General features: G+C 40.8%; 3 protein-coding genes across 3 annotated transcripts in view; 1 reads left to right on the forward strand and 2 right to left on the reverse strand.

Annotated features, from left to right (window-relative positions):
* LOC124289685 overlaps positions 1 to 14,478 on the reverse strand; it is a 16,069-nt gene extending 1,591 nt beyond the window's left edge. Inside the window, exons 1-6 of the mRNA XM_046726303.1 lie at positions 14,292 to 14,478; positions 12,339 to 13,884; positions 9,584 to 9,709; positions 8,752 to 9,187; positions 7,523 to 7,765; positions 3,071 to 3,216 (exon numbers count right to left, since the gene is read on the reverse strand). Coding sequence (XP_046582259.1) covers positions 3,071 to 3,216; positions 7,523 to 7,765; positions 8,752 to 9,187; positions 9,584 to 9,709; positions 12,339 to 13,764 — 2,377 coding nt within the window. The 5' untranslated portion in view covers positions 13,765 to 13,884; positions 14,292 to 14,478. The remainder of the gene's footprint in view (positions 1 to 3,070; positions 3,217 to 7,522; positions 7,766 to 8,751; positions 9,188 to 9,583; positions 9,710 to 12,338; positions 13,885 to 14,291) is intronic.
* A 10,588-nt stretch (positions 14,479 to 25,066) lies between these two features.
* On the reverse strand, positions 25,067 to 44,532 carry LOC124289703 (SNW domain-containing protein 1-like). Its single transcript, XM_046726331.1, has 14 exons — positions 44,455 to 44,532; positions 41,011 to 41,083; positions 40,332 to 40,406; positions 32,566 to 32,727; positions 31,904 to 32,103; positions 31,664 to 31,768; positions 31,333 to 31,402; positions 30,025 to 30,090; positions 29,591 to 29,707; positions 29,102 to 29,237; positions 28,645 to 28,744; positions 28,358 to 28,475; positions 27,553 to 27,710; positions 25,067 to 26,211 (listed from the first exon to the last, which is right to left on the reverse strand). Exons 1-14 carry the CDS (start codon positions 44,469 to 44,471, stop codon positions 26,004 to 26,006), a joined length of 1,605 nt encoding a protein of 534 aa, XP_046582287.1. The 5' UTR covers positions 44,472 to 44,532; the 3' UTR covers positions 25,067 to 26,003.
* A 357-nt stretch (positions 44,533 to 44,889) lies between these two features.
* On the forward strand, positions 44,890 to 52,542 carry LOC124289714 (aarF domain-containing protein kinase 1-like). The gene is given in 11 exon segments (XM_046726344.1): positions 44,890 to 44,953; positions 45,205 to 45,371; positions 46,819 to 46,902; positions 47,253 to 47,456; positions 47,882 to 48,040; positions 48,473 to 48,631; positions 49,512 to 49,628; positions 50,506 to 50,649; positions 51,380 to 51,397; positions 51,399 to 51,578; positions 52,000 to 52,542. Coding segments are annotated over 10 exon segments (1,560 nt in total). The 5' UTR covers positions 44,890 to 44,953; positions 45,205 to 45,230; the 3' UTR covers positions 52,354 to 52,542.
* The last annotated feature ends 11,733 nt before the right edge of the window (positions 52,543 to 64,275 follow it).

A 64,275-nucleotide genomic window follows, 5' to 3' on the forward strand; every position in this document is an offset into this window, starting at 1 on the left:
ATTGAATTGTAAACCTCTTGTGTGTAATGGACATAATGACACTATTATCAATTACATAGCTACCTTATATGACCTGACTATAAGTCGGATCTGACTATAAGTTGGGCCCCTTTCTCAACCCTCTAAATTCTTGCCAAAACCATGTAACTCAAATATAAGTCGGCCCTGTATGTATCGGTATTGGGTAGATCAAGATCGTGACTGTTCAACACTGTAACATGACGAACGTAAACACGTGTTTGTTTTGTTTTGATATTTACTGTTTCATACTAACGGAACACTTTGTATATAGCATAATAAAACATCCAATAAATTGTTGACTTACTGTGTTTGTTATCTTTTGTAAAAACATGTTCTTTTGCCAGCTTGGTGAACGGATAGTTCAAGATACCTGAAACTTGTTTATTTTGAGAGCAGATTTCTGATTGGCTAATGATAAAATGAAAGGCCAATCAACAGAAGCCTTACATAACCGGTGAAGCGATCGCTTCCAAGAAAGGTTGTGTTTGTGTGAAATGAACAGTTTCATAATTCCCTATGAAAAAAAGACAAACGACGACGTTGCTTTCTATCATTTATATCAGACAGTTCACTCTTCATGATAAAACAGAAAAAACATTGAAGAAACAAATATAAAATAACAATTGCATACATATATCACCATTGAGTGGAGGGATATATAAAATACCGCATACATGTATTGATGTTGAGGGTAGGGATATCTCCATACAAATACAAATATTATTTTTAGGGAGGTTGACTTGATGAGGTCTGAGAAGAGTCTTCACTGCCATCCATGGCGTTGGAAATACCGCACTTTAGGAAGCTTCGTCTGACCATATCCCCCGAATAGCATCCCACGAGTCACGCACCCACGTAGCGACTGTAGGGAGGGGCGCACGTCTCATGGTGTTGTTCTTAGTGAACGTGTGTTCACCATTCACCATCCACTCGGACCACTGTTGTCGCACTCTCTGTTTGAATGGCTTGTTAGGGAGACTTCCAGGGGCTGGAGGAGTGACGTGCACCCACCGGGGATGACCACTTGTTTTGTCTTGTTTTCCTTCAGTTTCTTCTTCACGACGTCACACAGATGCACTCGAAACATGTCCCACACAAAGAGAGACTGACAACCTCGGGCACCTCACATAACAAAATGTAAGTAGCAATAAGTGTGATGTCTAGCCATCCACTATGAAGATCTAAATCCGGTCAGACAGCACAATATCCTGGGTTATTTAATTCATTCATGTGACAGCCAGCGACAGCAACCAGTGTCTCATCCATCCACCCCTTGGGATGTACAGGCATCGTCTTCCTCTTTAATATCACCATCAGCGTCAACTTCTTTCCATCGGCGTTGCATGACAGTACGACGATGAAGTGGGCTTTCTCTGTCCCGGTCGTCTTCACAGTGACGGTTGACGACCCCTTGGTGTGAATGGTCCTGTTCCCTGGCATGTCGAATGTGAGGGGAGTCTCGTCCATGTTGCCTATTTGTGACAGGCATTTACCTTTGGAAACGTTGTCAGTATGTATATGCTTCCTGCTTTCGGTGTAAACATTGCCAGTTGAGTTCGCTGGGCTGGCAGATTCACTCACCTGACCTCTGGAATTTATGCGGTAGATTAATGAACTCAATTATATGTTGGGTCTGATTTTTTAGCTCCATTTTCTGGTATTAAATTTCCGACTTATAGTCGGTCATATACGGTACAACATACTTCCTTCCCAATGTTGACCAACATTTTGATCGTCAAGGTATATATTCCTATATTCCAGATGACTCAAGCCAGATAACTGACATTGCTACAAGCCTGATGACTGATGATGCTACAATTCTGATGATGCTACAAGCTTCATGACTGATGATGGTACCAGCCTAATGTGAAATGACACTACAGGCCTAAGCACTGATGACACCACAAGTTTGATGAGTGCACACTACAAGATTGATCACTGATGATGCTTCAAGCCTGCTGATTGATGATACTACAAGACTGATGTACTTCTACCCTTATGACTTGTGATACTACAAGCTTGATGACTGTGATGCTATCAGCTTGATGACTTATGACATTGCAAGCCTAATGGTGATCACAAAACAAGCCTGATGATGGTGCAAACTGTTGACCAGTGTGTGAAATGGCCACTGACCCGCTAGCCCGTGGCTAGTCAAAATCCAATGGGGCCAGAAATCTCCACAGTCACTGGCCCGACTGGCTAGAGACTTTTCATGGGGTTATTTGTAAATATATATCTCTCTCCGACTTGTTAAGTCATAATACACTTTTAAATCATGCAAGATAATGGTATGATAAAAAATGTTCATCATATTAGCAGCTTAATTATGAAACCCGTGTCATGCTGACAATATCTTATTCTCATCTATTTTTGTAATCTATTGCTTAGTTTCTACATTCAAATTTCGAGCTGGTGAATTATTTTGTGGGCTAGTAACTTTCAGGCATAGCTAGCCCGACCGGCTAGTAAAATATCGAAACTATTTCGCACACTGCTGTTGACTGATGATACTACCAGCCTGATGACTTATACTACAAGTCTGATGACGGTGCAAACTGTCGACTGATGATGCAAACTGTTGACTGATGGTGCATGCTGTTGACTGATGATGCTACCAGCGTGATGACTTATACTACAAGCAGGATGACTTATACTACAAGCAGGATGACTTATAATACAAGCAAGCCTGATGACTTATACTCCAGCCTGATGACAAGCCTGATGACTGATGATACTACAAGCCTGATGACTTATACTACCAGCCTGATGACTTATACTACCAGCCTGATGACTAATACTACCAGCCTGATGACTTATACTACCAGCCTGATGACTTATACTACAAGCCTGATGACGGTGCATATTGTTGACTGATGATGCTACCAGCCTGATGACTTATGATACTACAAGCCTGATGAAGGTGCAAACTGTTGACTGATGATGCTTATGACACTACAAGCCTGACAGCAGTGCCAAGACAAGCCTGATGACCGGGCACTTCAAGTCTGATGACTGTTGATAGTGCTACTGTTACTGCACTACTTACATTCTTGAACATGTTTCCTGGGGTCGTACTTGAGTGAGTTGATGTCTGCATCAGGATGATCCTTCAGATATTGTGCCTTTGCCTCCTCAGCGGCCTTCTCCATCTCCTCTGCATGAATCCTTTGAGCATCCTCAGTGTTGCTGCACCTGTGGACAGAGAAAAAATGTTCAGCATCTCACTGCAACTGAACAGTGGCATGGTCTTATATCAAATTTACCAGTGTCCCTGTATCTGAAGTATCGGAACAGCTGCATAACCATTATAACAAGGGTCACACATTATATATTAATGGTTTACATATTATTTGCAAACCAATTTAGTTTTAGTAAGCTAAAACATTTTTGCAGAGTTAATACCTTTGAAAATTTTAACTATAAATTGTATATTTATATACTTATGCTATCTCACGCCTTCTCATGATCGACAGCTGAGTGGAAACAAACTGTAAACACAGTTTCCAGCCTCTCTTGTACCATTCGCGCAAACACTCCCCACTGCTCCCATTCCTGGACAGCCTTGTAGCCTGTGAGAAGCATGCAGTATGTTCTCTGGTTGATCATGTGACTCCTTTGTCTGATCATTCTCTTCTTGGAGCTAAGTCATAATCTGTGCAGTGTCTGTAGTTGAATAACAACCGTGGCAAGTGCTGATGACGTGCAAGGACGCCAGTTATGAGTATAATCTGATTAACTACAAAACTCCCATAATTGTGGCGGGTTGTTCCTCATACCCCTTGGCTTACACAGAACAAAATTATCATGGAGTTTGGGTGCTCCCGAGTAAATGTAGTTTTCAGCCGCAACTTTTGTTCAAACAAAAAGACAGAGCTCATTAGGTTTTTCCACCTTGCCCCGGTTTCCAGAAAGCCTCAGTAAATTAAAGTCTGATAACTCTAATCTGGCCAGCCCATGCTTCGAAACCATCTCCCGCCGCGATCACACATACAGGTGAAAGACAAAATGGCTCAGTTAGCTCAACAGTTTTAACGTTCAGTTCCAAACAACACTAATTAACTCTTGCTCCTTATCTAAGCTAGTCAATAATGTGTCTGGAACTTAGGAGAAGAATGCTTCGAACATCACTGGAGTTTGGTATTCACTATTTACTGACGTGATTGCTCGTTAGAGTAGAGGTCAGTAAGCATGAGTGTCGATCACCTCTGCATTCTAGTATAAGGCTGCTCTTCTCTGTCTATGACGAAGTCGCTCAATGGTAACTACATGCCTATGCCCAAGTATAAATCCAGGTGAGGTAGATCTAAGCCCTAAAAATAGAGAAAAAAATATCTCTGACTTCCAGCAGCATCCCTCCATGATGAAAGTCAACAAACAGTTGCTGATAGAAGCCATCGTAGAGGCTAGTGCTCAAGTTTCATGTAGGTTTGATGCAGCTGGAGTGGGAAGTCTGGTGAAGGAAGTCTGCTTGAAGGATAAGTTGATCTCATCCAGAACGCTAGAGTCGAGCAACTGCTGCCGTGATAAAGAGACGCTTACGTAGCCTTCGACGGTCTTGTGAAGCAGCAATGTAGATCTTTAAAGCTCTAACTGGGCAGAGCGAGAGATCTTCCTTATCATCCAGCCCAAGAATAGTGGACAACGGTGGGATAGTGAAGAGCCTTACAGCTGCCCTGGCAGTTGTTTTTTTGCTATAAAGCCCCAACGTAGACTCAAGAAAAATTCCACGTTTCTTCCGCTCGAATTGAAGTTGGTCAGGATCCAAAGCATGGAGCTCCGACATTCGAGCCAGGAAGAAGGTCTAAAAAAATAATACGCTTGAAACTCTTGTCTGAAGGTTCGCAGTCACTCAAGTTGAGGTGCTAAAGCATGATGGAAAGATCCCAAGCAGGAGCTTGGAAGTTCTTGGACTGATCAGCTAGCTTATAGGAGTGCAGTAGGGACTGGAGTTCAGGTCCGGTATCTTGATGCCCGTTGCCGTAGCTAGGACCGTGTTGATAGCTGCTAATTAAGTAGCTAAAGTAGATCCTTTCAGTTTCTTAGACATTCGCAAATGTTGTAGATACTCGGCAACAGTCTGGGCAGAAGCTATACAGAATATCCTTCACTCTGCAGTAACCCTAAAAATTCTTCCATTTCTTACCATGGAGCGAGCATGTGGAACAATGGTGTGCTGAAGTAATAGTCACAGCAACTCTCCTGGAATATCCCTTGGCGATCAAGGACCTTTGCAAATGCGCCAAACGTGAAGACATAACGTTTGCAGGGACCCTTGAAGATGATCTGAGTGTGGGTGGACCAGTACCAGCCACTGGATCTGGATCGGCGAGACTTAGCAGATCTATGAACCAACTTCAAGCCTGCCAGTAGGGCGCGACCAACAGCAGTGTTATCTTCTTGGTGGACTGTAGCTTCTGTAACACTCAAGGTAGTAGAGCCGGCTCTTGCTGTGATGACCAGGGTGTCTACCAGTTGGGAGAACTGGGTTGCCCAACCAAGAAGCTTCAATGAATCTGTTGAACCCAGATGATTGATGTACCACACTAATGTCAAGTTGTCCGATTGTGCCCAATGTCTTATGGCTAAGATGACTGCCTTGAACTCCAGTTTGTTTTTGTGGAGGAATTGCTCGTTTAGCGACCACAGCCCTGCCACTTGATCAACGTGAAGATGGGCTTCCATCCTCGAAGAGATGCATCTACGAGTAGGTGATGAGTGGTGCTGAACAATGTCAAGCAAACTTTCAATTCGTCAAGCCACTACAGGTACCGATGGAGCGACGAAGGTAGGAGGACCGGCTCATGGGGATCATTCAGCCTCAGGAGCGCACAGAGAAGGGAACTCTTCCATAAATATTGATTCGTCGAGCTACCACTGCATGTACTGATGGATTGACAAAGGTAGCAAGATCTATGCATGGGGAGCAATCATCACGCTAAAGCGCTATCATTGTCTCGCTATAACGCTTGCTTCAGTTCTCTCTTCATTCTTTTGCAGAATGCAGTAGTCCCTTGTTGATGTTATCAATCAGGTTTTTAAAGGCTGCATCTGAAGAACCCTGCCATCTGAGTTATGTGCGTCGTATCTACAAGTTTGATGCTACCCTCAGGCGTAGACAGGTCCTCCCGAAAATGTGGTGAGATCGGCGAACTCAGAGGTAGGACTTGACGACTCTGATTCAGAAACGTATCTGGTTGCTGTACTTGCTCTAAAGTCGTTGTCATGGCTCGCACCATTAAGTCAAAGACCATGTTAGGGTGAGGTTGTGTATCTCAGGAATGATCCCAAGAGACAGGTAGGTTCAGTTACATCGCTCTAGTTGCCTCCGACGAATAGGTAGAGGTGAGCGGGATCACCAAACCTAATGTCAAGTTCGAAGGCTGAGACGCAGTGGCTGCGACAAACGGGTTCGTCAAGCATGAATCGGTTATAGTTAGGGCTCTCGTTGGTTCAGCTGAATAACCACTTAGTCTCTAGGCTTGGCGTTCGGTGGCATGCTTGAATCCGAGGAGCGAAACAAATGACTGAGGTTGTCGCTAAGATATGAATCGGAAGAGGCCAACAAAAATTCTTCTTGCTCAGCGGGATATGAGGTAGATTTTCGTGCCTTCTTCACAGGTCGATCTTCTCTGGGTTTCTTGGATGAAAAAGGCCCATACTCCTAGTTATGTCTGGAGTCTCGGTCCGCAAAGTGCTGGGACCCCACACTCTCATATTCACCAAACTTTCCATCATGTATTTAATTCATCATTAATTAATATGTTAATGATTACTTTTTCTCTTCGTTCTTGAAGCCATAACCTTTTACTTCGCTTACAGATAGAACAAGAGTCATCAGAAGATGACATATCCCCCCGGCCCCCACATATTTGAAAGAACAAATCATCTGACAGTTAGTTTAAAGTCCAAATCGTTTCCATGGAAATCATGAAAAATACAAATGCCAAACATCTGTAAAGAGCAAAAGACACCACTTTGGCATCTGCCTCACATATCTGCCAAGTTTTGTTGAAAGATATTAAGAAGTTTTCGCGTTGTGCTCCAGAAATGAAACCCACCCCTCCCTTTTGAGACTAAGTCCAATCGTTTCCATGGAAACCAAAACAAATAAAAATGACACAAATCTGTAAATAGCAAAAGGCACCACTTCAAGATCTGTCTCATATATCTGCCATGTTTTGCTGAAAGATATTAAGAAGTTTTCGAGTTGTGACTAAGTCCGAATGGTTTCCATGAAAACCGGGAAAAATAAAAATGCCAAAAATGTGCAAATAGCAAAAGGCACCACTTAAGGTTCTGTTTGATATATCTACCAATTTTTGTTGAAAAATATTGAACGTTTTTTTAGTTATGCTCTGGAAACAAAATGATTATGGACAGACGGATGGACAGACGGACGAGGCGTCGACTATATCCCCCCGCATTACATGCTGTGGGGATAAAAAGGGAGTATAAAAGACACAAACATGTAATTTTCCACCTTGCACTGTTTTCTTACCTGCCACCATTAAAGTGATCATAGTCAATGTCTGGTTCTCGGCACACGTAGCAACTTGTGGCGCCACAGGAACATGTCATCTTGTTGCAACCGTAATCCTTGAAGAATCTCTTCTTGCAGCGATGGCAGGTTCTCAACATGGCCTCTGAGATGCGGTTCTCAATGTAGGTTCTCATGCTTGTCTCCCCTTGTTTCTCCACCTCCTCGCACTTCAATGGCACATGATTGGGTTCCTTGCATAGCCTGGAAAATAATTCTGATTAACATATACTGAGCTGAGGTAGGGGCTAGATAAATCAAACAAGAGTCATCAGAAGATGACATATCCCCCCGGCCCCCACATATTTGAAAGAAAAAAGCATCTGACAGTTACTTAAAGTCCAGCTTGATTTTTTTTAGACTAAGTCCGAATCGTTTCCATGGAAACTGGTAAAATAAAATTGCCAAAAATCTGTAAATAGCAAAAGGCACTATTCAAAATCTGCCTCATATATCTGCCAAGTTCTGTTGAAAGATACTGAGCGGTTTTCGAGTTGTGCTCCGGAAACGAAGCCCACCCCTCCCTTTTGCGACTAAGTCTGAATCGTTTCCAGGGAAACTGAGAAAAAATAAAAATAACAAAATTCTGTAAATAGCAAAAGCCACCACTACAAGATCTGTCTCATATATCTGCCAAATTCTGTTGAAAGATATTGAACGGTTTCAAGAGTCATCAGAAGATGACATATCCCCACGGTCCCCACATATTTGAAAGAAAAAGCATCTGACAGTTACTTAAAGTCCAGCTTGATTTTTTTAGACTAAGTCTGAATCGTTTCCATGGAAACCGACAAAATAAGAAATATCAAAAATCTTTAAATAGCAAAAGGCACCACTTTAGGTTCTGTTTGCTATATCTACCAATTTTTGCAGAAAAATATTGAATGGTTTTTGAATTATGCTCCGGAAATGAAGCCCACCCCTCCTTTTAAGACTAAGTCCAAAACGTTTCATGGAAACCGAGAAAAATACAAATGACAAAAATCTGTAAATAGCAAAAGGCACCACCTTAGGTTCTGTTTGATATATCTACCAATTTTGGTTGAAAAGCATTGAACGTTTTTCGAGTTATGCTCCGGAAACAAGATGATTACAGACGGACGGACAAGGCGTCGACTATAAAACCCCAAAACAAAGGGATCATGTCTGTATTTCAAACTAAAATACATATCAGACATGAAAATACTGACCGACATGTCTCCTTGAGGCATTCTGGGTTGAGGCACCTGAATACTTTATCACTGGGATCAGACATAATGGTGGCAAAATTACAGAATGAGCACGAAACCAGATCAGGAATTTCAGCCAATCGAATCTCTTCTTCTTGTAACCGAGACAACATTCTGGAGAACATTGCTGATGTAAGGACTTCCTGCAAGACAGTCAGTGGAATATCAAATTCACATTCCCCTGTCAAGCAGGGAAACTTAGTCTTTGCTTCACCAAGTGCAGACTCTGTAGATCGGCGGATACATTCTCGGCAGAAGAGATGGCCATCTGCACAGGCTGACAAGTCCTCAAATAGAAGTTCATCATCAAAACAACATCCACATTCATACAGTTCACCATTTCTTCTTGCAGCTTGAAGTTTCCTTTTCCTTTCCAGCTCTATAAACAGGAAATGATCTGAAAAAGCAACAATAACCTATATAGAAATCTAATCATAAAACAGAAAATTGCGGAAGAAATTATCTAAAAATAGCAATCATGACAAAATCTCCTTATGAATGGGATGAATACCATGAGACTTCACTTGACTGAGACTTACCATGAGACTTCAGATTACTGTAGCAAAAACTAACTTTGATTTTGGTGTAATAAAATCATACATGAAAACTATAAAAGTGAAATACTTTGAAAATCTTAAAATATCCTTGTTCAGTTAGTGTGAATTGAGTGTCATATCTTTGTAAAGTGGAGAAATGCATGCATTTCCTCAGTGACTAAGTTTATAGTTTATGCTGTTAAATGACTTATCTTCAGTGATCAAAATTACAATAATTGCTTTTCAATTGTTTTTACCTTTTATTCTCTGTTCATTTTGTGAGTAAAGTAGTTCATGGTAAAATCTCTCATCTGGTTCATCTGGGAAAGATAAACGCTCTGTTCGAGGTTCTTGTCTCAGTTTCTTTGTGTTGAAATGTTCTTCTGCATAAAGAAAGAAAATAATATAATATAAAAGAAGGATGCATGTGTTTGGGGGCAACAGCTTTCAAGAACCATTTGGTTTAGGTCTTTATTACCTGATTTGGATGTTTCCATTTGTACAAATGAATACCCGCAGACAACATAAATGTTCCTTCAGTCGCACTCTGTTCCAAAAACACTTTCAGTTTGGTATATCACCATTTTTCCAGCATTCAATAGGAACTTTGTTATGTTAGTAATATCAATTAAGCTTATCTTGTTTTCTTACAAGCAACTAGAAATCAGTAATTAGTGAGTAGAAAGCCTGATAGAAAAGATATATTTGCCATTGTTGAAAAAACAAGAGTCATAAAAAGATGACAAATCCCCCCGGCCCCAACATATTGTAAAAAAAACCCTAATCATCCGACAGTTACTTTAAGTCCAACTTGATTTCCATGGAAACCAAGAAAAATATAAATGCCAAAAATCTGCAAATAGCAAAAGTCACCACTTTGGGATCTGCCTCATGCATCTTGCAAGTTTAGCTAAAGGATATTGAAAGGTTTTCGAGTTGTGCTCCGGAAATGAAGCCCACCCCTCCTTTTTGAGACTAAGTCCAAACTGTTTCCATGGATACCAAGAAAAATATAAATGCCAAATATCCGCAAATAGCAAAAGGCACCACATTAGGGTATGTCTCATATATCTGCTAAGTTCTGTTGAAAGATATTGAATGGTTTTCGAGTTGTGCTCCACAAAGAAGTCTACCCCTCCTTTTTAAGACTATGTCCAACATGTTTCCATGGAGTGAGTGAGTGAGTGAGTTAATATTTAACGTCACATCGGCAATATCTCAGCCATATCGTGACAAAAACAATTTACACAAGTGAAAACATTTTGAAGATTAAAACCTGTCGACGATGGACAGTAAAAATACTAGAGAATCACAGATATGAATATAAAACTAGCGAGCAAAGCTAAAACATTCCAATTAAAGAAGACAATACAGTATAAAAGACGGGCTATAGATCGCCAACAACTGAAGGTAGATCATCATACTAGGAACCATGGGGACTTACATTACTTTTGCTACCTGCATGGACCCTAGCTAGATTTACACCATCCCTTCAGCCGCTGGCGATTGTAGGAAAATTGAGCCAATAGTTAAAATAACAAAAATACTACGTTTAAAACGTGGTAAATTTATATTTTACTTTGAAAGTTTTGGGACTTACGTACCTTCTCAGGAGGACAATAATTTTACAATACTTTAACCCCCTTTGAGGGTACAGCCACTAACAATCTAAGTTACTAATCTAAACTACCAATCTTTAAAACATAGCTATTTACAAAACACATTAATCAGAATTCATTCAATAAATCAATCTCTTTTAAAAAAACAATAATTAAATGAAAATTAACATTTGTAAAAAGATTCTTGACTGTTCTTACATTGAAATATTTATCCCTTATGATGAATTCAACACAGTCAAGCAGGACATGCTTGACCGTGGTTCTCTCATCACAAGGGATACAAAATGGTGGATCTTCACCTTTTAACAGGTATTTATGAGTATAATGCGTATGACCAATATGACATCGTCGCATCATGACCTCCTCAAGTCTGGACTGACAACCCAAGTAGGTGTAACCAATATCAGGTTTTATTTCATGTAATTTATTGATACCTGCCTGGGTGTCCCACTTCTTCTTCATCTGCATCTGATCACGGATGTAGGTTCTAATGCTATCTTTGTAGTCAGAGTATGGAAGAAGTGATGTCACAGATTTGTTGAATGCTGCCTTGGCAGCAAGATCGGCCATTGTGTTCCCAGAAATGCCAACGTGGCTGGGCAACCAACAGAAGACGATGTCGCATTGGCCAGTAGCAAGATCATTATATAGTTTGATTATTTTAATTAAAAGTGGATGTTTGCAAGATAGATTTCTTATAGCCTGAAGGCAAGAAAGAGAGTCAGGAAAGATTATATATTGTTTATGTTTAGGATGTCTTTGAATATATTTAAGTGCCGTTAATATGGCGTTTGCTTCTGCTGTAAAAATAGAGCTGTTATCCGGTATTGTTTCCATGGAAATCATGAAAAATTAAAATGACAAAATATGTAAATAGCAAAAGGCACCACTTCAGGTTCTGTTTGATACATTTACCAAGTTTTGTTGAAAGATATTGAACTGTTTTTGAGTTGTGCTCCGGAAACGAAACCCATCCTTCCCTTTTGAGACTAAGTTCAAATCGTTTCCATGGAAACCAAGAAAAATAAAAATGACAAAAATCTGTAAATAGCAAAAGGCACCACTTTAGGTTCTGTTTGATATATCTACCAATTTTTTTTGAAAAATAATGAGTTATGCTCCGGAAACAAAACGATCACGGACGGACAGACGGACGGACAGACAGACAGATGGACAAGGCGTCGACATAACAACAACATGGGAATACTTTCAAGACTGCACAGTTACTCTGGAAAACCCTCAAAACTTTAAAACTCCCAAAGTTTCAAATATACTTAAACCTCACTTAAAACTAACATCACTATGATAACAGCATCATTCCCACAAGTTAAATAGACAACTGTGTCAGAAACAATAAAATCATAAACCTTGTAGATATAGTCAGCATTCTTACCTTCTAAATCTGCTTTCAATCCTTTAAATTCCCTGAGGGCTGGTGCTAAATGATAATTATATTTATCAAGCACCTTCTTCAAATAACCAGCTTTGAACATTTCAAACTCATTTTTGACATAGGCAAGGCAGTGTTGTTTATAACTGTCACTCATAACTGTATCTGTCTTTGAGAAAAATTCCACTGGGTCTGGAAATTTGGATAAGAAGTTTTCCATGTCAAACTTTAAATTCTTAATCTGTCTTTGTTTAGCAATCTTTTGTTGCTTCTCCAAAATATCTTTCATTTTGGGATAGTTTCGTTTTTCAAACATTTGTGCTGCCAAGTTTTTCACTCTCTCTGCATCATTTGCCTTTTCTTCCAGCTGTTCAAAGAGATAGTTGGGATCACAATCTGGGAATATTTCCCGCAGTTGGTCAACTTCCCCTTGTAGGCTACATGCACCTGGGAAAACTTTTCCTGGAGTTACCTCCCCTCCATCACTAGAAACTGACAAAGATGCGCTGAGGCTGCCTTTGGTTGAACGCAGAATTTCCTCTATGACAACTTGGACTCTATCCTTTTTATCATGGTGAGCTTCTATATATGCATAGATTTCATTCCTGTCCATATCAGGAAACATCTTGGCTACCTTTCTCATGTCCAAAAAAACTGGATCATTTCTCAGCTGTGGATCATTTGGTAAGGAATCATCTTTTTTCAACAAAGGCTTGTCAACAACTTTTGTCAACTGGTCAATCACTTTCTGAACTCTGTCCCCATGGCTACTAAAAGACTCCAGCAAAGCGTAAACCTGATCAGGATTCGCTGCTGGGACCTTTGAGATCACCTTCTGCACCTCATCAAATAGATCCACTTCATTGGAAGCTCCAATGGTATCCTTCAAATCCTGGAGAAACAGATTAGCAACAATATCTGTCCGGTCAGGGGCACCGGCATGCCTCTCCAAGAGAGCATAAATTTCAGCAGCATTTAATTTCATAGATGCAGCAACTAGTTTGACTTTGTGAACCACACACTTGACATCCTCATACAGAGTTGATTTTGTAGCAGTTTCTCCCTTATTTCCAGGGGCTTCTGATTTTGAAGCAGTTTCTCCCTTATTTCCAGGGGCTTCACCTGCCTTTAAGTCTTCACCTGGTGGATTGTCAAGTAATTCTGTTGTTACAATGTCCATTCGGTTTGGGTTTCTTCTTTGTGATGCAAGTTTGTCATAAACTGCTGACACATCAACATTGGGCACCACAGATGCAATGACATCGGCATCACGTTGAACTGATGCAATTTTGACCATAGCTGGCTTGTCATCTTGTGTGCTGTCTGACTTTCCTCCATTTTCAACAGTTGCTGTAGTTCCATTTGTTATCCACTCCTGTGGTTGATACTGGTCTATCATTTCCATCATCCACTGAACTATTATTGACATCTACATCTACTTTAAGTTGTTTGGTGGGCGTGACATTCACATCTGTATCAATGTCATTCAAATCTGATGCTGATCTCTTCAAAGATGGCTTGCTTTCCATCTTTTTTTCTGTTTTAATGCCTGTCAAAAATATAAAAGAAAATACAAATATTGACCCTCACGTTTTTGTCACAACAAATTCATATCATCTCACCTCCAAGTGCATCACTGACCTGATTAACTCGAGGCAAAGTATTTTTCTTTACCTTCACCACCGTTACCAGCCTTGTGCTTTCTTTCTTTAATGCAAATGTAACCCTCGTATAGTCTTGTCAGTTACGTTTTGATACATATATATTTTTTCTACAATCTACACTTTTCCCCCATCACAATCACAAGTTCAAAAAGATACAACGACCGGCATAATTACAACTATGGGACACGTCTTACATGAAGAACAACATGTCATAGCTCAATGTTTGTTGCTTGGACAAAGTATATACGTGTGTACTTGAGAATAAATAAGCAATAATCGTCAACAGGTTTACTCATTGGGGACTGTGTTTTTCTTCATTCCAGTTAAGAACTCTGAACTGTTTTATTCGTTCATGGTGATATCTTGAAAATTAAAGCATAGCATACGAGTGTCGACACGGCACGCACCGGCTAACAGCGTTTCGAAATTCAACATGAAAACATCACTATTTGAAGCGCAGGCACCGACATGTTAGTTCCTCAAAGGGAGGTAAGCGAGTGAATTCATGTCATCACGCAAACCACTAAATTCGCACGGAAATGCGACAGCTGTCGGGACTCGAACTTCCAATAAACCTTGTCAGTCTTGGTATAACGAGGAGTCAAACACTTCTTTTCATCGAAGAAATATTTTTATATTCATATGGGTATAACAATATGTCTGCTCCATGTTTTCTTATGTAAAAGGCTTCTCTGCCCAGTGACAGTTGAAGTTGGCTATAATAGGGTTTAGGACCTTGCGTTGTGTACTTTTTATGTGGTGATGGTAAAGTAGCCAACTTCAAATACTACATAGTAGGCTCTATGAATCAGGCCTCATTGCTGGTAAAAACATAACAAATAGAAAAGAGAAACTCAATAATTTATTTACAAAAACCTAAACCTATCCTAACCTAACAACCTAACCTAATCTATACCTAACAATCTAACCTAACCTCAAACCTTAATGAGACATGGCTCTGATTTCAGAGCTTATGTCCAAAACAAATAAATATGGTAACGAGGAGACCTAGCAAATGAACTATGTGTGAGCATGGTTTCACTGGGATCGCTAACATAGGTACGATTTAAGGTATCGTCTGCAGTTAAGCCTTCAGGGAAATAAGCTGTTCTCGATAGAAACCTGCTGTTCCTTACACTAGAACCATCATCAACTTGACTTGGAAATCGAACAGACGGGTTTCCGGTTCCTGTTCGATTCAAGTTCAACCCGTCAACTTCCCTATCTGTCAACACCCTATCTACAATTCTATGGGCACGCAGGGTTTGAAATGGAACTGAGTGGTCAGTTCGCAAATCACCTGCAGATGTCCTGGAGTTCTGTTGCAGCCTTTCCTCCATCTCTACTCCTAACCCAAGTATATTATTTCTATTGGACGAAGAGACAAAAGGTGTAGATGTCAAGAAGATGGACTGAGCTCTTAAACCAACATCGGACTCAACAAACCCATTATTGATACCACTATCAGACAAGGCCAGTAACTCTTCTTGACTTAACACATCCATATCAAACAACTATCAGACACGACAATGAAACTGAATAAAATTCAATTCCTACCAGCAACAAGAAACCTGATCCTGGTCACGGCACCAAATCTGTAATAGGCTTCTCTGCCCAGTGACAGTTGAAGTTGGCTATAATAGGGTTTAGGACCTTGCGTTGTGTACTTTTTTATGTGGTGATGGTAAAGTAGCCATCTTCAAATAGGCTCTATGAATCAGGCCTCATTGCTGGTAAAAACATAACAAATAGAGAAGAGAAACAATAATTTATTTACAAAAACCTAAACCTATCCTAACCTAACAACCTAACCTAATCTATACCTAACAATCTAACCTAATCCCAAACCCTAATGAGACATGGCTCTGATTTCAGAGCCTATGTCCAAAACAAATAAATATCGTAATTTCCTATGTAACCAAAAAACCTATATACTTGGTCTGGATTACCAGGACTCAAGCAACTGAAATAAGTGTCCTCACCTCTGGTGAACCAGTGGACTAAAGACAAGGAGTGCGGTGAAGCTACTCCCTTTATAGGGCTAGAGGCAGGCAGTGCATGTGCTGCACATGCCAGGCACAACCGGCCGGGTGTGTTGTGGCTATGCATACCAGTATAGCCGAGAACACACTAATAACCCATGTTATATTAACCCAACCCCAAATAGAACTCAAACTTTACCCGAAATATCCTAAACTACCACATTCCTCCCCTTTAAACAAAGTTCTTAACTAAATAACTTTACTCCCAATTACACCAAACTGCTTCCCAATTATAACCCCACATACAAACACAACATAACAATTATTTCATTCATACAAATACACATCAAATGCGACAATCGCGAACACACTAATAACCCATGTTATATTAACCCAACCCCAAATAGAACTCAAACTTTACCCGAAATATCCTAAACTACCACACTTATAAAGGGGCAGTGGGGCAGCTCAGTGGAATGTTCGCTCGTCACGCTGAAGACCCGGGTTCGATTGTCCACATGGGTGCAATGTGTGAATCCCATTCAGGTGTGTGATATTGCTGGAATATTGCTAGAAGTGGCGTAAAACCATACTCACTCACTTCTTATAACTAGATGTCTCTCAGGTTAAAGGTTCACGGGCCAGTGTCAGGGCAATATAAGTAATGCTTATAAATACTAGCATAACGTTACTTTTACTGCCATACGAATATACGGATGGCCTTTTTTAATAGCCAAAAGTCACTGTAAAACAAACGTTTAAATGCATGGTAACGATCAACAGTCCCTTAATACAGCACACCTGGCATATGCAAATGAGCCACGACACAAGAGGGGGGTTCACAAGAATGTTCACAACGTCAGTAGCGAATATGTCGAATAGGGGCCACGAGACGTTGATCAAAGTCCCGGGGAAGATCATTTCATACCAGGAAGGATTTGGAACAGTTCTGCAGCGCTGTTGCAGGATTCGGATGACGTCCTAAACGTTGCTCCATTTCATCCCAGACGTGTTCAATAGGTGCCAAATCTTACGGACAGGCTAGACACGTGTCAGGTCACCAAAGACATGGGCATCGGCGAACTGTTCTCGGAGAGCTGTTGCCAGGTATGGTACGGGTTGTAGGGGTTACTGACTGGAACCATATACGCGTAGCTTAGCAATATCAAGAGAGTCACGGGTTCGATCCCCGACCGCGTCATACCAAAACACGGTAAACCCAATTTCACCTCACCTCATCAAGTGAGTCATTGTAGTAATGGGCTGTGACTCATAGTGAGCGAAGTGACCGTAAAATACTTAGTGTCTCGCCTTTAACATGGTGATGCCATGGCTACGGTACCCATGCGTGTGTATACGTTTAGGATTTTCCACCGCAAATTCAGATGGTAAGGCCTTTGCTAGAAGACAGCAACGCAGCGGAGTAGGAAAATTGCCCCCTGAACATGTTCATTTGATAACGTCGAGATTGAGTGAGTTACGCTATATATACTAGGCACATAAAGAAACTGTGCATACAAATATTTAGAATCTAAATTTATCAAACCTGTGTAGACACATAAGGATTTAAACTCAGAGATTAGTGACATGTATCCAACATGCATGCACGTGCCACGTTCCGTGACGTCAGTGGGTTCGTCCTTGGGACGTGCAATACGTTGGTGCACGTGTATTCCGGGAAAGAGAAACAGAGCAAATGAATGCCACACAATACTGTCACTTTGGAAAGCTCAACCCCTGCCCTTGCGATCGTTCAAAAAATTAAACGGCTATTGAAACCCATAGCATGCCAAGGCTCACTTCTGTACAACGTCATGAGGCCATTGGGATGGTCCGTGAGGGAATGTCTCAACGACAAGTGGCTGCACATTTCCACTGCCACCGGAACACCATTTCTGCACTGGTGAGACGCTACCAGAACACAAATGACGTCATCGATCGGCCACGTTCTGGACGTCAACGTGTAACAACGCCAAGACAGGACAGATGGATAAGGGTGACCCATCTTCGCCACAGGTTTCAGACAGCAGTGATGACTGCCCGAACCATCCCAGGACTTCGCCGTATCCACCCCAACACAGTTCGACAACGTTTACGTCATCACGGGATCAGACCACGACGTCCCGCCATACGGCCTATCCTGACACAACGTCATCGACAAGCTCGCCGAATGTGGTGCCGAAATCATGTCCACAGACCTTTGTTTTGGTGAAGAAATGTTGCTTTTACGGATGAGTCCAGGTTTAATAGTTTCCATAGTGATGGACGTACACGTGCCTATAGACGCGTGGGAGAACGTTATGCACAGGCCTGTGTCTTGGAGAGGAATCGCTTTGGTGGTGGTTATGTGATGATTTGGGGTGGAATAACAGCACGCCAAAGAAGTCCTTTGGTGATTGTTCAGGGCAACTTAACTGGTGTGGGCTACAGGGATCAGATTCTTCGACCTGTGACAATTCCTTTTCTGCAACGTCATGGCCCTGGGTTAACATTCCAACAGGACAATGCCCGCCCTGATAAGGTAAGGGTTGCTATGGATTTCTTGCAACACCACAACGTTGACTTACTGCCTTGGCCTACAAATTCACCGGATCTCTCCCCGATAGAGCATGTTTGGGACGAGATGGATCGACGTCTACGCCGTCTTCCTCATCCGCCAGATTACGTCCTTGACCTTGCAACAGAACTTGAGAGAATCTGGCGTGACATCCCACAAGCCTTCCTTGCACGTTTGATAGGCTCTATGCGTCGTCGATGCACTGCTGTTCTCAATGCCGATGGTGGACATACCCGTTATTGAGCTTGTGACATGGTCGTTTGACCCCTGTCCCGCTTGTGGACTCGTGACGTCATTGTGATTGACTTTTCAATTGAAATTCTCCCGACTTGTTATGGTCTCATGATCCCTCCATTAAAGTTTATATGTACCTTTGACATTGTAATCGTACTTATCAACTGGGATAATATTTTGACAATGCACAGTTTCTTTATGTGGCTAGTATAGATACACAGATTTCAGCTATTATCCAGCAAAATCAAGGCGTGAGTCACAAGAAATGGGCTTCATACCTTGCATCCATTTGGGGAATCGAAACTGGGTCTTCGGTGTGACGTTTTAACCACAAGTCTAACCCAAAGACTCTATTTGATATCAGTTTTCCTCTGTATACATTTCCTTACAACACGCACCGTCGCAGTCATATACTTATACCTATACACATGCAGACAGACGGACGGACGGACGGACGGACCGAAAGGTAGAAAGACAGACAGACTGTCAGATCAGACACGCTGACATGGTCGATGTATGGCATCCTATCCCTATTGTGTTGATGCCTATGATGTTAATGAATTAGCTATAGACTGTCATGAAAGAACTGAAATAGTGAGTTTGTTCAACAATAAACAACAAATCACGCAGAAGTACAAATTTCACTCCAACACAGTCACAATGTGTGTACGTTTTTTTATTGCTGGAAGAGAAAAAAAGTTTACTGACTCACAACACATGCCCCTGGCTGTCAGTGAGTGTTACAAAATACAGTGACACATTCTACCATAGACGACGTTAATGCTAGGCCACATTGTGCACCTGCCTTTGGTGATTTCTAACGTCAAGAGGCGGTAGCAGCTCGCTTGGAGTCTTGATTTTAACCCCATAGTGCATGTTTGGGGTGTTTGGGGTCGGAGATCAACCAGAGAGATCTTCCAGGACAAAAACTTGATGGATTGGAGCACGTCGTCCATCAAGAATGGACCGCGATACCTCAACGTCAAATTCAACGTCTGATACATTCAGTGAGGAGGAGGGTCAGGGATGCCATTGCAGTTGGTGGAGTGAGTGAGTGAGTTGGGTTTTACGCCGCACTCAGCAATATTCCACCTATATGGTGGTGGTCTGTAAATAATCGAGTCTGGACCAGACAATCCAGTGATCAACAGCATGAACATCGATCTACGCAATTGGGAAGCGATGACATGTGTCAACCAAGTCAGCGAGCCTGACCACGCGATCCCATTAGTCGCCTCTTACGACAAGCATAGTCGCCTTTTGTGGCAAGCATGGGTTGCTGAAGACCTATTCTACCCCGGATCTTCACGGGTCAAGGTTACACCAGATATTGACATTGTGGTCAGTTATTGACACTTATGTCATTTCTTGAGGATTGTGTGCCAGATCTTCAAATTGACCGCACATGCTCACGTCATACCGTTAGTAAATGAATCAATTTCTTGCCATGCTTGCTTTTAAGAAACTCCCCATTTTTTTGGTCCCACACATCAGCGCCTAATCCGGAGACGGCCACGTGTGTTTTGTCCTGTTACAAAATGTGGAGACGTTGATCTGCTACCATGTGGGGAACGACTGTTGTTCTCAGTACCTCAGCTCTACCAATATGGATCCTACGCAGTTCTAGCTCACGTCTGGGAACTGATGGTTCCCCTTCATCCACGAATGGTAGAGGCTGGTTTGGACCCAGGCTTGAAAATGATAATTGCATCAGTGGGGACGACATGACGGGATCGTGACATGTGGTTGCCATGTGTGGTCGATTACGTGTTTGGCCAGTTTGTCGTAGGCGCGGTGATAACCTGACCGTTGTTGAATTGTAACAAACCTTCTGGCCACTTGACCTGTAGACAAACCAGCCTCAAGAAACCAAATACCTCTTTCTCTCTCTTAACAGCTGATGAACGTGATGCGTTTCTAATGGATTTCAGTATACGTTTAACCTGTGTTTTTTTTTTTTTTGCAAACAAATCATGAAGTAATCAGCACTAAGCTTGTGATCATGCATTCTATGTTAGGGACCGTTCATAATTTATGGCTAGGGGTGGGGTGTGTGGGGTGGTGATGATGATTTTTATGGAGAAGCATGTACAATGTGAATGACCACCCCTAAGATTTATGTACAAAATAAGTGACCCCCCTGCATGCCATGTAAAAAATCAATGACCCCCCTTCCCTTCCCATAATTTCTAGCATAATTTTAAACATATTATTATGTACAAAAATTGCTGACCCCCTAGTACATGTGTTTTCAAAATCGATGACCCCTAGCTCCCCAGAAAAAATGAGTGACCCCTTAAAAATCATCATCATCACCCACCCCCACCCACCCTAGCCATAAATTATGAACGGTCCCTTACATCCAAGTTTAATTCACTTGTACCAGTGGTTATAACTATAACTCAGGAGTTCTTAAATTGAATGCCAAGACAAATTATGTGATATTGGGGTTAGCAGCCTCAGTACATAGATCTGCACGAACCACCTTTAGTTAAAATGAATATCCCAAAATGGCTGACCTAGTTGATACAATGCCTTTGGCATCTTGATGAGACACTTTCTGGAAATAAAATATAATTGATAGAATTTGAAATAAATAAATATTTCTTACTAATCAGCTTCACTACTTGAGACAGTGACTTTTGTTTCAGTGCTGCTTTGAACAGTATTACATGTAGGTTACTGCAGAGTAGTGAGCTAGAGCCTGTTTGAGGGAAGTCACAAAATAAAATTCATCATAACTGGATCCTTGCAATACCAAAAGATGCAACTCTGGAGTGGAATGTAATTAACCATTGAAACCCAAAGCTGGCCATTGCATGTGATCTTGAAGAAACAAAACCCAGCAATCCTTTTGGCTAAAATTTGCATGATAGGCTCCTAAGGGACCATCCATAATTTATCGCTGTGGTGTGGTGTGGTGTGATGTGGTGTGGTGTGGTGTGGTGTGGTGTGGTGTGGTGTAGGTGTGTGTGTGTGTGTGTGATGATTTTTATGGAGAAATGGAGAAGCATATATTATACTGAACAGCAAAAGAAACGCAGGTTTCGAAAAAATGAAATCTCATGAAGGTAAAGCGTTCATGTTTATGGAACATTCATGGTGAAGTGACGTAATGATCCAAGATGAGATGATGTCATGCAATTTGACGTCCATACGAACCATTCGCACAAACACACCAACAGTGCAACAAAACCATAATTTTAGCACGTGCATCGACGGTTCTGGGTGAAAAGCATGCATTTCACTCTGAGGTATCCTTTATAAAGGTTTGTGTCAAAAAACAGTTCAGTATTGACACTAGGAGATGTACACGCCACACAAACGATGCCTAGACTCACGACTGAGCAGAGAGGAATGGCCATTGGAAAGTTGCACGGAGGTAGCTCTGCAACCGCTGTCATCTTACCACCATTACACGACTTGCTCAACGTCATCAGCAAACCGGGGTTGCTGCTGATCGTCCCCGTACCGGACGGCAACGAGTGACATCTCATGCGCAAGATCGGTTCATCCGGGTCACTCATCTAAGGAACCGAACTCAAGCACCAACAGTAAAAGCAGCCTTAGTTCATGAGTCAAGGGGAGCAGTGTCCAGCGATACAATTAGGCGTCGTCTTCGGGCTGCTGGAATCCACTGCCGAAGGCCATATGTGGGGCCAATTTTGACACGCCAATTTTGACACGCCCTCCCACAGCAGGGGTGTCGATGAATTATCTGGCTCAAAACAACATTAACGTTTTTCCATTGCCGTCTCCCCTGCCTGGCGCTCGGCATTAATGGGTACATCAAGGACTGGTCGGCTCGGAGTCAGTATAATGTGTCTGAGTGGGGTATTCATGCTTCACTGCGGCTTCACATACACATACACACGCATGCACGTCGTCATATGAGCGAAATATTCTCAAGCACAGCGTTAAACCCAATTCCACCACCATCACCACTAGTGCCGTCTCTTTCCCCGTATATGGCTCCCATTGAACATTCTGGGACGAAATTGGACGGGGGATTGGTGCAGGTAGACAGCCACTCACACTTGCACAATTGGAATAGAGATTGGTGTTTGAGCGGAACCAATTGCCTCAGGCATTCTTTCAGACTCTAATGAACTCAATGAGGCCACGTTGCACGGCCTGTGTGCAAGCTCAAGGTGGCCATACACGCGACTAAAGAGACTGTCACTTTTCGCGTTCAGGGGTATCTCCATTTGACGGACTGTGATTAATTTGAACTTATTGCAATTCAATGTCAACAGCAACTTTCAGCTGTTAAATTGACAGTGTTGACTATAGAATAAATGATGGGACATGATTTTGGTTGTCTTCTATTCACAAACTTGACAACAAGAGTCATCAGAAGATGACATATCCCCCCGGCCCCCACATCTTTGAAAGAACAAATCATCTGACAGTTACAAAAAGTCCAGCTTGATTTTAGACTAAGTGCAAATCGTTTCCATGGAAATCATGAAAAAAATAAATGACAAAATCTGCAAATAGCAAAAGGCACCACTTCAAGATCTGACTCACATATCTGCCAAGTTTGGCTGAAAGATATTAAGAAGTTTTTCGCGTTGTGCTCCGGAAACAAAACCTACCCCTCCCTTTTGAGACTAAGTCCAAATTGTTTCCATGGAAACTGAGAAAATAATAAATCACAAATATCTGCAAATAGCAAAAGGCACCACTTTGGCATCTGCCTCACATATCTGCCAAGTTTTGCTGAAAGATATTAAGAAGTTTTCCAGTTGTGTTCCGGAAACGAAACCCATCCCTTCCTTTTTGAGACTAAGTCCGAATCATGTCCATGGAAACCGAGAAAATAATAAATCACAAATATCTGCAACTAGCAAAAGGCACCACTTCAAGATCTGCCTCACATATCTGCCAAGTTTTGCTGAAAGATATAGAGAGCCCACCCCTCACTTTTGGGATTAAGTCCGAATCGTTTCCATGGAAACCGGGAAAAATAAAAATGCCAAAAATCTGCAAATAGCAAAAGGCACAACTTTAGGATCTGTTTGATATATCTACCAAGTTTTGTTGAAAAATATTATACGGTTTTTGAGTTGTGCTCCGGAAACGAAAGCAATCCTTACTTTTTGAGACTAAGTCCAAAATGTTTCCATGGAAACCGGGAAAATTAAAATTCCCAAAAATCTGCAAATAGCAAAAGGCACCACTTTAGGATCTGTTTGATATATCTACCAAGTTTTGTTGAAAAATACTGAATGGTTCTTGAGTTATGCTCCGGAAACGAAGCCCACCCTTCTTTAAGACTAAGTCCAAAACGTTTCCATGGAAACCGAGAAAAATAAAAATGACAATAATCTGTAAATAGCAAAAGGCACCACCTTAGGTTATGTTTGACATATCTACCAATTTTGGTTGAAAAATATCGAACGGTCTTTGAGTTATGCTCCGGAAACAAAATGATTACGGACGGACGGACGGACGGACGGACGGACAGGACGGACGAGGCGACGACTATATCCCACCGCATTACATGCCGGTGGGATAAAAAGCCAGAAATGTATGTATGTATGTATGTATGTATGTATGTATGTATGTATGTAGAAAGTAAGTCCCCCCTTCCCATTATTTTTAGGTACAAAACTGCTGACATCCCTAGTACATGTGTACAAAATTAATTAACCCTCTACCTCCCCAGAACAAAATGGGTGCCCCCTAAAAGCATCATCACAAAAGTGTCCTGCCCGACAGAGCATGTTTAGAGTGTTATGGGTCAAAGAAACACCCGATGAAAAAACAGAACCCAGCAATCCTTATAGCCAAAATTGGCACAATATGCTCATGGAATTTACACTGTTCCAGTGCTAGATCTTGCTTCAGTGTCCCAGTCTGAGAGATATCAAAAGTGGTGTCTTGTATGGATTGACGCTTTGTGTAAAATATGCCTATATTCAGCAAGTAGTGAAAGGGTGAGATGGTTATGTGAATTGTTCTAAATTCAGAGGCACCAGCGAGTTGGGAATGAAATATAAGTGCATGCTGATCCATTGACTGGGATAATGGTTTTGTGCTAGAGCCGCCAAGCAGCTATCCATGTTGGAAGGCACCTTATGAATGTATTACATCAGCTGCTGTTATTTTTGTGTCTTCAACACAGGCTATTTTTCTGTCAGGTCATGATGGGACATTTGAAACATTATAAAGTTTTCTTGTCTAACATCTAGTATATCACTGGTATATGCCATTTTGCACAGGTGTTACAAGAATAGTTTTTCTAACCCTTACATAGTCCAAACAAACCAACATCACAAACAAAAAGCATTGTACATTCACTTGTTTATTCACAATATCATTTTCATGGGTTACATTTTCATGAGAAATAAAATTGTTTCGGTTCTAGTTTCTTGGGTGACGTGCAGCTATTCTGTAAAATAACTGGACGGCATGTTCTCAATTATTGAATATACCCTTATAAGTAAAACCAGTCATTACCGCCAAATGTATTCTGAAACATGGTAAAAACACATACACAAAACAAGAGATATCCTATTTACAGGAATCACACATGACATCTCCTTGTATACAGTGATAAAACAATTCTGATTTGACAATCTGAAAGTCATTTTACATACATTGCACATGCTTCCATATGATATATAACAAGTCGAGGGGCTTTGGAAATGAAAGGCATGTACCTATGTACTTATTCAGTCTGGATTTTAAAGTACCTTTTTCTTGAAAGGTATTTCAAGAGCAGATAAATGAAGTACACAAAAGCACAATAGACCAAACGTTAATTTTTTCACTTGAATCATTGAAGTCAATGTTACAATACAAAATTGTTTGAAAATGCATAATGTATGGCAAAACAAACATTCAATAATGTTGAAGTAAAGAATAATTTAATATTTTTTTCATCTGATCACTTGCTCCAGTTAACATTGGCTCATTAAAGCTAAAAGTATATAGGCATTTTACCTTTCTGAATGACAATTTAACTAGTCTCTATATGAAATGATGATGCACATATCGTATTCCATTCAGACACAAGACATGCATTCTTCTCCACTAGTATGAAAATACAGTAATTAGATTTCCCTCCCTGACAGTCCTGAAGTCCTACCTGATCAAGTAAAAATGAGAATGTGTTTCTAATCCCTGTTCATCCATATTGAAGACTGGAACATGTATGCTAATCACATTTGCAATGCTGCTTGTGGAATAAGTCTTGATCTCATTCCCATTTGCTCCTTAGAGCTTATTCTCTCCGCTTTTGTTTGCTCTTGCTGGATTCATAGTCCCTACTAGACCTAGAGTCATCTCCAGCACGCTTCTGACCCCTCTTAGCCTCTGTGAAGAATTTGTCAAGACCGAACAAGTCCTCCTCCACATCCTGTTCAAACTGCACTGGCCCATCACGGCGCCGACTTCTGTCAGTGCCCTCGAACTCCCTGTCTGGGACGAATCTATAAAATAAGCAAAGAAACACTTACCTCCTGAACAGGCTACATCAAACATTAAAAACGACCACTTATGCCATTTTGTTCAGGACCATATGCATTTTTTCCTTTTTCTTTTCCTCAGATTACTTTTCCTTTTACTTTTCCTCAGATTACTTGACCACATCCTCAAGCTCTGACCATCCACCAAACTAGTGAGTGAGTGAGTTAATATTTAACGTCACATCGGCAATATCTCAGCCATATCGTGACGAAAACAATTTATACAATAAATAGTGAAAATACTTTGAAGATTAAAACCTGTCAATGATGGACAGTAAAAATACTAGAGAATCACAGCTATGAATATAAAACTAGCGAGCAAAGCTAAAACATTCCAATTAAAGAAGACAATACAGTATAACTGACTGACTGAGTTAAGTTTTACGCCGCTTTTAGCAATATTCCAGCAATATCACGGCGGGGGACACCATAAATGGGCTTCACACATTGTGCCCACCCCGGGTCTTCGGGGGTGATGAGCCAACGCTTTAACCACCAGGCTATCCCACCGCCCCCAATACAGTATAAAAGACGGGCTATAGATCGCCAACAACTGAAGGTAGATCACCATACTAGGAACCATGGGGACTTAGATAACTTTTGCTCCCTGCATGGACCCTAGCTGGATTTACACCATCCCTTCAGCAGATGACGATTGTAGGAAAATTTAGCCGGCAGTTAAAAGAACAAAGATACTATGTTTAAAATATGGTAAATTTACATTTTACTTTGAAAGTTTTGGGAGTTCCGTACTCCACCAAACTATCCATTTGACAAAGTGCATCATTTCTTATAGTATCACATTAAGTTGAGTATATTTGCATGCTATTACTCCATTATTCATGAGGAACACACTAAATCAAAACCATGCCTAAGCTTCACAACTGGAACTCATATAAGAAAAGCCATAAATCTCAAACTTTCTCACTGTGTTTCTCTTAACCACAGTTAGAGGATACCCATGTTCTTTCCCCAACTCGGTTTTACTGAGGTGAACAGTTAAAAGCTAGCCAAAGACTCTCCACTCACCCTTGTTTATAAAATGTGGACACTCAGCCTTCCGTTCACTACATTTAGAGGCCAACCAAAGACTTTCCCCTAACCCTGGACGATGAAGGTGAACTGTCAGCCTTCCCTTTACTACATCTGGAGGCCAGGCAAAGACTTTCCCTTAACCCTGGACGATGGGGGTGAACAGTCAGCCTTCAGTTCACCACATTCGGGAGGCTAGCCAAAGACTTTCCCCTTACCCTGGATGATGACAGTGAACCCTTCACCTCAGAGGTGAACAACAATCATTCTGACCTTTTCTGTTTCATAAGGGTGTCAAAGTCCTCTCCATACAGATCCTTGTCCTTCCTGTTGGATGGTCGGTAGATTTGGTTGCCTATGCTGTTTTCCTCACGCCACGGCTTGTCGTACACATTGTATGCCTCATCATCACCAAAGCCACTGTCCATACCCTAGAAACACCACACTCACATGTCACACATGACACATACAATATGCTTACAGACTGTTGATGAAATAACATAGTAAAGTCTACCAGGGAGGCATATGATGCAAACTGTTGTGATTCTGTTTACTTCCCAGTACTATGAAAAAACAACAACAAATAAATAAGAAACCAAGATCTATCTGCAAATCACAAACAATTCCTTGTCATTTACCACAAATCAAAGATGAAATATACCTGTAACTTATAAACACAAATGGTGCAAGACCCATTTGACCTGTTTCAAGAGAAGTGTCACCATAAACTTTGTTATTCGCTCACAATGGTAAATAAAGGTCAAGTTAATAAGAACTGCTTTACCATTACAACAAAAAGAAATATGTACTGACAATGGAAACTAATTTGCATGTCTTCCAAAAGAAATAGAGGGACAATAGAACAACCAATTATAACACACATTCTTGTGTGTATTAGATAACAGATTCCTTTGATCACCTCCCTATCATGATACAATCAATGGTATGCACCATGTTAAACTATTCCACAATAAATCCTTACATACTTGAAATATATGAGGATAAGAAACTGATTTCAACATGAGATTTAGTTCAAAACATGCTTAAGCGAAGCTGTCAATTCTGTACTTTGACATACCTTGTTTGTGTTGAAGAGTCTTTGATCAAACTGTGTTTCTTGAGATCCTCCAGCATTAGGCAATCCCAGAGCAATTTTCTCACTGATGTCACGTTCACGTTCCTTCTGAATGCGTGATCTACACAACACAGACAACACTATATCATTGATATGTAAAAACATTGTGTGCTCAAATTTGGGTTCAAATCAAATATCACCATGCTGGTGTAAATTAGCAAAGATAATTTCAACAATCACTCCCTAATTAAGCTTTAATGTACAATCAATTCAGTTAATCTGACTGTTACCTCTTATCTGGGGCTGCCCTAGCTAGATTCCTGTCTCTCTGCCTCTCCTTCTGTCTGTCTCGTCTCAGTTCATTTCTCTCAACTTCTTCTTCATCCCGTTCTGAAGAAGAGTAAAATATTAAAAAAGAACAACCCAACCTTACAGTGAAAGACATGGCCACTAGACTAGTCTGAGACTAGTGAAAAGCTTCTGCAGGGACTGGTTGTTGTAGACCAATGAATATATGCAATGGTGTCAACCCCCCCTAGAAAGTTTTGTAAATCTTAAGTAATGGATCACAGTAAATGTCACTGATCATTGATATAGGAGTAATTTTGTCTCCAGAAGCCCTTCTGCAATTTCACATCTCATAACATGAATTTCTTGCATTTTCACTTGCACCATTTCAAATGCCCAGAACAGACATCTTAAGTGTATGCTGTTGCCTACATGCAAACCACAGCAAGTATTTCTCACCATCAGCTCTCCGTATTCCTGCCCGCTCCTCCCTTGCCCTCTGGGCCAGCATTCTAAGGCTCTCTTCCTTCTTCTCCTTCTCCTTCTGAGCCATCTTCTTCTCGATCTGAGCTCTCATCTCAACTGCCTCTCTAGCCTGAAACATATTCAATACTACATAGGCACACAGAGGTACAAACCCACATGCTATCTGATAGAGAAAGATCTGCAAAAGTATGTTAATCTTAATAATGTTTTGCCATGAATTTTAATGACCAATTTATGACCAGCATTCTCACCAATCAGTGAGTGAACGTAACGTTACACGTGTCAACAATATTCCAGCTTTCAGTCCATAATCTTCCATCACACAAATGTAACCACAACTAACAATTATGTTTGCTCTTATATCTGTGGGTCAATGTGGGTCTTTAACTATAAAGACTGTTCATGTGTATGTTGACATGCAAAGCTGAAGCCGAAGAGGGACATGGACATAAGAAGACTCACTTTTCTATCAGCAATATACAAAGCTTCAGCCAACTTGGCAAAGTTCTCATTGATGTGGACTCCCTGCAAACCACGGCCATCAGCAGCCAGACGTTTGTCTAGAGGTATAGTATAACCCTGAAAGTGAACAAAATATTGAACTGTTGAACACAATCCAAACACACAAACAGAGAAGCATAAACTGGTTATGTTGAAGGTTGAGTCATTCATATTTTCAGCAGTTAGTTCAAGTTTCAAGTAAACAGTACTTAGGACTTAAAAAAAGAGATGCTTGTGTCATTGCTCTCTGAAGTGTGAATGCTGAGGATATATGAAGACATAAGGGATGAGTTTGGTTTTACGTCACTTTTAGCAATATCATAGCAGGGAACTCAAGAAATTGTATTGAAGATGTAAGGGCACAAAGAGGTCTACATGGCAATTCAATTACTTACTCTGTTGTTTTTCCAGTTAGAGATACAGGGAGGAATCTTCCACTCTTGTTGTTCTTTAACTGTAACCTGAAGAGAAGAAAATTCATAACATATCATACTATCATATATATTTCAAGATTAATAAATTTTAGGACAAAGCTGCATTTGCATCACTAATACATCATTAAACAAGTGTTTGCCACTGATATGGCAATGTCCCCCGCCGCTAAAGAATGGAATATCTATATTTACTACTTTTTTGGGGGGGGTCACATACAAGATGCCTGAAATGACTGGTGTCTGCATAATCACCCAATGTAGGCTGTCAACATACTTGAAAACATTGGGTGCAATGTTTTATATCGCCTTAAAAAAGTGGTCAAAGTATCGTGGTGACCTTGAAGATAAGGTCAAGGTCACCCAAAATCAACTGGTGTCTGCGTAATCCTCCAATGTATACTGTCACCAAATTTGAAGACATTGGGTACAACAGTCCATGAAATATCGCGTTCACAAGAGTTAAAAGCGTGCAAAGTGTCATGGTGACCTTGAAGATAAGGTCAAGGTCACCAAAATAAACTGGTGTCTGCGTAATCCCCCAATGTAAGCCGTCACCAAATTTGAAGACACTTGGTACAACAGTGCATGATATATCACGCTAACAACAGTTTGAAAAGTGGTCAGTGTGGTGGTGACCTTGAAAATAAGGTCAAGGTCACCCAAATCGACTGGTGTCTGCATAATCTCACAATGTAGGCTGTCACCAAATTTGAAGACATTAGGTACAACAGTTCATGAGATATCGTGTTAACAAGAATCGGGACGTACGTACGGACACCGCTGAATACATAGTCCCCCGTTCCGTGTTGCGGTGGGGACAATTATAGTACAGTTATATTGTAAGTTGTTCACTGGTCTCGATGGGGGCATGGGCTGATGTACCCTCGATGTTTGTTTATGTTCCCTGAGCCCGAATTTATCTTGCCGAACACCTCAATGGTAATTTTGAACTGATTGAAGCATCGGTATCGGATCATAGCATTGAGTACCAGACAACAAGAAAAACAAATTTAGAGTTATCTCCCTTCCATCAATTTGCAAAACGTGTAATTTCCGTACACCATACGTGATTCAATGTTATTCGAGATAAAGAATTACTACTACAAAGTATCCAATGAGTTCGGCATTCACATAGAAAATGTTACTTGCTTGTAAGCAGGATACATTAAAAATAATAGAAGAGCGCTCAGCCAATCAGAAAACGACATTTATGTGTGAGGCAAGGTAACTATTTTTGTACACACTGAGGACCTATATTTGTATATTTACCTTTCTGTTAGGGGAGTGCATCACGGGTGCTGGGGGTGAAGGAGGACCCCTAGGGATCTTCTTGTTTACTCTGAAACATGAATATACACACTTAGTACTAACCTCTGTCGACTGAACAATACTCAACATCAGTATCATTCTTTCAGACACAGAGTGCTCTGAAGCCACTGATTTCTAAAACACTTTAAATATCAACATCAAAAGCATTTGTATTGGAATGTGAAAGAATCACAAAAGTGGTACTTGTTTTCAATTGTCTTGCTTGCTTTTCTGGGGTCAACATTCTTGAAAACAAAACCATATATAACAATAACACCAAACAATGTCATACTTAAATCTTGGTGGTTCCATGGGATCTTTCTGCACCTCCACCATTCTGATGATCCTCTGCTTGGCCCCGGAGTTAAATGCCACACCCTGTTGAGATGGAGTATACCTGAAACATACAACACCAGTGGTTCAAATAGATTCACCATATCCAACATCCGTAAGAATTCCCAAGAACTATAACAGCCATTTAACTCTTTTAAATGACAGTCAATGGAAATAGTCATGAGCTTGTCAACAGTACCTGATATACTGAGCAGGTGCCTGTTTCTCTGCATGCCGGACTGGCATGGCAGCTGATATCTTGCTGGATACCAGCTTGGATAAAGCCTGCCTCGTCTTCTCTGTTGTGTCCTCAATAGCCTCTTCATCTGGACGTTGCAGATCAGGGTCATCCTCATCAATCATCTTTGGCACCAAGTCACCAGGACGGGAATGAATCACCTAGGGTGAAAAAGAACATAAAATATGTACACCATCTCATTCACAGATCCACCGATTTCAAATACATGTAGTTTTACCCAATACAGTAACATTGACATGAAGTAGCGTAAGGGCAAATAACCTTGACAATAGTTCAGCCAAAGCGGAGCTTAGTCCATATTTATCATTAAGAATCACAAGGATACAGATAAGTATTAAGATAAGTTTGTCTTGCTTACATCCAGCATTTCAGATCAGTATAATTTCTTGGACATAATCTGACAGTAATCATGAACGTCCTGAATATTTTTCTAAAATTTGATGATGTTAAAAATGCAAAATAATTTCCTTTCAAACTTTGATTAAAATCATGAAATGTCCCAGTTACATTGGCAGTAAAATCATTAAAATAATTCTATAAATTACAGAAATGACAACCTATTCTAAGATTACAAATTGTCATTTATACCTATGTCTGCTCACCTTATCTTTGCCATGTCCTTGTCTGGCAATGGCATCATACTTGATCTTTCCATGCTGATCAAGTGACACAGCCAAAGAATTGGATGTGGTTTCTTTCAAACCCATCCCAAGAGGATACTGAGCTACATGAATTTCTGGGAAGGCACCCCCATCACCAAAATCCTGCAATGTAAACAATAGGGCTGCAACGATGTGGCGAATATGATATGTGTCATGAATATTGGGTAATGAATACGAATAATTATTCACGAAGACAAAGTTGTAGTTAAGTGATTGATGCACAATATGGAACACCCATGTTGACAGTTTTGATTTGTCACAGCAATAACCATAAGTAGTCATTATATTTAGAATTGTGAGGGCAGCATTGAATTCATTGTTTATATAATATAATGTAATTTTCTGAATAGAATTGATATTTTATACTTATCCTGACTCATGCTTAAACGCTTGTCTCCTTCTTCTTGCGAATGATAGTGGAACAATTGAAATCACTTGAAGTTCCCTTCTAAAAAGCGGACGTAAAATCATCGCTCACCCACGAGTAGTCTCCCTTGCCTCCTTTGGCGTCCTTTTGCATCAAATGACCAGCCATGTTTGTCACTCTCTCCGTATGTACGCCCAACATCCGGATTTACAGGGAAATCCAGAGTGCCCTGAGAGGGGAGGTTGGGAGGGTTGACCTCATGAGTCAGGATAAGTATAAAATATCAATTTTAGTCAGAAAATTACATTATCCTGACTCATGCTCAATGCTTGCAGAATCCGTCGGAATCGGTGGTGGCTCAGGCCACTTCCTGGATTTACTGGCTGTTGATTTACGTCCTGTATTACCCCCCATGGGAACTTATGATGGCACTGCTGTTGATTCTGTTCTTCCAACTTCCCTCTGATGAGTCTTTCTTCCGAAACTTCTGACATTTTCGTGTGGATTTTAGATATACTAATGTTCCATTAGTTATCAATTGCAACTCCATCTCTTGATGCACGCATCAAGTGGAGATGCGACCCTTCTTCATGTACAAGTATGTCCTATACAAGTACAGGGTCTATCACTCATGCTAGCCTGTCCTGAGCCTGTCAGTAACAAAGATGGGTTGCACAGTTGGGCCAGGAAGTGTCAGGTAATGACAGTGTTCACGAATGGTGTTTCAAAGTCACAGGACATTGGGTCTTGTAAGTTTCAGATGTCTGTCTGACTTATTAAAAATGCACAGGACCCATGGAATAAAATTAAACACACATTTCAGATTAAATATTTCTTATAATTGACATTGAAATTATTAACAAACATAAGATTTATAAACAGCAAATAAGTGTCACATGTCACATAAAACAACTTCAGTCAAAGTCATTGTGAAATATACAGTCAGACACTGGGGCCGGCGGGTAGTCTGACTTCTGTCTGACCGTTGGCGAATCTGCCGGATTTGTCAGAGGGTCAGACGCTATTCGTGAACACTGCAATTACATGGGTAGCCTGCTAACAGCCCATGACCACCCTTGTCTACCAAGTTCTGAGGGAGTTCAGGAATTTGATCTGTCAGTGAATCTTTGCCACAATCAGAATTCCTCCTCTATATTTGGCTGTTGATGGTCCATTAGACGTGTGCATGGACTTTAACCATTTGCTCTCCAGAGCATTGGTTTTCACAAGTCACGTGATAAAAGGGTGAGATTTTTCTCAGCCCCTTTGTCGAACCGTTAGTTGTTGTGCTACAACAAGTGGCCCAAACTGGTGAATGCCTGAGACGTCTTCGGTGGCAATGTCTCTTAGGTAGTGGTTGGCAAACACTCCGTCCGATTTCAAAAAGCAGCCCTCGATTATTGTTGTAATCAAGCAGTTTCCATGCAGAGCAAGTGTAGACACCAGGGCTCTGACTTTGAGGGGATTGGAGGCTCGTGGAGGCTCAAGTCCTGCTGCTTTGTAGGCCCTTAGTATAGCGGCTCTCATCCATATCGTTATCGTTGTCCGTGGGCATCTCAGTGGATAAGGGGATGAATAGGCGCTTGAATTTTCGTCTCCTTGTTTTTGTACTTTGTAGGTAGACTTTTAGTGCTATGACAGGGCATAAGGATAAATACTGTGCATCCTGTGGCCCAAGGACTGTAGAGAGTGCTGGGATGTGGAACTGTCTGCCAGGCTGGCCGGGCAATAAAGTTCCATCTCAGTCCTAGATGTATGATGTCACGATGTCTTGATTCAAATCGTGTTTTTTTCAGAGCATGTATTTCTGACATCCGTGCCGCTGTTGCTAGGGCGATCAGGAACAGCGTTTTCTGTATCAGTAGTTCAAAGGATGTCCGTTCTAGAGGCTCCTAGGCGTCACTGGTGAGATGTTGTAGAACTACGTTGAGATCCCAGGCAGGAGCCTTGAATTTTTTTGTTGGTCTTCCAACTTGAACGAGTATAGTAGTGCCAGTATCTTTGGTCAGCTTGACACCCGTCTTCATAGTGATAATTGTGCTTAGAGCAGCCAGGTGAGAGTGTTGAACCTTTTAAGTGTATCGTCTGTCGCAAATGGCACAGGTATTCCGCCACTTGAGGATGGGTTGCCTTTACCCGCTGTAAAGCCTTTCCTCGTTGCATAGTGTTCAAATCTCTGCCACTTGTCGTTGTACAAGTTGCGAGTTGATCTGCATAGAGCTAGTGTCACTGCTTTTGCTGCTCTGGCAGAGTACCCTCTGGTCTTCAGGCAAGCTTTGACACGCTCCAAGCATGTAGCTGGAACAATGCCGGATTCCCGTGAGCTTGCTTGGTGTGTGGATGGACGAGCAGGTTCGGCCACTCTGGTAGTTTCAGGGTTGGACTTCTGAGTTCTTGTATGAGGATGGGAAACCATACCCTCGCTGGCCAATAGGGCGCGACCAAAATCAGTTGCAACGTTGTCGTCTGCTTGATTTTCTGTATTACTTGTGGTAGTAGTGCTGGAGGTGGAAACGGGTAAGCGTTTAGTCCTTCCCATGAGATGCTTAGAGCATCTGTTGCCTATGCCTGAGGATCCAGAATTGGTGAGACGAATGTTGGTAGTTGTTTGTTGAACTTTGTCAAAGAAGTCTATCAGCAGAGATCCTACTGTCTGTATGATGAACCGGAACACTTCTGGATGTAACATCCATTCCGTCGGGGATGGTTGTAGTGGACGAGATAGGGCGTCTGCTATGACATTCTTTGCTCCTGGAATGTGGCCTGCCTTCATGTAGATGTTCAGGTTGTCGACGATGCTGAACAGGAGAAAGCTGAGTTGTAGCAAACTTGTTGATCTTGTTGATCCTTGTTTGTTGATGTAGAACGCTACTGTGGAGTTGTCCGTGTGGACTGTGAGCCTTGTGTTCCTTACTATGCTGGACCAGTGTTGTAAAGCATTGATCACTGCTTTCATCTCCAACAGGTTTATGTGCAGACTTTGATCCTGACTCGACCACTTCCCTGCTGCCACTTCGTTGTCGAGGTGAGCACCCCATCCTTGTAGTGATGCATCCACACGTAGAGATGAGTATTGCAAACCAGCTCTGACAAAAAGGTTCCTCCGCAAACATTCGACTTCTGAGTCCACCATAGGAGGTATGGTTTCAGGCTGTCCGGTAGGGCTGCGCAATATAACCGGTTCAGACATGAAAATGATACGTATTGCGATACGCTGATCGAAAACCGGTATTTTGACTTGCATTCGGAAAACTTCGTAACACTTGGAAATCTTCGGATATGTCCTTGTTTCATTTGTGCCAAATATTATTCACATTTTTATTTTATCATGATTAAAAGTTGTTATTAAAGCTTAATCAAGCCTAGTGATTTTGTTGTGTTTTTGCTCTATAAATCAAGAATTAACTCGATTATAAGTAGTTTTTTTGTTTTAAAATACTTCATGCAATATATTGCAATTTATATCGCAATACATGCTTTCGCATCGCAATATATCGCAATATGAAAATTCTCTGCAATACCCACCCCTACTGTCCGGTAGTATCAGTGGATCCAAACTGTCGAGATGGGCATTCACAAATATTTGTAGTGGGTGCAGCTGTAATCTCCCTCTGCGAGTCATGTCTTGTGCTGAGGTGAGGAGACCGAGCATGCTTTGCCAAGCACGTAGTGTCAACGGAGAGAGCATTGCTTCAGATATCATATGTTGTATCTTGACCCAACGATCCTCTGGGACGACTATGCGATTCACTGGCGTGATGAGTCGTATTCCTAGAAATTGAAGATCCTGTTTCGCTCCAGTTCCGACTTGAGGAGATTTACCAGCCATCCTAACTGAGTGAGAAGCCTGATGGTGAAGTCTAGTTGCAGTCTGAGTTGACTGGGATCTTGATGAACTTGAATTCCGTCGTCCAGGTAAAAAGCACTGCGTAGACCTCGACGATGTAGATACGTGACGATGGGCTTGGTCACTCGAGTAAACAACCAGGGGGCCGACGATATTCCAAACGGTAGAACCTTCCACTGGAATTGATGTCCTTTCAAAAGGAATCTTAGGTATTTCCTTGAGTCTGGATGTATTGGGATGTGTAGGTAAGCATCTTGTAGATCTATGCTGGCTAGATAGTCTGACGGACGAACGAGATGTCGGAGCTGAGGAAGATGTATCATCTTGAATTTTGCTGGTCTGCGGAGATACTCCTGGTTGAACTTCCTCATGTTGTAGATGAGCCGAAACTTCTCCTTGCAATTTTTCTTCGGTACTAGGAAAATTGGGGAGTAAAAACTGGGCGTGATGTGATCTTGATTTATCTCTTCGACTGCATCTTTGTCGAGTAGAGTCTTGATTGAGTCGTCCAGTTTCTCTGTCTGGTCGGCTGCGTAGTTGAAGGCCAGTGGGTTGCTTGTAAGCGGCGGGAGTGGCTTCCAACTGTATCTTGTATCCTCTGCGTAGTATCTGGGATGCGTAATCGTCCTGTACTATTCCCCAATTCTCCCAGTACCGTTGTAGATGGCCACCTACTGTCGAAGGTTGTATGGGAACGGCTGGGGGTGGAAGACTCCAGTCGTTCCAAACCTGGCCTTCAGCGCTTGGTTCCCCTGGAAACTCTGGGTGCTGAGCCTCTTCCAGGGTTGCTTCTGGGGGCTCCGGTTGGGCGACGAAAAGAACATCTTCCTCCTCTCGAGTTGGAATATTTCTTTTCTCTGGCTCTCTGGACTCCTGCAAACTTGGATTTGTTGGAGTAGCACTGGGACGTCTGGCGAATCACATTTGCCAAGGTATCTATGGACTTAATCATCATGACCTCCCTTGATTCATGTGTAACCTCTTTAGCGACTTCTTCAATTCCTCCTCCAAAGATGGATGATGCTGACCATTGGGCTCTGTATAAGGACTTGGTAAACCACTCACTCCAGGTGCACGCTGACAATAATCCTTGTCTCCTCAGGAGAGTCAGGCCCGCTGATGTCGATGCTAGATGCTCCGACATAAACTGGTGGTCCTTTTTCTGAGTCATTAGAGCAGAGATTATCATCCAGTTGTCTTCGGCAGTGGAGTTCTTGAACTTCGAGATGAGTGCTTCGTTGATAGCCCTAGACCTGGCTAGTCCGAAAAAGGTACGTCTAGTAGTCGTATCCAGTTGTGCTAGTTTCTTGTCCTCTATCTTGTAAGTTCTATAGCGGGAGTCGTTGATAATCTTGTAGTCCTCATCAATCTCTGGTGCCTTCAGGAAGGGTTCCATGTGATGTAAGGGGAATCTCCTGGCGTTGAACGTCGGGATATGTTGATTCTGGAACTTGGTAGCCTTGGAAGGTGAAGCTAGGTCCAGGCCATTAGCAATCCATGAGGTTACTTCCGCATCGGAGAATATGACTTCACCTTCTTCATCCGAATTAGACATCTCCCGATCTGAAGATCCATGACGACGTGAGTCTCTGTATGAAGATCTGTACGTCGAGCTGCGCGCAGGTGAACGATCCCGATGTGATCGTGTATCCCTCCTGGAGTCTTGAGATCTCTCTCTAGGCCTTCGTGAAGGTTGATTCTTAGGTGTAGTCTCCCCTCTGTGAGATGTGGAGTGCCCGTGTGCAGGTTCCCGATGTGAGTCTGAGTCCGATTGTGATGACGATCCATATCTACGACGTCTGAAGGGTTCTGGAGAACGCTTCGATCTGCTTCTGCATGGAGAATTCTTAGCGGCTCCTTCAGGGAGGTCTAAGGCTGAGCTGACGTTGGTAGCGTTGTCCAGGCTCCTAGCTTCAGACGGGGAAGATTGTCGGGTGCGTGAGCCTTTGCGCAGGCTTTCCTCTTCATCCAGGTGCGTTGGAGAGGCTGCTGAACCTTCGCGCAGGCTTGTAGTCACTGTAGTGGTCTTCGTAGCAGCTTTCTCCTGCACGAAGTGACATTCCATCACCGACATCATCTGGTCTGTAAACTGTTGTATAAACAGTCCCGGGTTGAAGTTCTGCGACGTATGTTGAGACTGCTGCAGGGTTGATGATGCTTCTGAGAACGATGAGGCCTCTTCTAAGGTACGCTGCACTTGTGACGAGTTGACACTGCTGCTATCTCTGGTACCCGATGTCTGCATTGATAGAAGGTCTTCTGTCAATGTCTGCGTTGATATAGTAGCTGATGTAGCTGTATAAGCAGGCTTCGTCTTCTTGCTGACGACTGTGACTTCAGGTATGAGGATGGGGGATCATCATTCACTTCTGCTTCTTCCGGGGGTACAATCTCGGTAGAGAAGGATCTAGTCTTCTGCGTTGATCTGCGTAGAGACTTCGACGAAGTCTTAGGGGTTGTAGCCTTCTTCTTCTGCGTTGAAGATGATCTAGTCTTCTTCGTCTGCGAAGAGGCCAGCTCAGTTGATGACGATCTCTTCTTATTAGCTCCGGAGTTCATCACTGGAACAGCGACCTGCCCTTGTAAAACGCTCGGCAAGTCACTGGAATTATGAACATCGGCAGCAGTAGTTAACACACGGTTATCAGCGCAATCACTCCATTTAGACATGACTTGTGAATACCTTCTTACCCAGTCCTTTGCAAGTCTATGAATGGAAAATAGGTAATTATTAAATTCAAAAGTGGTTAATTTTTGACAATGTTTACAGTGAGAGCTGGAAGAACATGAAGTAGTGCAATCAGGACATAATAAATGTGGGTCAGTCGCAGACAGCCAGTACCTACAACGAATACAAGTTTTCATCAAATGTAAACACGATGAAAAAACATGTCAAACAACGTATAATTTGGACATAATTCCAAACCATATTAGTAGTATACAATCCTAAAACCGTATACAGCAATAATTTAGATGTAAAGGTCCAAAAAAGACAAGGACATGTGCCGTATAGGGACCCAGGTGCTCTCACAACCGTCCTCAAGGGTGAACATACGGAGAGAGTGACAAACATGGCTGGTCATGTGACCAAAAAGGGTGCCAAAGGAGGCAAGGGAGACTACTAGTGGGTGAGTAGTGATTTTACGTCTACTTTTTAGAAGGGAACTTCAAGGGATTTCAAGTATTCCACTATCATTCGCAAGAAGAAGACAAGCATTTAGCATGAGTCAGGATAAGGAAAAATTGTAATTTTCTCTGTAATTTTCACTATACGAGTAGTTTTAAGTTTTTACACAACAAATATTAATTTTAGAGGAAAATTTCTTCTTCAAGATACTTGTTATTATACACTATATAAACGATTAGATTTAATATTTGTACTGTATATCTCCTTTAAATATGGATAATCCAATTAAATCTTGGACTAACTAAATGTATCAGCAGGGAAATCTGGAAAACTGATTATGACATGCAATAAGCATAAGTCCATACCTCCTGTGATCTTGGTATCCATCCCTTCCTATGGCCATATGGTGGGGCTGCTCTCTTGCTTGTGACAGGGGTAACCTTAACATATATATATTGATATGTAAACACTTTCAATTAATTCAAGCAATATGCATAATATTTAAAACTTTTTTAGATTAACTGTTTTAATGATTTCTGAAGGAAAATGCAATCACATATCCATAGATATATAACGGCTGTAATCGTTTTACATGACTGACTGACTGAGTTTGGTTTTACGCCGCTTTTAGCAATATTCCAGCAACATCACGGCGGGGGACACCAGAAATAGGCTTCACACATTGTACCCATGTGGGGATTCGAACCCGGGTCTTCAGCATGACGAGCCAACGCTTTAACCACTAGGCTACCCCACCGCCCCCGTTTTACATGAACAATTATACTTGTTAATGCACACATAGTATCAATATTGACTGACAGGTGTGGAGTCCACATGCCAGGGTTACCAGGTCATTTACCATTTGAAAAAATGTCAGGTGCCTTGTAGTTGTACACTTTTGTACCAAAATAGCAAAACAATCAGCAGAACAAACATGTATGACAAAAAGTAATAACAACCATTAGAATAATCTATTACAGTGATTGACAATTAAAACAAGCTGAACTGCTGGACATCACAAATCATTAACATGAAATCAATCACCTGCATTTGTGACCTGTACTGTCTGTCTTCATCATCTCTATCGTATATGCGCTGAGATGGGGCGGGTAATATACTGAAAACAGAACAAATGCTTATGAAGTTCAAATGACAAAGAAAAGGATATCATTTCCACTGTATATTATCATGGACATTGTTGATATGATCTGTTTGTTATTTTAGGCTACAGTCAGCAATATTCCCACAATTTCATAGTACATTGTAAACCATTGAGTGGGTGAACAAGTTTAGTTTTATGCCACTTTCAACAATATTCCAGCAATATCACTGCGGGGGACACCAGAAGTGGGATTCACACATTGTGCCCATGTGGCGAATCGAACCTGAGTCTTTGGTGTGATGAACGAACACGTTAACCACTAGGCTACCCCGCCACCACCCCTTTGAACCTGTGAAGATTAGGGTTAGAATTGGGCCTCAGCAACCCATGCTTGTAAGAGGTGACTAACAGGATCTTGTGATCAGGCATCCTGACTTGGTTGACACGTCATCATATCCCTATTGCGTAGATAGATGCTCATGATGTTGATCACTGGATTGTCTGGTCCAGATTCGATTATTTACAGACCGCCACCATATAAATGGAACATTGCAGAGTGCTGCATTAAATGACAAGCACATTAATGCCACATTGAACAGTCCTCCATTTACATCAGAGCGAATCACCTTGATGTGGGAGGAAATCCTGAGGCCATAATGGTCTTCATCCTCTTCCCACAGAGGTTACTTGTCACATCTTCCTACGAACCTCTGTTCTAATACGGTCATATTTCCCGGTTCTCGCAAAATCCCCTAGCAGCAAAAAATCGCAACCGAATTATCTCCCTTCCTTCTATCCAATCAGAACATGTGTTACATCAACTGAGATCCAACTTGACTAATACAAGCAAATGTGGGGCCACAAATATCCCTCCTCTGCCAAGGACTTGCATCGCACAGAGGAAGAGGTTCTAGTTTTCCCGAAGCATACGGAAATTACGAGACCTTGCGAATGATCACTTTTGAAAAAACGTTGCTGACTGCACAACTAAATCTGATTGCAACCAATCAAGAATCCTGAACACTCGCACCATAAAAGGGTCTTATTAGAACAGAGGTCCGTAGGAAGATATGACAAGTAACCTCTGTGGGAAGAGAATGGAAGGTCTTACACATTTGCCACGTTGGTAAAATCCACGAGCATGGGATCATGTATGGCACTGTTAAACCTAAAAACATCATTTGGGTGTACCATAATGGGAACCCATGCTCACCGATTGCACAGGGATGCAACACTGCACGTTGAAACGTAATGACTCATGTAAATGCAAGTTGGTTTTCGGTTGTGGAATATGTGCTTGTCCCCGATTACGGTATCATGCACATTTCTGTATTTTGACTTGGTTTAGGGTACATCTCCTGGGATACATATCTGTAGTATCCGAACACGAGCTGAATTCTTCGTTCTGGTAATTTCGACGATTGCAATTCTTGCGCTATATCGCGAGAGTATGTGTGTGATTGGAGCGCACGCGCAGTGTAATCGGTAAGGCATATGTCCAGTCGCTGTCGTGAAACTTTTTATTCACAATGGAAATCCGGAGGGTAAGTTATATCAAAAGCAATCAAAAATCAATATTATGTACCTGAGATCGTTAATACCACTTCAGATGAAAAATCAATTGCCTATATGAAAAAAAATAGCAAGCGAAAATTCAGTAAGATCCGTCGTCTTCTAGTGACAGGCAATCTATAAATAGGAAGTCACATGATCACAACTATCCTTCGCTGTGCGGAGTGAAAAGTACGGCTCGCATATCAGGCCCAAATTAACACCTAACAATCTGAAACGAAAAAAAATCCGAAAGGTACATTTTTTGCATGCGCCGTGAGACACCAGACATTATTTTATTTTGCAGACTTCTTGCAGTGTTAGACTGACTGAGTTTGTGCAGCTTTTAGAAATATTCCAGCAACATCACGGCGGGGGGATGTCAGTTCGAGCACGGTGTGCTTCAAGAAACGCCATCAACAACTATTTCAGAGAGCTAACTAAGATAATTGAGAAACACAATCTTAGGGACAAACCACAATCACTGTGGAACATTGATGAGAAAGGTCTGTCTACAGATGTCGTTCCACCCAGAATAGTTGCTGGAAATCACTGCAAGCCGCAAGCAATCACAACTGGTAAATCTCAGACTGTAACTATGCTTGGAGCTGTGAGCGCATCTGGAAACACGATCCCGCCATTTTTCGTTTTCCCAGGAAAGCGCATGCTGGATGAATTGTTGGATGGATCATTACGTGGAGTTCAAGGTGCTGTCTCAGACAGTGGATGGTCAAATACATACATTTTCTCTACCTATATGAAGAACCACTTTGTCAACTTCATTCCTGAACGCACGTCTGACAACCCTGTACTCGTGTTGTATGATAGTCACAAAAGTCACGTCTCGCTGAGTCTTATTGAATGGGCTAGAGAGAACCACGCATCTTTCTATTGCCCCCACTGCACTCACATAGAAGAATAAGTTTGTGAGTGAAAAATGGCATAACAATTTCATCTTTAATTGAAAATGCTATAAACTTTCCCAAGTTGTGACTTTCATTATGTGTTATTGTTGAAGTTCGTTCAAACATTGTTTTACCGATTTTTTCAACTGTATTAAATTATTTCCATGAGAAGCTGATAATGTGTATCGTTGTGTGGAACGTGGTTTTTTTAACTGTGCGGCATTCCATACCAGTGATTATAAGCTCCAAACACCACCGTCATCAATGCTAGTTTTGTAGGAAACACTTGATATTTATGTGTGAAATAGATGAATATATTCTTTATCACTCTAGGTTAGTAAAATATAAACTTTAAATGATATTACAGATAAAAATTACGTTTTTGTCTTACGTCGTCGAAAACCCCTGACACCGGGGTACCTGTGATGACAATGACCCCTTCAGCTGTAGTGTATCATGTGATAGGTTAAGTAGCAGAGCAGTACTCCTAATAATTCTGTTAAAAATCTAAGTAACTTGTCTGTCTATCAGGCTAACGGATACTTAGAGCTAACTGTTGTATGTTAGATGTTCTCTGGTCAGATCATTATATATTTCATACAATTACCAGTGAGGTACCGTTTCAAGTTCCAGATGTTAGCTATGAGTTCTCTTCAAGTTTTAAGTACAGGAATTATCACCCGGGTATTACATATATAAATAAACTATTCCCGGGCGCCCCAACGCTAAATCAAGGAATCGTGCAGATGTGGAATTACTCAATCACAACACATCATCACATGGTTTCATTGGTCTTTCTTTTCTGTCACTTATAATCGTTTAAGGTGTTACCGCAAGTGGGAATAATAATACAGAGTTGTTCGTTCAAAATTTATAAAACAAATACATGCAGAAACACTAACTTAACCCCAGATTCCTGGTAACACTTACTTTGATAAGGACGCCATTTTGTTTCGCCTGTGTATCCTTTACGTTCACATAACCGGTATCTCAGCTCGAATGCGCAAGGGCATTTGCAAAGATGAAATTTAGAGATATATATATATAGACGGTAGCCCAGTTGAACAATTTATAGCTTTTGTTACTTAGGGCAGAAGTGTTTAGTGCTAGTGATTTTTACCAATGGAGAAAATGTAAAAGATACGTAGACAACGCCTTTTTTACCAATGGAGAAAATGTAAAAGATACGTAGACAACGCCTTAGTGAAAACCAACGCATAATTTCCGTTTGACTGTCTATTGCAGTTATACAGCGTTTGCGTCGACATACACTCAGCTCCATGCAACGATATTTCTGGCACTGCATTTAGTTGAGGTAGCACGCGCTGTAATGATTTTCAAGATACGGTTGAGACAAAACCTAGTATACTCCAGCGCACCTGTTTCCGATGCGCGTCCACTAGGTAGAGAAGAAGTGACGACCTACTCGGTAGGTGAAAATCCTGGACATTGTAACATAATCTAACCTATATAACACTGATGTCAGAACGTACTGACATAACATTGATACGATAAATCGGATGTGTTCCCAGTTCCCCACTGATGCGATAAATATACATTTTTATCAGAGAACTGTATCCTTACCTGCAGCACGGCCCAATCAGCCTAGCAGACGACGTACAACAGGCTTATGAAACCCGACTTTGTAACCTCACCAACCTGATTTTGATTTGTATGCAGTTCACCCACACGTAGAAGGCCTAGTGATGACAGGACAAAGAGTAAGGTCCTTCATCAAGTATGGCCTTGTTGGAACAGCAGTCGTTGGTACAGGTGTATTCCTCCAGCAAAATTATTGGGATGTGTCGTCGATCGGCGCCGTCAGGTTTGGCAGAGCAGCATACGCTGTAAGTCAAGGTGGCATTTTCTCATTTATTATCTAAACCGTCAATCTGTTTTCACACAAGAACGCAATGATATGAATAACCTGGGATGTTTGTCATGCTATTAACTACTAGTTTTCCCTAACAGTCGATTGTGAAATGTTGGAATATTATTGGTTACTGTGTGCATTCAAAATAGAAGAAGGCTTGGAATAATGAGAAACCTAAGTAAATATTACAATTCAGTCTGTAATTCCGTGATAATTAAGAATTTTGTATATATACCTTTTCAGCAATTTAAAACAAACCCACAAAATGATGGTAGACCTAAGATTTTTTGGCATTTTGTTGTACTGCAATGCAAGCAATTTGGCAAAGACAGAAGTGTTATGTCCTAGTTTTAAGACCATTGATGAATATTACGTAACATAGTTGTTAAGTTAAATTGTTTAAAGTGCAGTTTTATCAGTCAAGAAACTGCATCAGATGTTATTTCTTGATTTGACAAACATAACACTAAAACCATACTTGTTAAAGTTTAACATGTTCTTTTTTATGTGTATTGACTCCAGAGAGCTTCAATAATTGCTGATGCAAACGAGACTGATTGATTATTCGATCTATCACTCCTATCACTCCACGCACACGCACACACACACGCACGCAAGCCCGCGCACACACACACACACACACACGTTACACCCAATCTGTGCAACTGCCCATAATGGTTGATCATATATATATTTTTGGTGCATATCATTTTCATGTCATATTATATTTCTCTTTTATGATAGTAGTATCTTTGTAAAATAATTTGATGAATGGATAAAACAACTTTGTCATTTTAGCTTCTGTAAATAAGATTTTTAAACTCATACACACCACTGTCCATTTCATGCAATGGGCAAGCTGTATTCACGATAGCACGCATTCGGCAAACGGAATGACCAATACACAACATGTGCACAGATGTGTGTGTGTGTGCGTGCGTGCATGCGTGTGTGAAGCATTTGAGGGTTCCTGCACATACTGTATGTGCCAAGAATATTCCTGTGAAAACTTTAATTTGAATTGATTTTCATTTTAGTATTGCCAATTGTTAGCACACCTGACTTGATTGTAATAGAATAAATTGTAACTGGCTTCAAACAAGTGGGTAACATTGCAGTTATTGTGATATATTACCAGTGCTGCCGGAAAAACATATGTGTCAAACATTGCACTAAGGCAACACCCAATTTATAATATTATACATATTGAGGTACACCAAAATGCATTATTTGACATGTATATTGTGTACTTTGCTTGATCAAAATGCCATTTTTATTGCATCTTTATGACAAGTCACTTATTTTCTACCTCAGGATTAATGTTATGAATGGTTGAACATAATAAAATTGTATGTTGAAGATTAAATGAACATTTTCAGATGATCATTCATTATGTACAAGTGTACATGTTCTTTTTTCAGGCTTTTAGGGTGGCTGTTGACTACAAAATAACCTACAAAAATCTGCATGAAAATGACCCGGATTACCGTAAAAAAGCATCCATGGTTTGTAAATCTGAAAGTATTATTTCGTTATACCTAAGTTCAGTCAGTAATACACATGTTATACTGTACTTGTTTTTATAGGGACTGCTATTCAGCTCTCTGTGTGTGTGTGACTAGGCTTTTACACTGCTTTTGAAACATTGCAGCAGTGTCACAAGGGGATGGTCCTCACATATTGTTCCCATGTTGGAAATCAAACTGGGCCTTTTGGCTTCATCCTTTAGCTACTCCACTGCCTCGTTCTTTTCTCTAAATTGTGTTAATTTGTCGCGATGTTTAGGAACTTGTGGTTGCCTTATTACTTTAACTTACAAAGGTTGGCTTCAGTCTCTTTGTACTATTTTCTTCAGGTACATTTGCGGTCAGCTTTACGGTTAAGGGAGATGTGTTGTGCTAATGGTGGAGTGTTCATCAAAGTTGGGCAGCATGTCGGTTCTCTAGAGTACTTGCTGCCAAAAGAATATGTTGATACCATGAAGGTTCTCCATGACAAGGCACCTGAATCAAAACTACAGGATCTTTACAAAGTCATAGAGCAAGATCTTGGTCAAAAGGTATAATGATATCATTGCCTAAACTGAAAAGATGATTTTATGAACTTTGGCATTACTTTTCCTTAGCTAGGATGAAAAGGTCCCAAATAATTTTCAAGATACACTGAAATATTAGAGATAGAATTCTTATGATTTTACATCAAGTTGATGTATGTATGCTAACTGTTAGAGAAAGGGTATGGCAGTTGAAGTTGATAAGGACTAAACAAGTGATGCAGAATGTCTTGATTGTCTAGCTGGACTAGTTCTCTCCTTCAAACACCGCCTGTTTAAAGGAATAATTTGAAAAGAATTATGCAGCATATAATGCAAAATCTTGTTTTGGTCTTGATTTGTTGAAGTTGTCAGCACCACAATATCTGATAAGATATGAGTTCAACAATGTCTTTTGGTTTATGTCATGGTAGTGTCAACCTGTTTTGTAGGTAGATGCTATGTTCACTGACTTTAGCCCGGATCCATTGGGTGCAGCCTCATTGGCACAAGTACATAAGGAGTACTTGAAGGACGGAACAGTTGTAGCTGTGAAAGTGCAACATCCAACTGTCAAATCTCACTCTTATGTTGACATGAAGACCATGGAGGTTTGTAATCATTCATGATTGAAATATAATCATCATAGATCAGAACTTGAAATGAAGGATTTAAGTCTTATCCTAATGTCATAAAAATAGATTGATGGTGTCAGTAGACTATGTAGTTTAAATGTTGTTTGCTAAGAAGCATAAAAGTCTGATTTCCTTATGTTAAAAATACAATAAAGAAGGTCCCTAGGTTAAGAAAACAACAGCAGCAAATCTCTTGGACCCAGGGACCGCCAATAATTTTGAAAACTGTCTATTTCTCCGGGATTGCTTTCATTCACAACTGTGTATGTATTAGCCTAATTTATGTGTTTCTTCATTCTGAATGTTTGCATTACGTTAGTTGATGTCATATAATTTGTCAAACATATTCTATTCTGTCATAATGATACTATTCATTTTATATTGTCGAGCATACATATCCTTTTGCAGTTCCTGCTGAATGCAGTTGCATGGGTATTCCCTAACTTCCAGTACACCTGGTTGTCTGATGAAACAAAGAAAAATCTGCCCCTTGAGCTTGACTTTCTCAATGAAGGAAAGAACTGTGAAAGAGCATCTGAAATGTTCAAGAAACTTGACTTTCTCAAAGTGAGTTTGAGAGCATCAGTTGGTGGTGATGTAGATTATGACCTGTTGGATCCAGCTATAATTAAGAAAAAGCCTTGAGTATTGCTATCAGACTTACTGTCACGTCACCAACTTACCATATACACCATGTACATATATGATTAAAGGAATTATGAATTATTAAAGTAGGACATAACTGGGAGGATGCATGTTTGGCCTTCAGACTTGGTAAGTTGATTGTTGGAAAAGTAAACTGAAAGCCAATGAAGTATCAGATCGATACTTGTTTATGGCAAGTGTGATGATGATTACTTTTATTCCAAACTTCAAAGCTTGGTTGATGTCAAGAGAACAGCAACACATCAGTGTCACACTCTGTATGTCTGTTATGTCCTTATTATCCTGTGTATGAAATCTCCAAATCTCCTCCTTTTGAAAGTACCTTCTCCAATTCTTTTGTCACCAGGTTAGTGCCAAATTCTCTCTTTCAAGACCTTGAATTCAACATCCAATCAAACTACCTCATCAGTACACAATACCAGCATAGATTATAGAAATGTGTTGTCTAACATCCCGCTCAGTTTTAGTCAAACTGTATTGGCAGATTCACATTCAAAATTGTGATTGTAAGACTGATTGAAGTAAGTCTTCTGAGTTTTGTTTGAAGAGACTTGCAACAAGGTAAGCCAAATAATGGTCATATTGCTGCTATTTTCATAGAACTGTCCAATTTGATTGGATTGTCATTTGAACTAGCCTCATAACAGAGTTTGTGGCAAATGGGTCCAGTTATGAATCATGATAAATTTTGAAAAAAAACTAGGACAATAAAAAATGCAGTCTAAAATAATCAGTTTTGCATTACAAGCTGCTTTAGTTACATATGCATGTTGTGTTGCAGGTGCCAAAAGTATACTGGAAGTTGTCTTCAGAAAGGGTTCTCACAATGGAGTTTTGTGAGGGGGGCAAAGTGGATGACAGGGAATATATGAAACAGCATAACATCTCTGTCAATGAGGTATGGTGAAAAAGTGTTATTGTTCAAAATCTTTATAACACCATTGGATGATTTAGAATAGACTCAGTTGTATCCAACACGACGAAAACATGGTTAAGGAGAAAGTCTTGATTATCTCCCTTCAGTTATCATGAACAAATACTGACACCTTGATTACAGATTGCCCTGACTTTAAACTGATTAGGCCAATGTAAGCATATTTCTCGCTTCAATAAAGAATCAGTAAAAATGTGTATGGTTTGTCCTTTCTAGAGTACTGTCTTGAGAACATGGTGAAATGAAATTAGATCCATGATTCACTTCTTTGAAATACGTCTGCCTAGACATTGATGTAAATATACAGTAAATGTTTGTTAGTGTAGAAAACCTGCATTCTTTGATTACTCTGTGGAATGTCCATATATTGTATAATACATAACTCCGTATTTATTATTCATCGGTCGATGGAATTTCACTGGTAACTGTACTTCACAAATTAGCCTGTGGGTATTCTGGGTAAGAGTTGTTCCCAAGCAACTTCTGCTAGTCCTGAGAGGTGACTATACTGATCGATGGTTCGGGCTCAGTGACTGTTTATGGCATGTTATTGTACCATGATGTTGTGCGATTGTTGCCTACATATCAGTCTTGGTCCTTAGTACTTCTTACTCAAGTAGTTACAGTCTACTCTTGTATTTCACAGATATTGGTGATTGAAGGGTTAATTCAACACAAACAGACACTTCCCTGATTAACTGTTTCGAAGTATTTACAATATTCCAAGCAGTATCCTGTAGACAGTCAGGGACTTGGGTTGTGAGCATACTGTCAGATTCACATTTTCTTCAGTTCCTCTGTAGCTGACTAATAAGCTGACTGATTTGTTGTGTTTCCTTAGGTGAGCCAGAAGCTTGGGAAGTTGTACAGTGAGATGATATTTGTGCGGGGCTACGTGCACTGTGACCCTCACCCTGGCAATGTCTTTGTACACAAGACAAAGAAAGGAACCAACATCATTCTGTTGGACCATGGCTTGTACCAGGTAACTTCCAAATCCAATATATGTACCTGGCTTCTACCTAGATTATATGATGTTTATCTGTGTTTTGTGTCTTGAAATACAAAGTGTTTTCAGTTTGGGGTTGAACTTGAATAGTTTTTTGCATGATAATCAAATTTCCGGCAGTCCTGGTCAGTATGCAGAATTAAACATAGCATATTAATGTTTATTACCCATATTTCAAAGCATAACTAGTGTCATATATCTCATATGTCCACATGTGCGCATATCACTTTTGCCCAGCAACCATTGTATCTGTATTTTGTTGATCGTGACGTCATTGAACTATTGAACGTGACGTCAGTGAAGAGGGCCGTTACCCTTGCTTACCATGTTTTACTGCACAAATGTACATGAATAAAATGGATAATAAAAAAGCAAGTGTGTCATATGACTTGTATGAAACTTTTGCAAACTTAGGGCAATACCAAATTTCACACTAAGTCATTTGATATACTTGCTAGTGTAATAATCTCTATGTATGATACCTTATCTGAAAACATATAATCGATGCAGAAACTACTTTCAGTCTGCCTCAGTTACTTTTACTTAATCCGGTCATTTACAGTAAAACCATCAATAGTTAGTACAGTATGTATATGGGCTGACTTTTCTGTCAAGAGTCTTAAATACACACTGACTTATTTGGAGGTGCTTATAAAGATGCCTAGAGGTTAGTGTGTTTGATATTGTATCCTGTCTTGTATTGCAGACTCTGAGTGATGACTTCCCGAGTGAACTATTCAAAGTTGTGGATGTCACTCATCAGTGCAGACTTGGAAGGCATCAAGAAATATGCTCATGCCTTGAACTGTGGGGATATGTATGGCTTGTTTGCCTGTATGTTGACAGCTCGGTCATGGAAGGCTGTCTCGTCAGGCATGGCTAAGCATGCATTCACAGACCAAGAGGTAGAAAGCTGTCTGGCAATATTCTTTCACATTGCTTTTTTCTGTTGAATAAATGTGTCTGAAATTATCACTAGGGTACAAGAACAAATCCACTGACATTGGTGATTAGTTCTGAATCTGTCAGAACAACAACCTGAACATTTGGCGCAGACAAGAATGCTTAGCTCATTTTGTGAAGTTAGCTGGAATATTGCTGAGTGTGGCGTAAAACTCAACTCACTCACTCATTTTGTGAAATGTATTAATCCTATCTGAGTAGTGTGCTGAAAGGGGATTCTACTGTTTTAGGACTTCCAACACCTAATGGCTACCGTTAACTACCAATAATTTTTCAAGACACTCAAATTTGATATGGCTAAGTCAGAACTTTAATTGTTTCACTGTGTTTCTGTATTCTGTTATAATTTCAATTTCATTTCAGGGAGACGATATCAAGGGTGATGTGGCCAAGTACCTGTATGAAATAACAGTAATATTGAACAAAATACCAAGACAGATGTTGCTCATATTAAAGACCAATGATGTCCTTCGTGGTATTGAGACCTCACTACAGACTCGTGCGAATGCTACCTCGTTCATCAACATGTCAAAGTGCTGTATTCGAGGTCTTGCTCGTCATCGTATAAAGACATGCAAGACATGGACTTGTCGTCTTCGAGCAAGAAGTAAAGAACAATGGCAGCTTTTCAGGATATCACTCTATGAGTTTTACTTGTGGTGTGTCAGTTCATCTCTTGGACTCTATTTCCTCAGGAAGAAACCTTTATATTCTTAGCGAAACAGTGTCCGGGAATGAGTGTTACAAGAGAACCTCCATATTCTTTACAGATTGGATTGATTTATGAATTTCAACTTCTTTTCATTATTCTATGCCATTCTGTGATACGGAGTGGAGTGAAGTGAAGTGGATATGTCTGTGGAGATCTGGTTAGCATGTGATACGAAGTGGAGTGAAGTGAAGTGGATATGTCTGTGGAGATCTGGTTAGCATCCATGTTAAAATCGGCATACATTAGTATAAGTCATTATTGTTTGAATGGTTAATAAAGAGAAAGAATGGAAATCATGAAAAATTGTCAAATTGAGCTAACCAGTGTTGTTTTCAATGTTCATGACCATGCAGATTTTATTATTTCAAAACATCTCAGGAAGATTTTTGCAACATTTTGTGACTTACATGGTTCTGAAATGAATGTTGATTTTTCTACCCATTGATTCCTGTAAGCTGTTTTATGCATGTATAAAGTGTTAATAATCTTTAATGTAATTGTTGAGTTTGCCATACAGAGAAAGATAAGTTTTATAAGTGAAGGACTTTGGGCATTAGTGAGTGACAGTGGGTTGAGTTGAAAGGTTTTCAGGTATATCATGGCCAGTACGCTTGATGTGGAAGAAAAAGTTGAAGTTCTGGAGATCTTAAACGTTTACCATGTTGTTGATATGGTACTGTCATACTTAGAAACCGACAGGAAGATTTTCAGCATGACTTGCCCAACCTTGTTTTTACCAATATATGCTGTTGAGGGAAGATCTGAGCAGTTTGAATCGAGAAACCTTATTGAAAGGTTTATGCTGCAGTCAGGTCTACATACAAAAGAAGCTGTTATCAAGATGTTATTTTCCCTCTTCTATTTAGTTCACCAGGATATCACTGTTTATGGTATGGCTACTAATTCAGTTTGTAGGGTACTCATGTGGAAAATGTCTTTGGGGTACTTCAGTGAATGTCATACAGGCAGTAACAGATGGCAACCAGGACCTCAAATTCAAGTTAAATGGCTCAGTTGTTGAAGAAATTTGGATCTTAGGTCAAAATTGATTTTATCTTCATAGATTTTTATATAATTTACAAATACTTTGCATTAGTTCCTTAAATGATACCGGTAATGGGAATCTTCAATGAATTGATTTTACCCCAATCTCAACTTTAATTCTAGTTTTCTTGTGCCTACCTTCATTGGTAACATCTGTATGACAAACATAAAGAGTAGCTCATCAGGGGGTGATGAAAGTTAAGTCAAGACTATAAAATATCAAATGTTTCAGTACCAGATCTTGTCTTTAAAAACATTTCAAGATGAGTTAGCGTCATCAGTAGTGTGCCTGCTGGTCGGTTCTGTTTGACTCTAAATATACTGAACATCATTGAAAACGCACCAGTCTAAAATTGTCCATATTTTCATCAAGATGGATTTCATCATGACAATGATCAATGAATATAACTAACATGAAGTCGAAGAGCATGTCAAATTGAAAAAATGCTTTAGAAACAAATTCCTGTCGGCAGTATGACTCTTAATTCCAAAATGCATCAACATGTAGCCACGCCATGAAAAAAGCGCGAATTTCATTCTGAAATCATACAGACTGTGACATTAAAAGCAGGTGTATGAGAACCGATTCTCATTGCTTCACTAACGATTGTGAAACAAGGACAGAGATGCCGAGGTTAACACCTCACGAAAGAGAACGTGCACTAGGCATGATTCAGGTTGGCACCAGCAGCAGGGATATTGCTCGACAACTTGGACTTGGCCACTCCACCATCGTTAGGCTTCATAGACGACATCAGTAGACAGGCAGCACCCGTGACCTGCAATGACCTTGGCAACAACGTGTTACAACGCTCCATCAGGATCGCCATATTGACCTTGTCCATATCAGTGATGGAACACTGCCGACTGCCAGGACTGCTGCACTAGTTCAAGGTTGACGTGGGGGTCATCAGCGTTGACTCCATGCGACGCCGTCTGCACGCTACAGGGCTCCATGCTCGACGTCCTTACGTTGGACCAATTCTGACTGACAGACTCCGTAATGAGCGTATACAATGGGCTGGCAGGCATTTTCAGTAAAGGTTACAACAATGGCATGGTGTGGTAGTCACTGACGAGTCACGTCTTCATCTACGTAATGCTGACGGCCGATTACGTGTTTGGCGTAGATGTGGTGAACGTTATGCTGATGAGTGTGTGGTTCAGACAGACCTTTGGGTGGTGGGAGTGTCATGGTCTGGGGTGGAATAAATTACAATCACAGGACTGCCTTCATGTCTGTCAAGGGAGAGTTTATGCCCTTTATTACCGTGAGCAGATTCTTCAGAATCCCATCGTAGCTGTCTTCAATCACCACCAAAATGTCCTTATTTTTCAACAGGACAACGCACGGGCACACACAACAAGACTTTCCATGCAGTATCTGGCCCAGCAACACATCCAGGTTATTCACTGGCCAGCACAGTCGCCACATGTATCCCCCGTGGAGCACTTGTGGGACGAAATTGGTCAAAGTCTTTCGCTTCCCAAAACAAGTAGGAACTGTGGCATTTTTATGTACTTTACCCTCCATTATCCCCTTTAGGCACCTCTTTAAAATTATAGTTGTCTTACTGTACAGTTTAGCATATAGTTGTATGTTTTCATCTGTATTCTCACCACCCCTCCCCCCCTCCATCTTGAGAGAGAGAGTGAAATCATGTATTCATTGAAGTGAATAGGAAACCGCCTGAAAAAGGATATGAATAATTAGTTTCCTCCAAAACACGGAGAAAGTACTAACGTTACACATATCCCCTTACACAAGCACTCCCTCCAACCTTTATAGTGGTAGTAATGGACAATCCACTAAAATCAATAAACGCTACCATGTTACACAACTCACACATTGTACTATTTATCTTCTTTTAAACTATTTCAGTTTTAGACAGTTCTACACAACACGCAGTATAGTTAAATATATATTTTTAAAGATATCAGTTTTGTGATTCAACCAACGAAGATAAGTTTGGATGGTTTTATCAAATGAACACAAACAGGGGTTTTGTACGTGTTGAAACTAAACTGCCATGTCCATAGAAGACAGTTCTCGGAGATACTGTTCGGTTTAAACACCCGTACGCTAGAGTGTATGTATTGATGGGCACACATGAATCAATATGTACATGGCTCCTTTGACAATAACCGATCCCCGAGGATGTATTGTGACTATGGTGAAAGCAAATACTGCTTCGTTTATAATAACCTGTACATATCTGTGATGGCATGTCCAGTGCGAGTGAGTATGCTTATGTCGGATCATCAACCCTTGTTCTCTACTCCTTCAAAGTTTAAGAGACATAATAAAAGAAGTGACAAAAAACCTTTCTACAACAAAACGCCCTAAATTGCAGGTTTGCAAATAGTGTTCTAAATATGTTTCAGAATAGTGTTCTACTAACATCTTAAGAGTTGAAGTTCAGAAAGATGATTTAGTCGGATAGAAAACCAAACACGTTTAACTGAAACCTGAATGTTTGTTGTGCTTACTAGATAAGAACTGATTCATAAACGCATGGACAAAGAGTTTCACCCCACTATAGGTCACCTGGAAATGTTGCCAACAGTTTAAAGTTTCATTAAAGACAGACGCTTAACAAACGTTTCTGTCAAAATTGCTATTCAAGTAATTTTTGTCAAACTACTGTGAATAAAGTATGAACAAATGAGCATCTGCATGACAATTTCGACATGTTTCCAAATCTGCAAGAATGAAAGTAATATTGTATGAGATTCTTCCAACAACACAAGAGCTGTAAATTCACCACAGAAAGCTTGAACTCTAAACCTTATGTCTAATATATATTCTGAGGAGAATACAGTATAAAGATTCTGGTGATTTAGACAAAATATGCCATCATAAGGATAGACCTAGACGCCCAAGTTCAACTACCTCAGTTTGGCAATACCAGGGAAAATGTTTACATAGCCAAATATGAAATGATAAGAGCCTTTGAGATATTTTAAGTAAAATATGCAACAAAATGACTGGGTAATGGTGTTAAGTCAAAGCGCTTTTCAGTGTGGTTGCCTTGGTCGTATTGAAAAACAGTCAATGTTGGACCATTTGAACAAATGTATGTGTCCCGGATAATGGCAATAATTAAGGGAAGTTTCAGTTTCGTTTGTCCAGTGGTTTATGAGAGGATGGTATTTATAGTGCGGGGAGACTGAAATAGGAGACAAATTAGGAGCTTAATATAAAGCGCATAATCTGGAAAATGACACAAATGATAAATGTCCAGCAAATTGGAACATATTTACGAAGCCCTTCTGAAACATTTCTTCTGCAACCAAATTACGTAGCTGGTAAAACAGGGTCCATTTTTCTCGTCAAGCGTTGGTTACGCATGTCACCCTTTTACTGTGTGTGATCACTTGCCTGCTCAATATAAATGTGTTGCTCATTTGTGTCAAGAGCTGAACGAACGCCCGAAGGAACGCCCGAAGGAACACTTTCCGTTATAAACACATATTTTAAAATTTAAAGAGTTCATTTGGATATACAGTGTTAATCGGATTACGAACAAACGACTCCTTAATGAATACGCTTCGAGGGATGAACGGGAATAAACACATAGTCAAAGACAGCCGAAGGCATGAATAGATAATACCACCGTCACTAATAATTGTTAACACGAGGATATCATTACAATTTTGATGGAATCTTTGAAGGGAGACCAGTAAGTTAAATCGTGACAGTTAAGTTTTTGTGGCGGGCGGGAAACTGGAAGAAGTCATTTTGTAGAGTAAAACTACTGTAATAGTCTGTTGGTTAACATCTCACAGGAACAGTTCTCCAGACTACAGAGGATACAGAACATGGCGGCAAGGACAAAGAAGTCCGCGCACATAACACCTGTGCTCATCAATTTACATTGGCTCCCTGTACAGGCACGTGTGCAGTTCAAGCTGTTGGTATTGGCATACCAATGTTACCATGGATCACCCCATCATATCTTGTCGAACTCACACAAGTGTATAAACCGTCCAGAGTCCTTCGTTCTGCAGACCAGCACCTCTTTCACATCCCAAAGACTAACTTGAAACGATTTGGCCGAAGATCTTTCAATTATAATGCTGCAGTTCAGTGGAACAAATTCTCAACAGAACTCCAAGAACTCAAAACACTCTCGCTTTTCAAGTCTCAGCTAAAAACATATCTCTTCCGACAGTCATACCTGGACTAAAATATACTGCCTTGTGTTTATGTCTCATTGACAGAGTTATGTAGTATATTTGTAGCGCTATGAGCATACACATAGTGTATGGAGTTGGCGCCATATAAATGAACTCATCATTATTATTAGGTAGCCTTTAAACGCTTACCTTGTTTCATCTGCGATTAGAAGAAAATGGAACAGGTACTTATAAACCCCAATGTTGACGATCGACCCCATTCAAGGCGTCCCTGTACGTTATCGATTCGATTGTTACATTATTGAAGACGAATTCCATTTTATGTTTGTTTGTCCTGTATATGAAAATCTAAGAAATAGGTATCTACCGTCTTTATCTCAAATCAACGTTAATCTATTGTCTTCCTTACTTTCCTACAAGGAACCTCCAAAACAACACAAAGTTGCTCTATTTATCTACAATGCATTTTTGTTAAGAAAAGAATTGTATTAGTTAGAAAGTTGATTATATATGCCATTGTCAAGATGTATCTCTTTTGTATATGGGCCTATGGCCTTTCATACAATAAAGAATTGAATTGAATTGATTCAAAATCAGGCTCTACGAAATCGAGCTAACGCACCGAATCAAATTCTGCTTTCATCAGGTTACTGGTGCATGCTCGACGCCCGTGTCAATATCTGGCATTTATGACCTTCCTCCGCACTGACTGTATCAGACGTTGAGGTATTGCGGTCTTTCTGCCTGTTCCAATATCTCAAGGTTTTGTACTGGATGATCCCTCTGGCGTATTTTGCGACCCATACTGTCTCAACATGCACTATGGGATTGAGATCTTGGCTCCTAGCGAATCAAGGAAGATTCACGAGAAGAAATATATGGTACAACAATCCTGTCAATGATGTACCGTTGGCCATTTGGATTTTGTCTGATCATCACAAGGTCAGGTTTACAGTCATGTGAAAGACACCGCAACACCATCTATGAACCCCTGCCAAGCGGTACTTGCTCCATTGTGCATATGCAGTGTTTAACAAGGTCATCTGTCATGAGCAAAATAAATTGACTTTGATTTGACCAGTGGACCCTTCTCCCATGACCTCAAATTCACGTTAGCCCTACTTGGTGCTCTGGGGACAATGACGTACATCTGTTAGGTTGTCTGGCTAACATGAACGGATGAAGTCTTGTGGTTCTAAGAAGGGCTGTATCCTCCCTTTGTCGACTTGAGCGCTGACGATCCTTAATGTCATTAGTTTGCTGATGTTATCTGGCAAGTTGGCTCTCTTGCAATATCACTCAATGACATGCTCGCATTCCGCGTACCAATACTCTGTGTGACGTCGTCAGTTGAGGAGTTCCCCCATACTTGCTTATCAACAACGAAGTCAATTGATTTCCCAAGTTGTCGAGCTGGAAGTGTGAGTGAGTGAGTGAGTTTAGTTTTACTTCGCTTTTAGCAATATTCCAGAAATATCACAGCGGGGGACACCAGAAATGGGCTTCAAACATTGTACACAAGTACCCGTGACGAGCGAACGCTTTAACCACTAGGCTACCCCACCGCCCCTCGAACTGTAAGAACAGTTTACTGAAACTTGATATTGGTTTAATGGCGGGTACGCGTATCGCGGGTGATACTCACCTTTGCTTGTAGCACGTGTAGATCTAAAATCAATGTATGGTGCGCCCGAAGGGTCAAAATATTCATACAATGAAACAAACAAACAAACACAATTATGATATGAATATTGATGACTACATGGGGGTTACAAATCATGTTGCGATCCTTTTCACCATGTGTCACATATGCCCATATTTCACACTAAAATGAGCATTATTGCTTACTCGGGTATGGAAACGTATAAGTACCACTCTCTAAAACGTGAAACAATAACAAAAGTAGGCTAGGAATTACAGATATAATGTCCACCCTGCTATAGGATATGTACAACCATTCTACGTCTAAACTTGAGCCTATATGTAGAAATAGTCGACGGGTAGGTCTGAATACTCTTATTATACATTCGAGTATGTGTTTGTATTCGTGGATATTTGAAAGCCAGTAGTGCGTCTTTGTTAAAGACTGTATTGACTGTCAGGTCAGCTGAAAGGGCAAGGTGCACATAAGAGTAGGTTGGGTGGATATATCACGATGTCCCAGAAGTCCACAGTGATGTATGTAGGTTGGGTGGATATATCACGATGTCCCAGAAGTCCACAGTGATGTATGTAGGTTGGGTGGATATATCACAATGTCCCAGAAGTCCACAGTGATGTATGTAGGTTGGGTGGATATATCACGATGTCCCAGAAGTCCACAGTGATGTATGTATCAGGCACTAACAAGGCACTGACTTTTAAGATAGAAACAAAAACATGATTCTTTATAAGATGGCTATACAGGTGCAACATACTATTAAAAGTAGGGGGTATTCCATATGATGATATTGGTGATATTATTCAGGAACCAACTTGTATATTTGGATATGAGCTGTAACGCCAGGACCTGCTAAGTGCATTTGAGATTTCAAGGTTTCTAGTCTAAAACACACACAAACGGTGGTACAGGAGCACATATTTACAAACAACACAATTACAAGGATCGACATGAGAGTTAACGGCAATGTGACCGAAGAGAACAATGCATAATTGCAACAAATTTAGACAGCGTCTTTAATATTGACACATTTTAGAGGAACAGGACAGAGCAAGGGCGACATCTGGCGCACAAGACCGTTTCATCCGGGCTGTGTTACCAATCCGTGGTCTAGACGCCTTTCAACTTGGAGATGAGCTTCACAGAAAAAAAACAGGAATTTGAGTTAGTGGACAGTTGGGGTTGCTGAGTAACGGTGTGGAATGGGATCACTGTGACTGTCAGAACACCTTCACATGTTATTTACGGACGTATCACTGGGCAGTACTACCGTGACTGCATGCTGGAGGCACACGTGCTGTTATTTGCTTGCCGACATGGACGTCGTTGTTTTTTTAGGATGACAAGACATGAGCACACAGGGTTCGTATTGTTACTGAGTACCCAGAACAGACCACCTTTCCGTGACCAGGAGTTAGTCAAGACTTGTCTTCCATCGAACATATCTGGGATAACCTTGGATGATGTCAACAACTACTGACCAGTCTCGAGGAACTTGGCGCTGCCGTGCAGGAAGAATGGGATGAATGAACGAAGTTGACATTGGTCATTTGATTAGGAGCACGGGATTGTCCTGAGTATAGAGTAAGATTAACACGATATTAATTAGTTATGGTAGGTGTCGTGACGTAGGGCGCTTTGGTGAAACATCTAACAAAATCTAAGGTCGCGACTAATGCAAATCTCAGTTCCCCTGTCTCACTGTTTCTAGAAACAGCTGTGACCACACACATGCGTCGTAATAAACTACAGTAAATACACGCGGTGTCTAAAGGAAGTTCACCATGCAGTAAGGCATATCTCTGACGTACCATCATCTCGTGATCGTCAACGTGCAGTAGTATCTATTGTAGGTGTATTTTGGCTTCAGCAATTTTTAGTGCTGGTATCGCATCAAACTTTGCGGATGACAACGGTGTCTGGCTTATGGAACCGTATTAGTATCGTTTACTCATCAACTACATAGATGATACTTATATCCATGTAGATGGATTACCTCACCATCACCTTGCTACCTTTTAATCCAATAAATACATATCAAGTCAAATAAATCTTCATGATCTATTCAGCCATAGGTTACATACAAATGAGCCTCAAATGTTTTCGGTTATTCGAGAAAATAGGGTTACGATTTCATCTACCCAAAAGAAAGTATATTCTACGTAGATGAAAGTATCATACATGCAATGTAAATATCACCCATGCCCGTTGATCGTCAAGACAATGTTCAAACAACCCTCGTACATGTCATTACCATGTGTATGGCACAACAAGATTATAGTTAGCCCTTCACAATTATCAGCAGTGACGTGGGTGTCAGTTTTCTAATTTTGCTGAGTATAGTAGCTGAATTAGTTGCTTGTACCTGCATGTGTTCCGATTACAATCAATACTGATGGTTAACTCCTATTTACCAACACACAATAGATGTTTCTCGAGACATTGATGCTGCAGATGATGCTGGCGTCTTCTGGGAATAAAGGTTCCTCAGCAACAACAGCTTCAGTCCGGTAGGTATTTTACATTCTTTGCATTTCTCTTTTTTGCCGTGTTGTCTGAAGCCTGTTTCTGGCAAGATCAATATGCTAGATCACAGACGCCGGATTGATAGATGTTTGTCGTGTCTTTAGTGTTTCTTGGATACACGGTTTACACGAGGCTTGCAACACGCAATTTCAAATAATCAATAAGTTGAAATTACCTTCGAGGTAACAAACACAATTAGAAAATTATGTTACTGGCTTATTGATCTACCGAATCTGAAGTTGCCACAAGGCGATGGTAATCAAAAATAATAATGAACTGGTGATTTCTGATGAAATGAAACCAAAACGTCCTCTGCGAGTCGGTGAGTTGTCTGTACCATTTGTCAGAGAGCGTTATATATATTTATGACTGACTGACTGAGTTTGGTTTTACGCCGCTTTTAGCAATATTCCAGCAACATCACGGCGGGGGACACCAGAAATGGGCTTCACACATTGTACCCATGAGGGGATTCGAACCCGGGTCTTCGGCGTGACGAGCCAACACTTTAAACACTAGGCTACCCCACCGCCCCTTATATATTTATGAGATAAATATTATGTGTCTTCAAAGTTGATGGTGTCGGCAGTGATGGAGGGTATAGAGGCATGCCTTATTACATGGTGGATTAGTACTGATGCCAATAAATATCTTCCTGCAGCTGTCGTGTCTATGTAGTGCAGTATATTTCGACGATTATCTGTGGCAATAGCTGCACACAGAGTCAGTGAAATATGTGAACCTTGCAGTGTATTATTACCGTTATTACATTACTGTTGCACCTATCACAGCGTGTAGATTTAGGTGACTGACCCCGAGATCTCGTGAACAGGATGACAGTCCAGAGAGGAAGGACGGTGGTTAGATCTCCGGCCGCATCACACCAAAACACGTTTAAAGATGGTACTCGTTGGTTCCTTTCATGGCGCTCCACTGGTCCACAAGGAGTTTACACTTTAAAATCAGCATATCGGCTGGGCTAAGCAGACACTCAATCCATCATGAATCAGTAAAGCGAGTATTCTTCCGTATTAAACAAGAGTGCCAGAATGAACATAGTGTCCTTGGCATGTCGAGTGAACACTGTGTCCACGAGGCTACCCCGCCACCCATGTTTGTCCATAGTGATGACGCAGGTTGTTGAGATCGATCAGTGTGTACTCTCATAAATAGGTCTCAGATTATTGCTTGGTTGTGTAAAGAACCTACTCTGCTCCAACCACTAATTAGTTATCCTATGTACATCAACCATCTCAATTGTATATACTCACTATGCAGCAATGTATATATTTTCCTTGTTTCAACTTTTTGTGTCACTTGCTTGATAACGGCGTTAGTACGGAACGTCGCACTCACTGCAATAAACAAGTTGACTATCCATAGAACTTGGTTTTCCTTCATCTTTACAACTTCTAAAATGCCTCTCAAAGAAGTTTGTCCTGGGGAATTTGCGCTCAGGATTCGGAGAATGTTAGCAATACCAATTCCGATATTGCAGTTGACTTAATATTGAGAATTGGAAAAAACTCTTCGTAACACACTTCAGTTTTTTCAATTTCATCAGTCTGTCACGTTCAACATTATCCTAGTTATATGACAACGGTATACATTTTGTCAGTACCAGACAATCTTGTTTTTTAACATAATAAACATCGATCTACACAGTTGGAGAAGGTGAGTGAGTAAGTGAGTTTAGTTTTATGCCGCACTCAGCAATATTCCAGCTATATGGCGGCGGTCTGAAATGAATAATCGAGTCTAGACCAGACAACCCAGTGATCAACAGCATGAGCATCAATCTACGCAATACGATGTGTCAACCAAGTCAGAGAGCCGGACCACCTGATCCTGTTAGTCACCTCTTACGACAAGCATGGGTTACTAAAGAACAATTCTAACCCGGATCTTCACGGGTTACTGAATGACTGGATGAAGTACCATAATACTGACTATCTGATACCGTTTGTCACCCCAACGATAAGCACTGAACCAAATATATCTCGGATCTTCGCGGGTAATTTAAGGCTCCTTCACACTTATTTCGAATTGACAGGAATCAAGAGAATCAGCCAGAAAAAAGATAGTTCCAAAATTCGAACAGCATTCGGGAGAGAATGTCAAAATAAACAATTATTTCAAGCTTTGTTTGAATGCTCCCAAATGCTATCTGACGTTCCAGTGACAGGTGGCCACGTTTTTATGCCATTCGTCGGTGATCACATCAGGCTCATTTGAAGAGCATTCGGGACGTTCTGAATGCATCCCAGGTGTATTCGAGGTACATTCGAGCTGTATTCCAACTTCAATCGAAATATACATTTGAAGAATATTCCACCTGAAGTCCAGCAGCAATCGAAATATACTAAGCAGCAAAAGAAACGTCAGTTTGGAATTTTCCTTCACAGAAACGGATAACTGTAAACTCATTTAATGTTTTGATTGTATATTTTTGACAACATCTCCAACTTTACCTGAGCAAAGAAGACTTTCCTTCCCAAACTCAGAATGGAACTGAGGAAATGGTCTAAAAGACGCAACCTGATCTCGGAGATGGTAC

The sequence above is a fragment of the Haliotis rubra genome, unplaced genomic scaffold (assembly GCF_003918875.1).
Source record: "Haliotis rubra isolate DU_JTF1 unplaced genomic scaffold, ASM391887v1 Scf447, whole genome shotgun sequence".
NCBI lineage: Eukaryota > Metazoa > Mollusca > Gastropoda > Lepetellida > Haliotidae > Haliotis > Haliotis rubra.

Excerpts from the sequence above, each read along its gene's own strand:
- LOC124289703 (XM_046726331.1), bottom strand. Across the intron at positions 29,708-30,024 it reads CTAACTGGAAAAACAACAGA|GGTTATACTATACCTCTAGA; the intron begins GTAAGTAATTGA and ends GTTCACTTTCAG. Across the intron at positions 27,711-28,357 it reads GACTCTTCAACACAAACAAG|GGTATGGACAGTGGCTTTGG; the intron begins GTATGTCAAAGT and ends TGGTGTTTCTAG.